We start from the raw sequence: 51,801 nt of genomic DNA on the forward strand, positions 1-51,801 counted from the left end.
ATTTATATACTAGTGGAAACATAGGGAACTTTATTTTTTAGTAAAAAGAAAAGAAAGAGATAGGAGAATTGGAGAAGTTATTCTTTATCTTTTTAGTATTTAAAAAAAATGTTATATTGATTTATTTTTAACTTTCTAATGCAAGTAAATATATTATGACTTATGAAATTGCAGAGGGGTTTACAAAAATTCATTGAGTCTCTTTCAAAAATGTAAAAAAGTGCATTGAAATTTGATAATCTCATTTATTTTCTCCATTATGTTTCTAAACCAGGAATAAATTTCATCCTCTCAGATTTTTCATCTTCATCTTAAGAAATATACCCACTAAATTTTCCTTAGTTTCCTCTTTTCCATTAGTTTTGAAGGGTAAATTTGATCATCACCATGTGTATAAATTGTAGTTCTTAATTAACTTCTGGTCACTCGTTCATTTCATTGATCAATAGTTTTCTCTCTCTTGTTTGAAAAAGAGAGAGATCGATACATAATAAAGTTTTGGTGGAGTTTTTGATCATGATGGGGTTATTTTTTTTTTTATTAAAATGGGGTCCGTTTAAAAAAATTACAAATTTAGGCAAGTTGTGTCAATTCGGCACGACTTCATATGCACAAATCGTTCCAATTTGACACGACTCTGCCATGTCATACTGAAGTTGTGCCAACCTGGCACGACTTCTGCCACGTCATATTTATTTTATCTTAAAAAAATTATTGTTTATATATTGGGTAGTAAGTTATGTAATGTTAAAAATTAATTTGATACATAACTTTCTAACCGTGTTAGTTGTTTTAAGGAACAAAAAATTGGATAATCGTATATGGATCATGTCCGGCGCCATTAAATATCAAAATATCAAAAAAATTGCATACATGAGACATTAAATATCAAAATATATTTTTTGGCTAGTGGGAAACCATGTCCGGTAGCAATGTCCTCAGGAGTTAATGGCTCAAAGTTTGAATAAGCTGATTATCCAAACATGATTCATACACGATTATCTAATTTTTTGTTCCTTAAAACTAACACTCTTATAAAGTTGTGTATCAAATTAATTTTTAACATTAGATAACTTATTACCCAATATATAAACAATAAAAAAAATATGATTTGGCAAAAGTTTTGTCAAGTTGGCACGACTTCAGTATGATATGGCAGAGTCGTGTCTAATTGGGACGATTTGTGCATATGAAGTCGTGCCGAATTGGCACAACTTGCCTAAATTTGTAATTTTTTTTAAACGGACCCCATTTTTTATAAAAAGCAAAAAAAATAACTCCATCATAGTCAAAATTCCGCTTTGATGAGGCAAGATTATTAGCTTTCATTGTATTGTATTGATTGATAGAAATAAGTTACGAGGGCAAAGAAGTGAGGCACACGATGAAGCTATGGATTGAGGTTGCACCTTCGCTTTTGAAGTTCCCTACGAAGGCTTGCAGAAGTCCCAGACTAGAGACCATATTGGAGGACAATGATGAAGAAGAATAATTTGAAAACCCTTAAGCTTTTGGCATGAGGGTTAGGCATTTCAATGGAACCTTACAAAGAGCCTAGATTGTAGGGCCAAAACTTGGTGCCATCACAATGTATATATCTTATCTTGCGTCCATATTCTATCAATGAACAAAGAGACGTCACTTCTCGCAAATTCTTTTTTACCATATCAATTTTAACTTGCAATTGATTTCTCATTAAAATAATAAAAATATTTTTATGAAATGATAAAAACAACTTTAAATAAAAGAATATTTTTTCAGGAATAATTTTTTTTATTTTCAGGTAAATCCAGAATTAATAAAATATATTCCGCTAAATATGTTCCAAAAATATTTCAGAAAGAAAAATTTGAAAGTCATTTTTAAAAAGGACAAAATATTCTTCTTTGGAAATGATGTGTGCAAGAAGAAACAGCCCTTCATTTGTTTTCTTGTTCAACTAAATGGATGGTTTTCGTTGGGCCTGAAGCCCGTTCTTATTTCCCTACTCCCTCCCCAAAATAAGCCCTACTATAAGTAGTGGCCCGTCTGCATTGGGTCAGAGAGAGAAAAAGAGAGAGGTTATTCTTCCTCCATCACTACAATTTCTTAGTGCACCTTCATAAATATCAAACATTTGACTTTTATTTAAAGTAGCTTCTGGATTATTCGCTCTAGAAATTTTCTGCAACACTTTTCCAGAATTTTAAAAATGAGATTTCTGAAACATAATTTTCATAATGAAATTTTTGTAACGGAATTTTTAAAACACATAAAATATATTTTGGAACAACTTACTTCTAAAAACAAATTTATTAAAACGTATATAATAATTTCTAGAAAAAGTTTTTTTAAATGTGCTTATTTTCTCTCTCTTCTTCAGTGTTGTTCCTCTCTTCTTATTCTACAAATGGTGACGGCAGCGGTAGTGTGATGCAGTAAGAGAGGGTACTTTTATCTTAGTAGTCGGGTGGAGTTAATAATGATGAAGGTGCCGGAAGCAAAATCCATAAGAGAACATGAAATGGTGAATTGGTAAAGAGAAGATAAAGAATCCATTCTGTAAGTGGAAATATCACTTACAGGTGATTAACATTGTGAAAGATGAAATTCATGATGAATTGATCACAGTTTTATCTTAAACATACATTATTTTAACCTATTTTCAGCTTCACTCTAAATGAATACGACAAGTCTGACATGATAAAACACACAATTTTGATTAGAGAGATAAAAAAAGAAGAACAAGAAATTTTGATTCCAACGTGTTAAACATGCATGTGTGATAAGTTTCCTTTTCATATTAACTACATGCTAAGCATTGGTGTGTGTTCCATATTAGGTACATGATTTTACAATTGCAAAAGAAAAGGTTTTTCTCAATCGGTAGATGTTAACAACCAGCAAGGAATTTGGACAACAACTACACTGAGCTTTTTTTTTGTTTCACTTATATAAAAATAACAATTTGTTCTATTAAAAAAAGTTATTAAATTATACATAATTATTATACGATATTGTACTTTTAAATAAAAAATAAATAAAAAGATTTTATTTTTCTTATCATCTTTCTTATGTAATTTTCTTATATGTTATCTTAATTAAGAATGAAGGTGTATAATTGAGAAGAAGAACAGAAGAATTATTGGAATCCTCCAGCTTGAGTGGGTTGTGATAAATGACAGGCTGACATGGAATAGATAGTCTCATCTGTGCACAAAATTTGGGATTTGAAATATGTTTTTGGTCGCATCTTTCCAACCACTCTCCAGACATGGACAACAAATGTGCCACTGAAGCAATGTTTGTAACCATAGTTTTAAGTAAAATTGGAAAAATAATGATAACGACCAACAAGATAACAACACACAATTCAAATATTTATAGCCGCCCACCCAATTCTGCTGCATATATATGGCTATAGTACAATTCTCTTATTTCAAACATAATGTGCATAAGAAAGAGAGAAAATGTTAATTTCACATATTTTTTTAGAATTGGATAACGCGAGAGAAAATATTAGTTTGAATACTGCATAATGAGATAATTGTGATATAATCTTAAATATTTATTTATTTTATTTATAATTTGATGTAGATTGTCAAGAAAAGTATTCATTAAGAAATTAGCAAAAATTAGTGAATTGAATTTGTAACGTGAATTTGTGGCTGAGAATTATACACGTGTTGAGGACTTGAAATGTTGTATTGTGTAAGATGAGAATGACTGTAGAGGTGGACGGTGGCTCCTTTGAAATTTTAAACTAACAAAACAATTTCATTAACTTATATGTGTTTTGTAGCCAGACCAATGGATTTTTGTGTGCTTCACTCTGACTCAGACTGCCACGTTTTTTTTTTGTGAAGAACCAAAGGCAGCTTCATCTTGTCACCATCCATTCATTCCTGTCTTTTTAATACAAATTACATCACAAATTTTCATTTTGTTCCCATTTGTTGTTAAGAAACATTTATATAAGTTAAGAAAATATTTATAGACTTAATATTAATGTTGTTTTCTAAGTGTTGTATACAGGCGAATAGGCAACCTAAACCCAGAACATTTAAGATAGTCAATAACAAGTGTTTTCTTAACCTAATTTGTGATTTGTTTATCTTTGAGGTTTTACCTATTATATATTGAGTCGGTTTTAACCCTGTGTTTGCCGTTATGATTCTCTTTTTACTGTCTGATAAATGCTAATTAATCCAAATTTTTGTCCTATGTTATTTTCTTTACATTATTCATTTACATCAGTCTCCTACCTAAATGACCAAGGGTCGGTCAAAGGCCCATAACCAAACATGTTCCCCAACCTTATGCACAGACAATTGAGACTACTGTTGACTTAAAGTTGTACTCGATCACCAGATTGGATTACACCTGGGATAATTAGATCGACATCCTTCCTAAATCAGGGTTGGCCGAAGTCCATAACCAATACTAAAAATAGTTGAACTAAGAAAGGAAAAATTACAATAAAATAGTTTGAAATAAATAGTAATGAATTTATCTAAAAAGATGTTACATTTTATGATTTCATAAATTAAAATGTCTATTGTTTTAAGTTTATATTTATCAACCAAAGATGTAAATATGATTTTTATAAAATTAAAACTTGAACAAAATTATAAATATTTTAAAAATTAAGAAACTAGAATTGTGTAAAAAGTTGACTGGTCAAAATTATAAATTTAACAAAATATAAATATTTAACTAGAGTATTTAAAGAAATAAAATATAGATTTTACAAGATGTAAGAATTAAAATTGCATAAGAGAAATTTTGAGACTTAAATTACGTATTTTGAAAAAATATAAAGACAACAAAATAATAACTAAATATGACAGCTACTATAATTCAGACATTTTCAACTTTAATATTTTGTACTAATTATATCATGATTATGTAGAAAGAAGAAGAAAATGAAGGAAGAAAATTAAAAGTGGAATAGTAATGTAAATGAACCAGAATATTCACGATAGTCAATGGAAAAAAACTTGTGATTCTAATTCATTTCTGAGTAATAATTTTTCAAATGGCCCCCACTAACAGGAGAAAGAGAAATTGTTTTCGTCCACATTTTTACATATTTTATGTCTGAGTGATATACACTTTTTGTGCTAGGGTTGATCAAATTAATTAGGTTACAGTGTAAATATATTTCAAATGTTATTTTTCAGGAATGAAAAAATATAATAATTTTTTAATTCAAAATTAAATAGGTTTTCAATTTTTTATTTCACTTATTTTTCTCTCTATTCAATATATATGTAAATTATTTTAAAATTAAAAACACATAAGAGTATAATAAAAATTAATAACAAATGCATTATTGAAATAAATAAAAACATTTTTTTCTAGAATTGAAAGGGTAGAAAAGAGCATAGGAAAATATAATACATTTTTTCTTGAATGAAAAAAGCATACATAAACATAATATATAACCCGTCTTGTTTTTAAAAGATTTACTTTATAAACTAATTAAAAAGTATGAGCTATTTTTTCTTTAAAGTATTCTATGTTAAAAATTAGTTATAATTGTAATTTGTTTTAAATTTCTCTAAAATATAAAACTCATTCTCCTTGATTTTAAAAGCTTAAAATATGCACTCAGTTTTTTGTATAGGTTTTTTTTATATAGATATTGAGACAAATTAACTCATAGCATTTTTATTATGACAAATAATATTTAAACACATGAAGTTAGATACCGTGGAGGGGAATAATTTACCATAACACGACGATTTTTTTATTGAGATAAGTTTATATTTAACTTTGTCCAAAATATTATTACCTTTGAAAGAAAACAATTTAAAAAAAAAAAATCTATTTGAAAAAAGGGAAAGGAAAGATAAGATGGCTCTAGCTTATTGACTATTGAAGAAGTTTTTAAATTTAATTAATTTATAAAATGTTTAATACTGTTATTATAAAAATCAACGGAAGTTTCATACAGATTGAAAGAAGGACTTGTTATTTAATCTATTAGTTTAGAGATAATTTAAAAAATATTTTAAATAATATTAATACATTAGTAACTTACAAGAAAAGAAAACGACTAAATTTGCTCCCATTTTTAAACATATCTTGTGTTTGTTTTCTTTTACCTATAACTGGTTCTTAATAATTTTCTCATTGAAGTTTTAGTACCAACATGTTTATAATTTTTTCATTGCTCTTATACAATAATATCCAAACGGAATCAGCAATATAATAAACTGCATATTTTGTAGTACAAAAGGTTAAATTATTTAAAGCATAAAAAGTATTTAAATGTTCATGAGACTTGATTCATATCTCTTTCCAGCTCTCCCTAATCAACTGAACGAGACAGCAATGAAATCACAAGAAACCTCGAATATTCTTTGTTTATGGTTTAAACTTCTTTTTGTTGGATTATGAAAGTAGATGCACAAAATGTATAATATCAGAACAAGAACCCTAATACAGACTTTAAAATAGTCATGGTGATTTAAACTTTGCAATAGTGGCCACATAATTTTTTTTATTTTTTTTGTGAGGTGGATAAGGTGAATCCCTTTTGTTCTGCATCTATTTCATTTTAGGTGGCTCCAGATAACTTCATCTGGCAAACCTTCGTCACTCCACAAAAGTGACAGCTCCTTTTCTCCTTATTTTAATCACATCAACAATTATTTAATATTCATAATAGTGCTCATTCATACCTTTACTCTAATATATCTTCACCTATTGCAATTTTTTTATTATGCAATCATTTCTTAGCCACGAACTTCAACTTGGAGTGCTGCAAAAACTCCAATTTTCCATCTGCCATGAGATGGTAAGAGATTGGAGCTTTATATGATGAAGTTCTATAGGTTTTATGAATATATTTTACGTGTGTTCATCTATAAAACTAGAAAAATGTTTTATTAACGCCCTCTTTCACTGACAAAGACTTGACACTACTTGCGTGATATTAATTGACGCTGCAGACGTGATATTTGGTGAAGATGTGACACTGACTCTATATTATAATATATGACTCATAGCACACGCAAAACTGTTATCCGTGTGTCTATAAGTGGTTACTTATGAGACGCACTCAAAACTAGTTAAGTACTTACTTATGTAACGTTTATGGCCACCCACTCTTCATGAAAAAAATTCATTTTTTTTAATAAGAGTCATATATTACATCGATTAGATGGTTTAACCGGTGTAAAAATCATATATTACATCCGCTAGATAGCTTAACCGATGTAATAACCCTACTAGAGCTGATTATGCAACACACGCAAAACTGGTTACCCGTGTGTTTGTAAGTGGTTATTCATTCTAAGTAAAAAAAAAACATTACACCGGTTGTTTCTAACACCGATATAATATATTTTTTTTATCCTATTTTGAAGTTCGTGCAGCTTATTCACGTGCAATCTCAATCTATCACATCATTATCACGTCCACAACGTCAAATGTTTCTCATGTGAAAGATGTCAAATATATATTGGGACTCATAAAACTATTTTACTAAAGTGATGATTAAACATTTAATTATAGAATAATAGTAATTAATTATGAAGTGAGTAGGAATTTAAATAGATGAGTTGTTGAGGGTTAGGGGCATGTAACGGTAGATCCAGAGAAGAAACAGATTTGAGAAAATGGAGGAAATGAAGAGTGGGACCATGCAAGCGAAATGAAGCTAATAGGGCGGCAAAAAAATACGCTAATCATGTAATCGTTGCCACATAGTCAGATAGGAACAAAACATTGCAATTAATTATTAATTCCACTCATTACACCCTTCTTCCTTAAATACTTACCATCTTTCTTCTCCAAACCCTCACTCAAACAACTACACTACCATCTTCCTCCCACATTCATTCTACCACCAATGGCCAAAGACGTTGAGCAGGTCACAGAGCAACCCGAATACTCCGCCAAGGACTACCACGACCCACCTCCCGCGCCGTTGTTCGACCCCGATGAGCTCACCAAGTGGTCCTTGTACAGAGCCGCCATAGCCGAATTCATAGCCACCCTCCTCTTCCTTTACATCACCGTCTTGACCATTATCGGCTACAAGAGACAGACCGACACCAGTATTCCCGGTAACACCGAGTGTGACGGCGTTGGCATTTTGGGCATCGCGTGGGCCTTCGGTGGCATGATCTTCATCCTCGTTTACTGCACCGCTGGCATCTCCGGTATAAAAAACTGAACTTTCATCCATCATCTCAAACTCTCTGCTTTTTCTGCTCCACCCAGTTAACTTTTTGATCTGGTGTAACAGGGGGACACATCAACCCTGCAGTCACACTGGGGTTGTTCCTGGGGCGCAAGGTGTCGCTGGTGAGGGCGTTGTTGTACATAGTAGCACAGTGCGCCGGTGCAATCTCCGGTGCTGGGTTGGCGAAGGCGTTCCAAAAATCCTTCTACAACAGGTACGGTGGAGGAGCCAACACTGTGAGCGATGGCTACAACAAAGGCACTGCCTTGGGTGCTGAAATCATCGGTACCTTTGTTCTTGTCTACACAGTTTTCTCCGCCACCGATCCTAAGAGAAACGCTAGGGACTCTCATGTTCCTGTAAGCACACCATCTCTTACCTTCTTCATCGTTCAATTTAATTTACTATTTTTCCTTTTCTTTCTTACTTACTTACTTCACTTTGAAATTGTAAATAAATAAATAAATAAAAATAAAAAAGGTACTAGCACCCCTTCCCATTGGGTTTGCCGTCTTCATGGTTCACTTGGCTACAATCCCTATCACTGGAACCGGCATTAACCCGGCAAGGAGTTTCGGACCAGCTGTGATCTTCAACAACGACAAAGCCTGGGACGACCAAGTAAGTTAACCTTAAAATTTGTTGTTGTTTTATTTTTCTTTACATGAAAAAGAAAAATTGTTAACGGTTGTGATTATTTTCAGTGGATTTACTGGGTTGGACCGTTTATTGGAGCTGCGGTGGCTGCATTTTACCACCAGTACATTCTGAGAGCTGCAGCAATAAAGGCTCTTGGATCCTTCAGGAGCAACGCATAAGAAAATTGTCCGGTTAAATTATGATTTGTCCTGTGTCACCCAAAACAATAACAGTGTTTCAATTCAAGTCTGTCTACAGGTCCCTCTCTTGGAGTTCCTTTTGGCTTCTTCCCTTACCCGTGGGTTTTGGGAAAACCAGATACCGTGGCCTCTTGAATTTGTAGATAAGAATGCTTTTATTATGTCAACCCTGTATTTTTATCCCTTTTTCTTTTCCCTCATGTATTCTCTTCTATTCTATCATATCAATTTTCTCTTTGCTTGTTCATCAAATTTACCACTTGTTACCACTGTTCCCAATGCGTTATCAAAAATAAATCATCACTTGCTTTCTTTCACGCACTTAATCATGAGATAACTATAGTTCAAAGCACTTGAGGAAACAGACCAAAACCAAAACTACTATGCAGCATTTCTTTAATCTGTGGGATGCACTAGAACTGGCCTTGTGTTATGTTTGATTCTGATTACTTTAATAGAAAAGTTATTTCAGTTTAATGAAAATTCTTTGGTAAAGTTTTGCTATCAGAGATTTAATTGTAAATTAATGTAATTTATATATATTTACATAATTGATGTTTTGTCCCATCTTCTACAATTAGTTTGCGTAACCTTGAGAAGGAATAAGAACAAAAGGAGTGAGTGGTCCTCCCAATAGGATAAATTTGGTGTGCTTTCGCAATCATGCTTGCTACAAGTAAATAAGTAACCACAACTTTCTTGAACCTTCCTATTACTTCACCTGTTTGTTTTCCTCAACAAACATATCTTCTCTCTCTCTCGATACTTCGATTTTTTCACAACTATTTATCGACAAAATAATTTTAATATCAAATTTATAAATATGATTTTTTAAATTAGAAATTCATGTATGTGAGTTTCATAAATCAACAATTAGTACTAATGTATTATTGGAAAGAAGAACAGTGGAAGAGCTTAGCGTCATAATTAAATTGTAATTGCAGTATCGCACACGATATAAAGCCGTTAATTAATTCATTTTTTGTGAAACATTTTCATCGTAGTTGTTATGAACAAAATAACACAGTAGTAGTTCGAAACAAAAAATAAGTAATAAAGACGTTAGGTTGATCGTTGGGATTCCTTTATTGTGTCGTGTGTTCGTAAAATAATAGATTGATTAGGTAAGGTACTTATCTTTGCCTTATTTTATGTTTCTGCTACTCTGTTCCCATTTTATATGTTTATGATTACGCATAATTTAGCCATCAATATATCACGTTTATTTTTATATATAACTCACATATATATTATTTTCCCTTTTTTTTTGTCTCTTCCGTATAGTTTTATATATATTTATATGTGATGACAAATTTAAGATAGAAATTTTATAAGATTTTTTAAAAAAGATTTAGATTAAGGATAATTGCAGAGTGGGGAGATGGTGGAGAGAAGAGACAGAGATAGGGAAGGAGAAGAATAGTGGCTGAAATTAATTTTTGGTGATTTGAGTATTTATGAGTTTTGTCGTGATCCCATAATTGGTGGTATTCGTGTAGATCACGTTTTCAACTTTATTTTGTTATTCTCTCCCCTTTCGATGGTAACGGATAGAGTTTGTATATCATACTGTCTCTCTGTCTCTTTTTTAAATCAGAGGAACAGCTGAATTTATGTGTTACAGTGCTATTAAATTCTTATATTATTATTTAATTTCTTTTAGGGATAATATAAGATTCATTTCTACAATCATTAAATTTCTCACTATTATCATTTGATAGTGTATGTTAAATATTATACCATTTACACATTTGTGGGTATATTTATTTATGTCTAAAATGACATGTTAATTGACAAAATAAAATAGGTAAGACAATGGGCTTTAGGTTTACTTTTTCTTATGTTCTTCTTCTCTCAGTATAAGAACTTTTTTTTAATTGACTTTGTTTTTACATTATTTAAAAGCTTTAAGTTTTCTCAAATAAATCATTTGTTGGGAACGTGTTTTTCCTTAAATCTGGAGAAAAAAATTAGTATTTAACGGATGTTTCAAAATTTTATTAACTACATTGATTTCAAAGCCTTCTTTTATAAAATATCAAAAATTTTAAAACTCTTTTGTAAAGTACTATGGGTTCAAAATATTTTTTTTTTTTTATGTTTCAAAGTCTTCGTAAAATACCATATCTTTCCGAATATATTATACGTTTCAAATTCTCTGTAAAATATCATACTACTACAAGAAAAACATGAAATAGAAATCAATTTTAGAGATAAAAATAGTTGTTATAGTAACTAAATTAGAGACCATTTTAAAAACTAAGTAAATTAGTACCTAATTAGCTGTGGAGTGGCCACAGGTGCAGAGTCAAGCATGCCAGTTTCTTGAAGGAGATCAAGAGTATACTTGCGTTGACTTACTTAAATGAAGACCAGTACTGTTGCGAGCAATTTCCAGTCCCAAAAAGTAAGTGAGATTACCTAAATTTTTTATCTTGAAGTGATGGTGAAGGGATGCAGTAATTGTATTGATTTCCTCCGTGTCATCACCAGTTAAGAGCAAGTCATCAACATAAACAAGAATAACAGTGAGTTTATCATTATTATATTTAAGAAAAAGAGAGTGATCAGCAACAGAAATAGAGTAATTATTTGACAAAAGAAAAGTAGAAAGTTTGGCGTACCATTGGCGACCAGCTTGACGAAGGCCATACAAAGACCGTTGAAGCTTGCAAACATGCTGGGGAGAAGGAAGAGAGAGGCCAGGTGGGGGGGGGGGGGGGGTCATGTATATCTCTTCATGGAGATCACCATGAAGAAATGCATTATTGACATCAAGTTGTTTTAAAATCCAATTTTTGGTAGTGGCAATAGCAAGCAGAAGGCGGAGGGTAGTGAGTTTAGCAACAGGTGCAAAAGTGTCTAAGAAATCAAGTCCTTCAAGTTGGGTAAACCCTTTGGCAACAACTCTAGCTTTGTGGCGCTCAACAGTGCCATCAGAATGGTATTTGATTTTATATACCCATTTACAACCAATAGTTTTCTTTCCTAGAGGGAGAGGGGTAAGTTGCCAAGTATTGTTAGCAGCAAGAGCTTGAAGCTCATCTTGCATGGCAGATTGCCAAGAAGCATGTTTGGAGGCTTCGTTATATGTCCGAGGTTCAGGATGAGAATTGATAGAGGAAATAACATTTCTAAAATTGGAAGATAAGGAATTGTAAGACAAGTAATTATGAATAGGATATCTACTACTTACAGTGTTGGTTGTAGTGTGGAAATCTGCAAGATAGGCAGGTTGTCGGTGAGGACGAACTGATCTTCTTGGAAATTGGGGTGAGATGCTTCCTGGAGATGCAGGCGGTGATAATTCTGATGGAGGTGCAATGTTGGATGCAGGAGCAGAGACACTATTTGTTGGAAGATCATAGGATAATGAGGCTAGTGGAGGAACAGTATTGTGTGCAGGAGTAGAGGCACATGGCTCGACAGGAGGTGCAGTATCTGAAAAAAATCAAAAGCAGAATTATATGCATTAGAAATAGGGAGAGATAAAGTGTTAGGGTCCTTAGGCAAGCCACGGTCCAATTTATATGGAAAGTGGTTTTCATGAAAGATTACATGTCCTGATATCTCTATGCTATGAAACTTTAAATTTAAGATAATATAACCTTTTGTATTTTGCGGGAAGCCAAGAAAAATACCTTTGATAGATCTATCATCTAATTTTTTCCTATGTGCAGTAATGGTACTAGCATAACAGAGACAACCAAATACTTTTAGAAAGGAAATGTCATATGGTTTTCCAAACAACTTTTCATGAGGAGTGATGTTATCAAGTAATGGAGTAGGAATAACATTTATTAAGAAAACAACATGATTTACAGCAAATTCCCAAAAAATAGGAGGAAGATTTGCTTGAAAAAGTAAAGCCCGGGTTACATTTAGTATGTGTTGATGTTTACGTTCTACAATGCCATTTTGTTGTGGTGTTTCAACACAAGATTTTTGATGTATAATTCCCTTTGAAGCATAAAAATTTGACATAGCAAACTCAACACCATTGTCAGTACGAATCGTTTTGATATTAGTTTTGAAATGATTTTGAACGAAAACAGTGAAGTTAATGATGTGCTGACGCACTTCAGATTTGTTATGCAGCAGAATAACCCAAGTATAACGCGAGTAATCATCAACAATAGTCAAGAAATAACGAAAACCTTGCATAGAAATTATGGAACATGGTCCCCAAATATCAAAGTGTACAAGATCAAAAATAGCAGAGTTAACAGTATTACTTAAAGTGAAAGGAAGTTTTCTCTGTTTTGCACGACTACGAGTGTCACATACATGATGAGTATCAACAGTAATAAAAGAGTATTGTTTGCTTAAGACATGTAATCTTTCATGTGAAGGGTGTCCTAGTCTATAATGCCATAGTGTTTTGTCTGTGATATTACAATTAATAAAAGGAGCAAAACAATGCGGTTTAGATTGACTAGAAGCAGGCAAGGTAGTGACAAGGTACAAGCCAGCAGTGGCTTTAACTGTACCAATCCTCTCTTGAGTGAGATTGTCTTGTATAATGCAGTGGGTTGAAGTGAAAGTTAAAGTGCATTTAAGTTGGTGTGTGAGTTTAGAAACAGATATTAAGTTTAATTGAAAATGAGGCGCGTATAACACATCAGACAAATAAAACTGATCAGAAAAACGTACTAAACCAGAATATGTGGCATAAATAGTTTGGCCATTTGGAAGACTAATTAAGACAGGTTTAATTTTAGTATAAGTAGTAAAAACGTTCAAATTGTGACAAACATGATCAGTGGCACCAGAATCAATAATCCAAGATTCTTTTATAGAAGATAGTGAAGAGAAAAACTTACCTGTTGAAGAATGCTCAGTATTGGGGATTTCATCCGTAGAGATGTTGCCGACTTGATTAATTTGAGTGTGAGAGGCAGGATCCTCAAGGTTTTGCTGACGCAAAATGTTGGTAAGGAATTGGCACTGTTGTGATGTAAGTTGAATCCCCTTTACATCATGTTCTTTAGGAAAAAGCTCAGAAGAAGTGTCAGTAGTAATCATATTATTGGCTTGGGATGTCCAATTGGTGAATTTGTAGCCAGGAGGGAACCCATGCTTTTTATAACAGGTGTCAACAGTGTGGCCAAGACGATTACAAAAAGTGCAGACTTTTCTAGTAAAAGAAAACTTTGAGGTTTTAACATTACCAGAAGGAAAACCCACTTTGTGAAAACAAACAGCCTCAGTATGACCATATTTACCACAAAAATTGCATGTAATAGTGTAACTACTATTAAGACTATGAAGACTAGGGTTTTCATTAAACATTGCCTAAAAGATTTTTAAAACCAATCAAGATTTTGAAAGAGAACAGAAAAAAAAAAATAACCAAGAACAGCAAAAAGGGAAATAAAAATAAGAGAGAAGCGCAGCAGAACTCTTCATTCGAAGAGCTCTGATACCATATTAAGAAGTGGACTTTAAGCCTAACTCAACCCCATAAAACCGGCTCAATGAGGTGAGGTTTGCACCCACTTATATACAATGAAAGGCTCTAATCTCTAGTCGATGTGGGATCTCCAACATTAGCAACCAAGGTTTTAACTACCAATTATTTAGTTTCTAAATTTGGTAACAAAAACCTTAGTTGCTGATTAAATACCAATTTAGAAACCATTTAACAATAATATAAACTAATTTAGAAACCAAAATTTTGTTAGTATTTAGAATGGTCTCTAATTTAATCATTATAGTAATTAATTATTTTTTGTCACTAAAAATTAGTTTTCATTTCATGATTTTTTTTTGTAGTGTACGTTTCCAAATTTTCATAAAATATCATATGTCTTGTCATCTTCATAAAATACTATAAATTGTTAGAACCTCTCTAAAAATCCTGGGTTTCAAATTTCATCATTCATGTGTTTTTTCAACCACAATTGTATACATCTATTGAATTTATTTATTCATATTTGATAAAATATTTTTTCAAAAAACAAAACAAATAAATGAAAAATAAAATAAATAAATGAATGAATATAACATTCATCATTAACAAGTTATACATATATAACTAAATTTAAATTTATATCAAAATATATTAAGTATACACATTAAGATTAAAACTCAAACACAAAATATGATTTAAAAAACTTAGAATGAGGAAGCTAAAACATATCTTGTTATGAAATACTACAAATAAAAACCTAACATGTTCTTCGTAAAACACAAAATAAAACAAAATTATTTCTATTGAATGTTTTGGTATTGAGTGTGAGGGTGTCTGCCACCTAACAAATATTATTATATTATGTGAAGTTTATATTTTATGTATTATGGTGTTCAATATTTATTAGAGATATTCACTACAAGATCCTTAATTTTTTTATTTAAAATTTAATACATTAACTTGTGTAGCAATATTTCAATTTTAAAAGTGTTTTTATCACAGTAAACTTTATATTAAAAGTAGAGAATGTTGTATAAATAATAATTGTATTAAATGTTGAATTACCCAATTAAATAGTTTGGGAAGAGTAATAACTTTTTATTAGTTAATTAATATCTTATAATCTATATTTCACACATTTTACTTAATTTTAGTTTATTGCATTTTGGATTAATCTTAAGGTACATGTTTGATTGTGAAGATTTTATGTCATCACTTTCATTTCGTGTTTCTTGAAGTAATGTGAAATGTTGTCAAAATTTTGTGAAATAAAAGTAATGAGGATTAAAGTTTATATACTATTGAACTATAATAAAAGTCTTGTATGAGATAATTTACACACAACATAGATATGGATCGAAGTTACGATTAATTCACCACGTGTAAATGAGTAAAATAATTTATACAATTTAAACATAATATCGATAATAGTCACGATAGAGTAAAGATGATATATTATTGAGTGAATAAACATAGTGGAAGGATATTACATGTTTCAAAAAATAAAACATATTTTTTGTAATGATTAATTTTTAAGAAATTATATTTTTTTATTAATAAAAAAATTATATAACATTAATACGACAATGAACTGTTACATTTACAATATCTTTACCAAATATATGCCAAATTGATGAATTTGTGGATTCGACAATAAATAACATATTAAAGAACATAATAGCATAATCTGTTATATTGAAATATAATATATATTGAAGATTTTATGCATGAAAATATCTCTAAGAATACACAAACTTCGTTATATTTCGATTAATATATATATATATATATATATATATAATTTCATTTAATAACATGAATGTGAAATATGATTACCCGTTTAATTCATTGTTATTTTCTATTAAAACTACTATTAAATAAAAGTTGTTAGTTTATTATTATACTCTTCTGGGTAATAATTAATGTTATGACGTTTACTGAAAGAAACAGTAGTTATTTTAAAATATTAGCATAGACTTCCTGAGCAAAATATAATATTTGTGCATGGCCAATAACTTAAACGAGTTTACATTATATTCGACCTTATCAAGCCACACTCTTGTGAACTTCATAATCGTGTATTATATCATGCTTAATTTCTATTCATTCATAAATCTGCTTAATTTTCGTTTAAGTTCACTCATATCAACTTATAGATTGCTATGCAAAGTCATATAGACATATAGCTAAGTGATGACTTTTTTTTATATTATTATTATTATATTAATTCATATATATATTATAAGTCAAAATCATAGTTATAACTTCTAGAAAACGTTTTTTCAAAACTATAAATTTAGGGTTATAAAGGTCTATTATAATGTTGAGTATTATTAAAAAACAAAATATAAAAGAAAGTAATCGTTAGTCGTATCAACGACTATATTTATTTTATGGTTCGTCTTCATGTCACATTCATTTTATATACAAAATAATAGCTAATTTGAAACCATCAACTTGTCGATTAAACAGTACGGTCATATACCCAAAGTGATGACTTTTTTTTTTATCATATATGATAAATTATATTAATTACTTGGAATAATCTTTTTAAATGAAATTTAAAGTCACACATATTAGTAAGAAATTTTGAATTTTAACTACATCAACTAATTTATTTATTTAATCATTTGTCACCCATAATATATAGTCTTACGCACGAGCTTCTATCTATCACTCTCGGCGTGAGGGGTGTGTTGGAGATCCCACATCGACTAGAGATGAGAGTCAATTTATTTCAAATTTAAAGTAATATAAGTTATTCTTCACGCTAAGAACCTACTTTGGAAGTGATGATTTGGTATCACGACAGACATACAATTTCATATTCAAATTTTGTACAGCAATTTAGTGATTATTGAGATTTTTTGAAATAAAGGTTTCTCATTTTCTAATATTGGTCTTAGGTAAAAAGAACTTAGATAATATTTACGAAGTTCAATGTTCAAATCAAAAAGTGTGTTTGGTTAGAGTATTATAAAAATTCAAAGAAATTGAAATACTTAACATTTGAACTACTTGTAGTTAAAGTTATCTCGTTTTTTGAAATATTTTGTATAGATAAAATGTTTCGAATTTTTTGTATTTAAGTTCCTTGTTAATAAAATAACCCAATTTTATACAACTAATTTTTAATACTTTATGTAATAATATATCTATTTGGGCGAGTCATATCTGTTTTTATTTTTTATTTTTTTAAGTCATTCTGTGTTTAAATGCCTTCAAATTATTTTTTAAGACTTTAGTCTGTAGTTAGCGCAATTAATTTTTTTTAATTATTCACAATCATAGACTCAATCTATACTTCATTATCATTTTTTAATTAATTTTATATAATAATAAATTTGATGATCCAATTCAATCGTAATCACATTAATTTAATTTCACACAACCAAATTAACATAACTCTAACGTTTTTTTTCTGTTTTTTTAAGTCGTACTGTAAAAAATCTATTGAAAGAACATAGCAAATGGGCTCAGAGTTCATGAACTTTAGGCCCATTACAAGTTTAGTTGACTGGTCTGTAAATAATCGAATAAAAAAAACTATTAAACATTTTCTACTTCTATATCTCATGCATTTTTTTTCCAAGATGAATAGCATCGTATGATTATTATTAAAAAAATTCAATGTTTTCATTTAAAGCAGGTAAATATTTAATGTCTGAACATTGAGTATAAAGTTATGGTCTAAATAAACTCAGAGGAATACAGCTGAATAATAAGAATATGTAAAAAATAGTCCTAAAAGAAAGGCCATGATTTGGTTTTTCGGCCATCACCGTGAATTTTCACGGCACAGTTGAAAATGGAGAAATTGGACAGATTAGCAACACGTAAGCCAACGGTGTATGTAGAATGATAACTTGGTATGACACTAACATTTTTTTTACACTTTCATTTTTTATTTGACAACTGATTATATTATTATTTTATTTTAAAATTTTATTTATATTTATTTCTATTACTTAAATATATTTTTTTATAATTAAATAGAAGTTAGAGAAAAAAATAAGAGTATCATAGAGTAATTTTTTTTATAGGATTAATTTATAATTTATTTATAAAGAACCATTTCATTAGAATAATAAATTTTCATCTAGTATGTTTTTAGAATTATTATGAATAAGTATAATTTATCTATGTATCGGTATATGAATTTTAGTTTAATTTTTTATATGTTTATATTTTTTTAATAATAAGTTGTTTGATACCTAACCTAAAAATTATGTTAAAAAAATTTAATTTCTCCAACTTTAAAAGGATAATTTATTTTTACGCAAAATATTTTGTAGCAAAATATGTTAAAAATTTAAATTTCTTTTTTGAACTTTATAAAAGCAATTAAATGTTTAAATGTAGAGATTTCAAATTTCACCCAAAAAATAAAAATCTGAAAAAATATTTGATCCTATCTAATTCATATATCTTCTCTTTGTATTTCATTATTAACTCAAATTTGATTGGCGCATTGTCAGTTTAACTACTATCAAAACACAGCTAAGTTTGAAAATATGGGGGATATTGGGAGAGAGATGCTTTTTTATTTTTCAATTTTTGTTGATGCTTTTGGTTACATTAAGTTTTATAATATTATATTTTGAAAGTAACTGCAAAAATTGAATATTTGTATAAAAATAAAAGCAAAGAATGAGGAAGTGAGTTTAGTTTTGGAACAGAGCACACTCTGTTTTTAGTTAACAGGGCATCATATTGACATACCGATGGTGGAGGAGTGGGGCCTCCGAGGGAGAAGAAGACCTTTGATTAACATTCACCTCTTGCATGCGCTTTTGCGTTGTGCCTTTGCAATAATGTGCCAAACAGGGCCTTTGCTGCACCTCTAAGCTAAGGCAACCCCATGCTTCAATTACTACTACTTTTCCACGTAGCGAGTAAGCAAAGCATACATCTTAAAAACCCCATCCCCTAATATACTTGTGTTAACATTCACTCAATAAGACACTTAAAAACTCAAGATTTTCAACAATTAATTTCAATGCATTGGTTATCCCATCCATTTTTTTTTTCTATCTGTAAATTCCCGTAAAAACGAAATCGATTGGACTGATTCATTAAGATTATATGAACTGAAATTAATAATTCGTTCGTTTATAAAGTAGGTTGGTGAGTTGTCATTTTTTTTAAAAATGATATAATTTTTTATTTATTTTAAAACTATTTACTTGATTGTTGTAATTGATATCATTTTTTGAATAATAAAAATATTAAAATAATAATAAAATTGAATCAAATTTTAATATTATAATAAAAAAGATTTAATGGCTAACTTAATAAAGTAAATATCAACAATATTTTAATGATAAAATCAATTATCACCAATTTTGATTCCAGAAATATAAAAAAAAATATTTAAAAGTGTAAAGAATAAAGAAGAATGACTTTTCATGACGGACTATATACAAAACTGACGAATTCAAAAAATTGACATACCTATTTAAATAATAATAAATTGTCAGGTCGACCAACTCTACCATCCCTTTTACTCCAAGAATATGATTATTGATTTAAAAGGATGGTTAATTATTTGTTGTATGATTCATTATCTAGTAACTAATTACTCACATTGTAATCCACTTCATCAAGGTACTCAAGTACATGTAACTTGCTCTCACGGTCCCAAGCTACTCACTCCAGTATAACCATCATTCTTTGAGCCACGTCAATACACTCCAAATTGCACAATAATAATATGCATGCTCGTCACAAGAAGCCATATTTATGCCCAAGCTGTTTCAGTGAATTCATTTACAACCATTTTCATGCGATCAACACATGGATGGATAAAGGATTACCAACTCAATGAATTAAAGAAATGCTAATATGTTTTGTGGCAGTAGAGAGAGATGACACAGATGTGAAGACTAGTTGTTAATTGGAATCTGAGAGTAGTTAAGAGTTGTTTCATCTGTTCCACTCTTTGAACTGGAATGTACCCTTTTAACAATCAATCACTATATAACACCAAAGGGTCAAAGACTCATCACCTATCCTTAACAGGACAATTCACAATCTTTCAAGTGTCAAATCTGAACAAGTCCATTGATCAACACTTGGGAAAGTTTTGGCTGATACTGGTATAATCAAATTTTAGTGGGCAGTTTGGGAATTACAAAGAGTTGAAGGTTGGGGTCTGGTGATTGCAAAGCTCATAATTATGTTTCCCATTCATTAGCCTCCTTTTCCCAACACAAAAATTCAGGTCCAAGGAACAACCACTTGCTGTCAGAACCATGGCACTATAAAAGCCAGTTAAACCCACCCACAAATTTTCATTCTTTCCAAGTGATTTGCAGAAAGTCAAGGAGACAAAACAAAAACATGAATCCCATTGGTTTGTCTCTCCTCTCCCTAGTTTCTCTAGCCCTTGTCTCAATTGTCACAGCCCAAGAAAGAGCCCCTCATGGGCTTGTCTACGAGAATCCCGAAGCCTTTTCACCATCAGCATATAGCTTCTTTCATCCCAATGAAAAAAAGCCCGAGACCAGAGACCCTTGTGCAGCATCAAAATGTTCACCAATGCCTTTAGCAGCACAGGTGGAAGCCACTGAAATTCATGAAAGCAAAGCCAAAACACACGAAGAAGGTAGGAAAAAATTAGGAGCTGGTGGCATAGCTGGCATTATCTTTGGTGTTGCTTTTGTTGTGGTTTTGGCTATGGGGGTCTACCATGTGAGGGTCACTCGCCGAACCAACATGAGTAGAGCCAGAGACAATGGTGCTGTTCAACAAGATGCTTGATATGCTTTGTCTCTGTTATAATTACTTCCAAATCTCACCCTAGATTTTGTACAGGGATGTAATGTAATACCTACCCTGAACTTTAATTCCCTTAATATCTTACTACTAGACGATTACTTATTTGCTTTTATCGTCTACCATTTGTATTTGGTTAGCCAATGTATCTACTGTTGTGAATCGTGATATAGTGATCAGTTTCCAATTTGGATCTCAGCAAACAACAAGCTCAAATGTTTCCATTTTCTTACTAACTTCTTTAATTATGAGACCTTCAATGTTTGGAAGTCATTGTTAACATCTTATTAAGTAAAGTTTGTAAGAACATCTTACGGAGTAAAACTCCAATCAAAATGTTTTATTTGAAAGAGTAATTACCATGTCATACTATTATATCAAATTATTGTGAATCTGGATTAAATGCGTTTAAGAAATAAAACACAATTCAATTTCATTATTCTTATTACAATGCCCAAATATCGACCATTTTCTTTTAAATTAATCATAATCTTTACTGTTTCATATCTTGTCTTAGTTGATATCTTAGTCTTGGTCTGGGAGTACTTACAATTAGTTCATCCCTCAAGTAAGTATAATTTTAATATTAAAGTATGTAGTTATAAGGATATGTTCAAAAGTATTTTTATGTGGAGGTATCTCCTTATTTATACTAATCTTAATGAGGTTATATTTGCATAGTACTCTCTCAAAGGTTTAAGTGAATCATAATTGCGATTTTAGAGTGTATAATTTATCTACTTAATTATGCTTAATTATAAAAAGAAGAGGGTACATGTTAGTTCAAGAATGTCAGAATGTATGTTGAAGATGATTTCGACTATTTTTTATTAATCGAGATTATCGTGGTCGTAGACCGTACAATATTCCTAATTCAAATGGATTTACTCAAAGAATATATCTTCTGAAATACTATTATTCTTGAATGATATAATTTTTATTTTAATTACTTAGTCTATTTAATTAATTTTGGATTTAGATTTCACTCATTTCAATATGAGCAAATTAAATACTTTTATATTAGACCAATAAAGTATATAACAAATATAAAAAAAATAAATCAACCTATAAACATTTCTATGAAAGTGGATTGAAAGCAAATGAGTTGAGTTACATATATGAACCCACTAACCCATTTTGCTAATACCAAGAAGTTGAGATACAATAGGTTCACTCATTGAATATTTGTTACGTCTTAATTTCATGCTTTCAAATACTTCAACAATTTAGTTTTCATTTTTTTCTCAATTCTTACTCTGATTTACACTCTAGTATCTATTTTTTTAAATGTATTTTTTTTCTATTTTTTTTATTATTATTTACGGGTTGACCAATCAATCTATTTAAAGAAACAAAATGAGAAAGCCTTCCAATTTTGAAATAAACTTACACATGATCTCAATTGAGATGGATCGTTGGAAATGTATCTACATTGTTCCATTTGGGTTAAGGTCCTCCAAAGGCAGCCCAATCAGTGTGGTGGGAATGGGAGCAAGAAAACAATTAGAGTTTTGGAAAGTTCTTTCTCTACGATACCAATTTCCTCATTTTCAAAATTTTTAAAATTATCATTTTTCTACATTTGAAAATTCAAAGTTCAAAAAATATAATTCAAAAGTCAAAATTTCATTTTACAAAGGAAATTCAAAATGCAAAAAAATACATAATGAAAAAAAATCCAGAACACAAATTTTGAAAATGTTTTTTGGAAAAGATTTTTTAGAATTCAAAAATATGTTCAAGAAATCCAAATCTGGAAATGTATTTTGAAAAAAAAATATACAGTACAAAATCTGAAAATGCATTCCAGAAAAAAAAATTTAAAATTCAAAAATATGTTCTGAAAATTTAAATCTAGAAATATATTCTGAAAAAGAAATTTCAAAAATATTTTTTTATCCACACACGCTCCTTTTATTTAAGGTTATTTTTGTCATTATTGTGTAAAAGTATTTCTGTCAATTTTAATGATAGATTCGGTACAGGTCAAAATTGATATGATGCATGAAAAATTTGTCCATAGGTTTTTGGCAATACATGCACTGTTATTAAATAGTAATGAAGGTCGTGCAAATAGTAGGATACAAGTTAATAGGACTATTGTCCTTGGTTAAGCCCAACAACATCTTTTATAAATTTTCAGACCAATTTTTTTTATCTTTTATGTTTTTTAAATGGTATCACTGAGTCAATATGATTTTTTTATATATATATATAATTTAAACAAGTAAATTAATTTTATGTGGAAATTTTATAATGTATTGTCGCTTCAGTGCACTTGATTGGGTTAAAAGAAAAATCTATATCATGGTATTTTATTGCATTTTTTTAGCACTCACTTTTATTCATCTTTATGCATTTAGGAGGAAATAAAGTTCAGTCTCTTATGATGGTATTCTGGCATCGTGATATAATACTAATTGTACTCTAATAAAACAGTGCGACAAGATAAATTAAGATGATTAACTGTTAGAAAAAGAATAAGGGGATTATTTTATAAAAACATATAACTGAATTTTAGTTATGTGTATCCATCAAAACTTAAAATACACCAGAGCATAAAAGAATTAATATAAATAAAGTTGTAAATATTAATATTCACTCGTTAAAAACATAAATTTATAAGTATTTAATATTTAAAATAATATAAAAGTTAAAGTAAAATGTTATTATACCTAAATTAAATTTCAATAATACCTATCAATATTTATTACTAACAAATAATAAAAAATTTAAGTTGATTTTTATTTTGAAAAAAAGTTAAAACAATGTATCATTAAATATTTTTTAATTAAATCGATTATCTGATTTATCATTTATTTTTACTTTTTTAACGACTGATTCTTCGTACGGATTTTATGATTTCTTTAAATCGGTTATTTAACTGATTTAGGACAGTGGAGTCTGGTTTTAAGAAAAAACAGAATACAGTACAATTGTATTATTCAATCACACGTCCATCAATTTGAGTTACTTGTGATTCGTGTAAAACAATAATTAAATTAATAAGAATATAAAATATTTTAATAAAAATATCTGATCAGTGTATTGAGTAGATAAGAGTTGAGATGATTCATGAAAATCTTCATCCTTTACAGATATTAGTCGACCCAATCTTTGAAGGGTTATAAACATATTTTATTATAATTGTGGTAACTGAGCACATTTTAATTAAAGTGTTCTTAATGAACAATTATGTGAAATGCTTTTCGGTTATAATGGTCCTGTGGATCTAAGATGAAAACGAAACTACCCTTAACATTCTTAGACTTCTGTAATAATTTGGGCCGTTGGACCGATTCTGAGATCACATCTTATAAATAAAAAGGGGAAATTTCTTCCTGCACCCCCATATTGTTGTGCAAAGACAAAAGTGTCCCTATATAAAAACTGTACATTTATTTTTTTGCATTTCGGATTATGAAATCCGGTAAAGTTTTGGATTGTCGCGCGTCCGTTAACCTTCCAGATTGGTGCTTCTGGTAGTACATGAATGACAGTGTTAATCCAAAATAAAAAAAATGCAGAACATCCATAACTAAAAAACCAATTCTAGATCCACAAATTCGTAATTCAAACTATGCATTCCAAATTCAGAAATTCATAATTGAATTGAAAAAAATCATTTCAGATCCACCAATCCGTAATAGAAATTAGGCTTTCGAATTCAGCAATCTGGAAATCAACACTTTATGCAAACTTTACTTCCGGAACACCCCCTCATCTGGAAAGCAACACGATTCACTTCTGAATTGATCAATCTGTAGCACACTCCCAGATCCCGATTTCAAATAAAAGATGAAGGTCAGTTTCAAGATTTATAAAATTGTGGGAGTGCAGGAAGAAAAATGTAGAGGTATAGGAAGAAACTGCCATAAAAAGGAATCTCGACTTGGATAAGGACAAAATATAAGTAAAATAAATTTAGATAAATTTGTAGAAGTTCCATTTTTATTGATTCCTATAGTTTAATAGAGTAGCTTTATTATTTGAGTGTGTTTGAGATAATAGAGAGATAATTTATGTTGTATTCAATGTTTCAGGATTTTATTTTTATTTTTTTAATTTTGTACTTATTTTTATCTTGTTGGTGTTTGTGACATAAAAAAGAAGCAAAAATATAATTATCTGCAAAACTTATCCCAACTATGAACACGTTGATGACTTGCCAAATTAGAAAAAAAGTATGGAATTACTGGGAGAGATATGGAGATGCAGGAGAAAAGATATGGAGATGGGAGAATTTGTCTAAATGTTTTGTTATATGATGGGATGTTTGTTCCATGTAAGTTGGTAAAGTCATAATAAATTTAGAGAAGAGAATAGAATAATGTTTTTGACCATTAAAGGCAAAAGTGTTTTTGAGCATGTGAGTTCCCCTGCTAATGGCCAATCCAGCATTGCATTGAAGCCCCTTCTTCTCATGTGATCTTTCTATTCTGCAGCTCAACAATTTCACTCACGGTCCCCACAAACACCTTCAGTCACCATCATGCAACAGACAACTCCATTCAGACAAAAGTCCCATGGTCCTTTCGTTCTAGGATCAAGGATGTTCCTCTCCATCTTCTGTCCCCATCCTTTCTACTCAACCATCACAACACTTCTCACCATGCACACCTACTCCCATGCTATTGGACACACCACACCTTCACTCTCAACTTAATAAACAACACTCACACCAAAACCAAGTTAAGGAAAGTGGAAACATTGCATTTCCTTTTTTTCCTTAAGTTGCTATCCATCTTAACTATTTAAGCTACAACCTAAGGTTTACTAGTTTGTGGACACTTCCCAAGGACACGTGAAACAAGATAGAAATTCAAAGTTCTCAGTCTCCACAAGTCACCATTCAGGGTGGATATAATGATTTGGGTGAGAGAACCATATATGAATGAGATTGTCTGCACCAATTGTAGTGGCTGCTATCTGGGAAGTGGGAACTCTTTTTTTCTAATTTTCTCCAATGATAATGCGTAAGCAAAGAAGTCAATATGGTCTTCTGTGGGATATGTAGATCTTAGAAATAAGCATTTTACATTATGGCCAAATATATAAAAAAAGGTACTATAAACAAAATAAAAAGAAAAAAAAACAGAAAACAGCTATTAGGATTAGGTCCTCTGCAACACTAGAAGAGCCTGTACAGCATTGATGAACAGATTCTCTCCCTGTTTGTTTGTCTCCTCTTACTGTTTCTGTTATGCAATGAGTCCTGTAAACGGTGACCTTTTCTTTTTCTTGGGATTATATCTCTCAAATCAGTTCTAGACCCAACCTGAATTATCATCACAATTTGCCACTTTCTAGTTGTACTGTACTTGCTTTAGCCTCATCTCTTTCTATAGATCTAAAATTCCACGAGCTTTTCCTGACAAAGATCATGTTTTTGGCTTTTGTAGTTTACCTTCCTGAGAATCACCACTTTATGCTTTTACCATGGTCCACACTCACAACATTGTTCTCCTCTCATTGCACTTTGTAGTATGAACAATACTGTTCTTCTGTTATAAAACAAAATAAGATCCTGATTTTGCTTTTGTAAAACTGTTTACACTTTGCTGAATCAGTGAATACATTTTCAATTCCTTGCAGGTAATTGGGGATGTGCCTGGAAAATAATTCTGAAAATCAGTTTGGTATACAGATAAATGGGGTTTGGGTAGTTGAAAATACTTTCTTGTTTCACAAGTGCTTGGAAAACTCTTGGCTCTTAGTCCAGGTTTTGAGATTCCTTGGGAATATTTTGGGATTTGGAACTCCATTTCCCTGCTGTGGAAATTTATGGGCGTAACAACGTTCAATAGAAAGCAGCAATTCCACCTGTCCATTTGAATGAAGACAACCTGTTTAAAGCGTTTTCCAGCTTTTCTTGTGGCCTTTCTTAGCTGGATAGTATACTTATAGTCAACCAAGACCACTGCTTGGATTTTTGGAAAGCTAATGCTTAGACTAGAGTCTTACACTAACCTTCCCTTTTCAATCACTTTTACAATTATTTCTACTACTTCCAGATTTCCTTGGTAAACATGTAACTTACTCTAGAAGCATGCAAAGTGTGAATTTTTTTTTTCTCAATTTTGACCGCTATATAAATCAGTTTGCTGTGTCTATAATCTATTCCCATTATGGCAGTTCATTACACTTCTTGGTATGTTCACTTTTTACTCGTGAACTTTGTCCCCCGTGCTATTTCTGGTTAACTAATCCACTTCCTTTGTCACTTTGGATCTTGGTTTACTTGTGGTATCTCCATTATTTTATGCTAGTTTTTCAGCGGAATTTTACTGATAGTTACTCATGTTTCTCATTTGTTTTCGCCTCTTGAATATGTGCATACTTTACTATGTTTCTTGATGAACTTATGGGGATGAGATTTTCTTCTTATTATTTAATGACTGTATGTTGAAACTGTGTACGGGTGGGCTAGGAAGGTCTCAGAGGCGAGTTTGACGTTTTTGCTTCTCAAATCAAGGAGCAGAAAACTGAGAATTCATAAGGACTTCCTTGGGTGATGCATGTTTACAATGCGATTGCTATGGGGGCTAAGGCTGCCCCTACTCATACTGATTCAACTTTTATTTCCCAACAGATCAACCTACAAATTATACGGTAAGCTCTTCTTGTTTTTGTTTTTACATCATGTTCTTGAAAATGTTTTCTGTATCAAAAAGTTTTAGGGGACCTCAGAAAGAAAAAGGGTAAATTTGCCATGAATTTTGTTCTTAGTTCACTGAATTCCAAGTGCTGCTTGGTATTTCTATTTGCACGTTATGAATGTAGCTGCTACATAATGAGTTGGACAGAGTGCTTTTTTTCTTATTATTATTGCGAAGTGACAACAACAACAACATTATAACTTATGATCTTGTACATACGACCCAAATCCTATAACACTAGCCTAGTGGGTTTGGTAGAGTGACCAGAATTAGACTAATTCATTAACTTTTCATCAATGCTTCATTTTTCTCATGGGAGAACAAATTGGTCATCGTGTCAGACATCATAAGTTTAAGGGGACATAGAATGTGGGGGAGAGCCAATGATTTAGCTAGTTATTGCAGTTACTGAATTATACATTTGATGACTGCAGCTGAGGCTTTGATCACTTTCAAAGGTTCGCTTGGAGGTCCACAGCAATTAGGATGCAGCATTGTGAAATATCCATGTCAAATGCAATGGCCTTGTCTTGACTGCTATAAACTAAAAGATCCAGGTGCTTTTTTCTCAAATTCTCTGTAAGCTCCTTCTCTCGTCTCTCTGAATATTTGAGAGTAGCTTGTCAAAACTGAGTAAAACATTGAGATTCACTCCAGAATTTAATTGATGAGTATATAGGAGGAATTTGTTATCCATACTTGTTCTTCAATTTTTATAACCTAAGGTTTTGGGTGGGATATTAAACCTCCACGTCCTCTTTTGACTAGATATACAAAATTTCACTTTTCACTTCAAATGTTTTCCTTGGAAAATTCAGCTCAATCATAAGAATTGTAAGCAAAGCTCTCCACTTGAGAAACAGGTGGAGTGACAGGAAAGATAGATGGGAATAATGACATTCCAACACTTACACCTCTTCCAGAACCGCGAGATAGAAAACCAGGTGGAAGAAGGAGTTCTGCCATAATTGGCAGCGCTATTGCTGCCTTAGTTGTCCTTGTAATTGTGGTTACTGTCTATATCTGCTTGATGCGTGTTAAAAAATCTATGAGGCAAACATCTGAGGTTGCTTCTTCTATGCCATCTCCCACTGGTTAGTTCATTTTAGCCTTTTAATGAATTGGCATAATCAACTAATCAGTGCTATGATTCAATTTGTTACAATTATATGACATTATTTTTTGCAGTTGAGATGGGAAGAGTCAACACGCAGCATGTTACTGCTTTCTCTCCACAAAACACAAGGCAGTTAACAATTTTGGAACTGGAACAAGCTACACGAAATTTCAGTCATAATAATATCATTGGTGAAGGTGGATTTGGTGTTGTATACAAGGGCTTGCTTCAAGATGGTTCTATTGTGGCTATAAAAAGGCGTCTATTTGCTCTGACACCAGATTTCGTTGTCGAGGTAATATATATGTAAATTAAATCTCTCCTCTTTTGTTCTGATATATGTATGAAACTGGCCTCTTAGCTCCAATATTGCCATATATGAAGGTTTAGAAAGCCTTTACCTAGTATTTTGATTTCTTTCAACGGATAGCAGGTGAAACAGATAGCTCATATTCACCACATCCATCTTGTCAAGCTCATAGGCTATTATGAAGATAACCATCAACAATTACTTGTATATGAATATCTCCCTAACAGCAATGTAGGGAGTCACCTATATGGTAAACTTCCCCTTTGTGTTTACGTGAGATTTGTTGCACCTTGAGTTGTATATTTTATGCTTCATGCATGTGGTTATGCAATATGCAGACAGTGAAGGTTTACCTGTTGGAAGGTTAAACTTGTGGCGAAGGTTGTCTATTGCTTTAGGCGCATCCAAAGGTAAACCAATTTTGGCTATGGTTTTTATCATCTTTTTTTTTCTTTTGTAGTTCAAAATACTCAATTCAATCTTACTTTGTAACAGGAGTGGAACATCTTCACAGTTTGGTTCCTCCTTTGGTTCACACAAACTTTAGAACTAGCAATGTTCTGTTAGATGAAAATTATACTGCCAAGGTTTCTGATTATGGATTCTGCAAATTGCAAGCACAAGTTGATCGGGCAGGCTCGTCTTCAAATGTAGACTGTTTTCTTGACCCAGAGTATGCTACAACTTACTCTCTGATGGAATCTAAACCATTTTAACTTTCCTTCTTGATTTAAACTAAATGGACTTTTTAATTTGCCATGAACAAAGGTTGAACATTCCACAAAACTATTCGGAGAAGAGTGATGTATACAGTTTCGGGGTCTTCTTACTAGAGTTGATAAGTGGCAGTGAAGCACATAACAAAAACATGTTACACCCAGATGAAAATATAGTATTTCAGGTATATCCATACATGCTTAATGCTTCCATATTCTTGGATTTTCCAAATTAAGCTTACTTATCCCAACATTTATCAATTTGAAGGCAAAAAATAGTGTTGACTTGGACAAATTTGTTGACATAACACTGGGATACCAAGAAAAGAATGGTGCTAGACAAATATTGATGTTGGCATTGCTATGTGTGGATGTTACTTTTAGAAGACCATCAATGGCGCAAATTGTGCTAGAGCTGGAGCGGATTCAAAGAGAAATTGCTCCCATGTATTCTCAATTCAACGATGAGATTGGTGCCGTGACTCTTGGGAGTGAGCTCTTTCAATAATAAATGAGCCTCGCCATGTACACATTTAGAAACCATTTTTGTTGTTGTTGCACAACTTTTATTGTTATCCTTATTGACTTATTATTCATTTGTAATTATTACAAAGTAAATATAATGTTGAAAACAACAAGGAACTAGATTATATATTTGATCATAATATTATTGATATTAATATTGTGTCGGATGTATGATGATATTATCTTTTGTTTTTAGTTTGTTGTTTTGTTACTACAAAGAATAATTTATTCTCTTATATAACCGAAAAAAGGACAAAAATTATGTGTAAGTTTTGAATGATCAATTACTAGTAATTAAAAACCCAATATTCGATATAATAGTTTCAACAATTTTGCAGCAAAAAATGCATGAGCGTTATTTTTGGGTAGAAAGAGAATTGATTTGAGTTTGTTTAGGCTCGCAGTTGAGTTGAAAGTCAACGAAGTCACAGAGAACATAGTCATAGAGTGTGAGTGTTGTTAACACAGATCTCTCTTTCTTTCTCTGCAATCGCAATCTCAATCTCAGTTTCTTCCATTCTTCCCTTCACTCTCACAATGCGAATCCTCCTCCTCCTCTCCCTCGCCACTCTCCTCCTCTTCTCCTCCTTCTCTTCCACCCTCTGCGCCAGCCCCGCCCCCGTGGACGACGACAATGAAGACCTCAGCTTCCTCGAAGACGAGACCTCCGCGCCGGATCACCACCACCACGACTTCGCTGATGACGCCAATTACGGCGACTTCGACGACGACTCCGAGGCCTATAAGCTGCCTGAGGTTGACGAGAAGGACGTCGCCGTTTTGAAGGACAAGAATTTCAGCGACGTCGTCAAGAACAACCGCTTCGTCATGGTCGAATTTTACGCGCCGTGGTGCGGCCACTGCCAGGCCCTCGCGCCGGAGTACGCCGCCGCCGCCACCGAGCTCAAGGGCGAAGATGTCATTTTGGCGAAGGTCGATGCCACGGAGGAGAATGAATTGGGGCAGCAGTACGATGTGCAGGGTTTTCCCACTATCTACTTCTTCGTTGATGGCATTCACAAGCCTTATAATGGCCAAAGGACCAAGTAAGTCTCCCTCTTTCTCGCTCTCACAACTCTTGATTTGATTGGATCTGACTCGTTTTTTGTTTTCTGTTTGAACTTGATTGGAATGCAGGGAGGCTATAGTGACGTGGATTAAGAAGAAGATTGGACCTGGTATATACAACTTGACTACATTGGAGGACGCTCAACGTATTTTGACCAATGAAACTAAAGTTGTTTTGGGCTTCCTCAACTCTTTAGTTGTAAGTGCTCAGATTTCTTCGTGCATGGTTTGATTCTGGTTGATAAATATAGAGTCACGTTGACTTGACTCAATGTTCAATTTTGGTTGTACTTTAGGAGTTAGTTCTGGTCCAGAATTGATTTTGACTTAAAGTAATTTTAGATGCATCTCATTGGATCTAGAGATTTATACTTGCTATTAACATGCTTTTAGAATAAAACATTCAAATATAAAGGACATCAGTTCGGAGTCGATTTGATCTAAAATTAATTTTGTAAACACTCACCAGACACACATGCAGCTGGCGATTTTGGAATATTAAGGTCTTCTGCAATTGTTGATTTGATTCTCTGGATTAAATCAAAGCCTTGAGCTGTATAGTTGGAATGTATGAAATTGTTGATTTTTTTTATTTGACAAATGAAATTGTTGGTCGTTATGCTTCATTTTCCTGTGATGCATAATGTGCAGGGTCCTGAGAGTGAGGAGCTTGCTTCCGCTTCAAGAATTGAGGATGATGTCAATTTTTATCAGACTGTGAATTCCGACGTCGCAAAGCTTTTCCATATTGACCCCGATGTTAAGCGCCCAGCTTTGATCCTCGTCAAGAAGGAGGAAGAAAAACTTAAGCACTTTGGTTTGTTTAATTTCTTATTCTTAGTCTTTGTTTCCTATTGCCATTTTTCTTTCCTTGTAAACTGATGTATTTTCACTATGTCTAAGCAGATGGCAAATTTGAGAAGTCTGCAATAGCGGACTTTGTCTTTTCCAACAAGCTTCCTTTGGTAACAATTTTTACAAGAGAAAGTGCCCCAGCAGTCTTCGAAAATTCAATCAAGAAACAGGTAGGTATTTACAGACATTCATGTTATTATATTGTAATCTCTTAAGAAAAATATTGTTGATAACGTTGCTCTGTGTTTGAAACCACAATTTTAGTTGTTGCTGTTTGCAACTTCAAATGATTCCGAGAAGTTCCTCCCAGTATTTCAAGAAGCAGCAAAATCTTTCAATGGAAAGGTATAATTTTTACAGGCTACTAATTATTACTGTTATGTCATTCTTTCTCTGGACAAATTTGCATGTCTTTTATTTCAGAACGAGAACAATGCAAATTGAAATGGAATTCATCTTCTTTCATGCCAATTCTGGGGCAGGGCACTCCTTAGTGGGTAATGAGAGTAGATTGGGAGGAAGGATTTCTGAGATATAGTTAAGATGGCATGGGATTTAGTTTAGTGGTGGATGTAATTTTTGTTTGCTGAAGTTAAAAAGTTGGTAACTAGGTACGAAGTAGGTTTAAAATCATACAGGCGTGGCAGTTGCTCGTATTCTGAAAGCAAGTTCTGCTTTGATTAGCTTTATATCAAGACGAGTACAAAAGAGAGTGCTGTGCAGAATTGTTTCTAAGCTAAACACCTTTTAACCTTCATATCCTTGTATCTTCAAATATCCATCTCGTTTTAAAATCATCAGAGTATTGGACTTGCCCCTAATGATATATGAAATTTGTTTTTTCATTCTGATCTTGCTACATTTTACTGATAGCCCTCTCTCCCTCATTTTATATACAGGAAATAATAAAATTTACTTTCTATATTTTACTGATAAAAATTTCACATATCATTGTTTTAGCTCTAGCCCCTAAAGTGTACTTCGATTTTCTTACAAATGATTTAACTTTATTGCTATTATGTTGCAGTTGATATTTGTATATGTGGACCTGGATAATGAAGATGTTGGAAAGCCTGTTTCAGAATACTTTGGTATCAGTGGGGATGCTCCAAAAGTAATTATTTCTTCTTCCCTGTTTTAATTTTATTTAAATGATAAGCCATGAAAATCATGACATTAACCTTTTACATCCTTTAAATCATTGGGAAGTATATTTAATGCTCCAAAAGTAATTATTTCTTCTTCACTGTTTTAATTTTATTTAAATGATGAGCCATGAAAATCATGACATCAACAATTACATCCTTTAAATAATTTGTTAGTATATTTAATTAACCAGTGGAATTTTCAATACAGGTACTTGCATACACTGGGAATGATGATGGAAGAAAATTTCTGCTTGACGGAGAGGTGACTGCTGACAGAATTAAGGTACTTTTTTTGCATAGGTTTATGTTCAATTGCTAACATGCTAGGAAGTGTGCATGAATGCTTTTATCAATACTTCATCAGGTTTGATAGCAATAATTTTGACTAAATTTTTAATCTCCATTTTTCACAGGCATTTGGAGAAGATTTTCTCGATGACAAGCTAAAACCATTTCACAAGTCAGATCCAATTCCTGAAAAAGTATGTTATTTTATTTTCCGACCATCAATTATGTCCTATTAATTTCTAACGTGTTTCCTAACTTGGTAACAGAATGATGGTGATGTGAAAATAGTAGTTGGGAATAATTTTGATGAAATTGTCTTGGATGAGTCAAAGGATGTTCTCCTTGAGGTGAAATTTTAACCCTAAACTTTTCGAGTTATATTTGCATCTGCACCTTCATCATGTTAATTTAATGCTTGATGGACTCAGATTTATGCTCCCTGGTGTGGCCATTGCCAATCACTGGAGCCAATATATGACAAGCTTGCAAAACATCTTCGTAGTATCGAGTCTCTTGTAATAGCCAAGATGGATGGAACAACAAATGAGCACCCCAGGGCCAAGGTAAGCCCAGGTTTTAATTGCAAGTATTTGTTACATGCTATTGCTAATTATCAATAGAAACGTTATTTAGTGCTAACTCTTGCTAGGTTTTGGGTTTTCAATCCGAATACTCTATTTCTTCAATGAATCCATCTTTAATGAGTAATGAAAGATACGAGAATTTAATTTTCATTATTGATCTTTTTTCACTTCGCAGCCCGATGGATTCCCCACTCTTCTCTTCTTCCCAGCAGGAAACAAGAGTTTTGACCCTGTAAGTGAATATTAAGTCAAATTTAGCTATACTAAATATGCTTATGCATATGCTTTTATCATTGGGTAATTAAAAAATATGTAATTGGTTCACTGCATTTGCAGATTACTGTTGATACAGATCGTACTGTGGTAGCCTTCTACAAGTTCCTCAAGAAACATGCATCAATCACATTCAAGCTCCAGAAACCAACCTCAACAACTCAATCCGAGAGCTCTGGCGCCAAGGCGAGCTCCGATGCCACAGAGAGCCAGAGTAGCAATAGTGACGTGAAGGATGAATTATGAAGAGTTAAGTAACATTTTTATTTAGAAAACAAAAAAAATCAGATTTATGATGACATAGTGACTGAGGGTGAAATATCAGCTACTTCTTCTCACCCTGGCCAATAAAATTGTGGGGACGGATGGGGGGGGCTTTAGATTCAGAAAGGGCACAATTGCAAGGCAACATATGTATTACTATTATCTTCAATTTTTACAACTGGGGGAATTTTTGGGTTGAGAGACTTCAATAAATTCCCCGCTAAATTTTTCTGTTTTTCTCCGCATTCATGATAGTAAAAAAGTTGCATGTATCGTAGACCTACTTGATTGCCTCTGGTTTTCTTCTCTGTATCATCAATATAATGTTGAAGGAAAAATGATAAATATACGCATGGGAACCTCACAGCTCACACGTCCCTTGCACAAGGCCATGTAGTCCCAGAAATGAGGATTATATAAGCTCATGGGTGTAGTGCAGAGGCTGTATATAGGCTAATCAGCAATATTGATGACTGATAATTGAAAATTAATTAGCTGGTGGGCCTCCAGATTTTTTCCCTTAAATATTTCTTCTATATGCATTACTTTTATATATAAAATAGGATAGGTTCATTTGTCAAGTGTCAAATGCGTAACAACACATCTAAGTACTTTACAGAAAGTAATTTTTGTTAATAGGAGAGTAAAATACCTATTAGGTACTGAAATGTTGGTTTATTGGTTTGTGAATAATTTATTTTTCCATTCGACTCCTTGAAAAGGTTTTTAGTTGATATTTTAGTTTTTTTTTTTGGAAATCTTAACAAAATTCTAAATCATCCGTTAAATATATCATGGTGGCGACACTTATCCCATTTTTGGGTGACTCGTGACTGATTTGAGAGAGGAAAGTAAAAGAGAAGGTAAATAAACGGTGTCATGCCAAAGGGTTGAATGAGAAGGATAAATTAGAAAAAATAGTTGATATCCAGAATAAAAATGAAGGGTGTGGTGTATCCGTGCCAAGTTGAAACTGAGTCTAAAATAATAATAACATGGATATTTTTTATTTAATTTTTTTTATATTCAGTTATTTCGATTTTTTTTGAAGATATTATTATAATTGATCAATATTTATGCTTAGAAATACAAGATATTATGATATGTAATTACTTTCTAGCTCCATCTCTGTTAGCAAATCAATAATGCATAAATTATTTTCTCTAATCATATTTTGTATTTTTTTTAATTTATTGAGTATTATTTCAACAACACATTAGTATTAAGAACCTTTATCTTTTGAGAGATTTATGAGTTAAGAGAAATATTAATAGAGAGATACATACACAATGAGTTCACTGTCATTTTTTGATGATGAGAAATAGTCAGAAATTGGAATGATAACTGGATAAGACAGAATGAGTTTGACTATGAAAAAATTTATTTCTATTCTCATCTCTATATCTAATATCTAATCAATATGAATTTTTTTGTCACATCATTATTTCTATTTGAGAACGTATATATTTGTATCAGTCACCTTATTATTTCAAATAATTATATTAATAAAATATTTTTTATGAAAAATAAAAACCACATTAAAGGAAATATTGTATTATTATTAAGTATTTAATTTTAGAAAGATACATGTAGAAGTTATACAAATGATTATTGTAAATACTCCTATTAACATTGTCTTATCATAAAGAAATGATATTAAATTAAAGTTAAAAAAATACAGAAAGAGAGACAACAATCAAAGTTGAAGAAGATATATGAAGATAAAGAACCATACTCTTAAGAACGAAAAACAACACAAATGATAAGTGTTAAAAGTCATGTATAAAAAAAGTTCATAATAAATTTATTGAATTTTCAGACATGTTACACTATACTTAATTTTAGCAATTTAATTTTGTATTTCCTTTATTCAATAAAACTAATACTGTAAAGAAAAAGTAATCTTCCACAATATATTTATATAAAAATCTGAAATAGATATAATTATAAAATAATATAGTATGAGGAGTCCATATAATTAACACATTCCTGTTTAGACAATTTCTTCCTAGATTATATCAATTCTAACATGAAACTTATAAATTTTCAAAATTTCTAAAATTATTTTTATTTTAAATTTGAAAATCCGAAATAGTAAATATAATTAAAAAATAAAAATAAAAATACATTCCAGAAGAAATTTGGAACACAAAATTTAAAATGTATTTTGGATAAAAATTTATAGAATTCAAAACTGTACTCCGAAAATTAAAATCCAGAATATTTTCAGATAAAAAATTTTGAAAGTAAATTTTATTTTACATTTTTTTTAAATAAAGTTATTTTCGTTATTTAGAAAAGGACATTTTTATCATTTTAAACAGTAGATTGGGTGCATGTAATATGGTGGAAAGAGAAATTGTCTCCTGTTTATCACTGTTTTATCTGGAGAGACTGGGCCTTTCTTTTGGTTTCCATGCGGCCCATTTCCTACCAGGCAAATTCTCCCTCCACCATATCAATTCTAACATACACGAATCTGTCATTTGAAATGACAAAAATCTCTTTTCAAAATAGAAAATAATCTTAAATAAAAAAGAGTGAGAATAAAAATTACTTCTAAACCCTTTTTTTTGAAATATTATGGATTTAAATTTTCAAAACACATTTTTAAATTTCGGACTATAATGCATTTTTAATTTTGTGTTTGAAATTTTTTATCCAGCATCTATTTTATTAGTTTTAAATTATATTTACTATTCCCAATTTGAAAATCTGAATAAAGATAATTTTGAAAATTTTAGAAAATAATAGGGTGTAGATTAAAAGTGATATGGTGCAGGAATAAATTGTCCACAAACACTATATGCAAAAATTTTAAATGTTGAGACATCGTTCCTATCAAATATGTTAAATACAAAAGTTTTCATAAACTTTCATTTATTTAAATTTATGCTACATTTTATTAATGTTCGTCAAAGTTCTTATTACAGTTAGTTTAAATATACATACAAATAAATTTTATCTAATCACTTTATTGTTATCATTTATTTAATTAAAAAGATTTAATATGAATAGTTTAGATAATAAGCTATTTTATATACAATAATTTAATAATATAAAAAAGTGAATCCAGAGAATCCCTTCTTTTAATTTTGCCACTCAAATCAACTTGACGTTTGGGAGACCCGAGAGACGAAGGTTTTTCTTATATGCACACACCAAATATTAATATTAATAAATATTGTTAATATACTACTAAGTATATGTATATATTTTTTTAAATATTTTTCATTTGATAATTCTTTAACAAGTATTTTTCAAATATTCTCATTAGTACTAAATACTATATTTCACTATATTCTACTGTGAATCAATTTCTCTCTTCAACCAGTTTTCTATATATGCAATTTTCATATCAACATTTTCTCTCTTCTTTTTATTCCTTTTTTCTTACAAATAATTAATCAATGGCAAATGCAAAATTATTTCCGCTTTCTCTCTTCTTCCTCTCTCTTTCACTGCACCTCGCTCTCTCCGACACACCGTCTCCCTCTCCATCTCCGTCACCGTCTGTTCACGCTCCAAATCCTGCCCCCGCCAGCTCTCCTCTAGGTTCACCGTCGCCTTCGCCGGGAAGCTCTCAGGCGGAAAGTAGCAACGCCGACGAGGATGATAGAGCAGAAAATTCTTCAAGAGGAGGATTGAATTGGTTCAAGAAAGCAGGATTAGTGGTGGGAGTAATCGTGGCGGTGAGCGTGATAATAATGGCGGGAATGGTGTACAAGATGCGGAAGCAGAATATGCGACGCTCTCAGTATGCATACGCCGTAAGGAGAGAAATTCTCTGAACAAATTCTTCCTATTATGCTTCTTTTATTCATATGCTATACATCATTTCTAGATTCTTTTAATTTGCTTTCATCTATTTTCCTAAACCATCATCATCATTTTCATTTTGCACATTTCGTTTTCTCTTGTTGCTACTTGTAATAAAGATTCTGATTTATACTTTTTTTAAAAATTTAAATTAATCATGTTTCATATTTTTTTTCTAACAATATTTTATCATATAAATTGTGAAATATACAGGTTAATGACCCAAAGGAAAAAATTACAAAAATATTATAATAACTAATAATTATGAAAAAATATTTTGTGTTGACTAGGGTGAATACCTGCACTTGAGATATTGTTCATTTTGATTTTAGAGTTCCGTCACAATTTTATGTTAAAAGGCATCTTGGTGGATTAAGGAAAGAAGATGTATTTACTTTTCTTGATCTTAACTCTTAAGCGGTGTGAAATTATTACTAGAGCGAGCCCCCTGTCGAGGGCTAAGTGAAGAGTTCATCTTTAGAATTTTGTTTCGTCTTAAAAAAAACGGTGTCAATGTTTTGACCTCAAGTTTCTTAAGATGACATCCATCAATAACCACATTCGAGTATTGTCTGCTTTGAAGATTGAAGTTTTATCACGAAAAGTAGACGTCAAATGTTCTCACTGAGGATGAGATGTCCTTCTTCCGAGGTGTATGTGAATATTGTAAGACTCTCCAAATTGTTCCGTCGAGTGGTGATACACTTACAAAAGATTTTCGGACATTCAACTCAGTAAGAATACAAATGATTTTGTATGCAAATAATTTTGTATATGAGTAAATGAATAATAAGATAAATCTACTTCTTAAGAGAATTAAGGTATTTATAGACTCAATAAAATGATTACTTTATCTTAATTGTTGAGTTCACGTTCTTCCTTAAGTGTGTCCTATTATTAAGGTGACTTGACAATTAAGACTGAGTTGTGAGTAATTTGGATAATTATTATCGAACTATAGAATCAACTACTGCTCATGGTTTTCATTAATTGATGTATTATAATTTTTTTTATTTAGGTATTGGGTATATATATATTGAAAAATAAAGTAATCGTAAAAACTTTAAAAGGAAAAAAAATTATTTGATTTTGGCATGTGATATTTTTTATGTAACCAATTTTTATATAATACAGTGATAAATAATACACTATTTAATGGGTATGAAAGAACTTGAAATAAGTTTTTGCGTGTTAATTTTTCAATTTTTTTTATCAGATAATAAAGAAAAGCAATAATTTTAATGCATTAAATATTAATTTTTACTAAGGATTATTTTTTTAATTTCACACAAGAAAAATAGTTTTTTGTGTGTTAAATTAGAAAATAATTTGCTTTTGAATGGATTAAAATTAAAGAAAATATTTTATCAAATTAGAAAATAATTTTCGTAAAGAATATTAAAATTAAAAAAAGAAAAAGGTTTTAATGGATTAAAACATGCCTTTGAAGTCAAATGACAAGGTGAAGCTTAAAAAAAATCCTTACTTGATTAAAAATAATTTGCTTTAGTGATGAGCTTCAATATTGAGGTAATTTTACCATAGTGTATATATGACCTGGACGAACTTCATTTTGCTGAAGCGAATATATATATATATATATATATATATATAATCAATTTAGCAAAGTTGAATCAAATATCAACTTTATACATATATGCATTACTCAAAATTAAACCATATCCTATAAAAAAAATGCCTCACTTTACTTTAAAAATCGTACCAAAACTATTATCAAAATATTATATTATATTTATCCATTAGAAACACTGAAATAACTTCGAAACTCACAATCAAACTTCCAATTTTAGCAAATATGATAGTAAAATCTTAATCCATTAAAATTTTGAAATTCATAAAAAAATATATTAAATGTAAAAGTTCAATCTCTTCTTCCTAAAATACATATTTTTATAATTTCTTTTAATACACATTGCACATAAAGATTTAAAATGTAGTCAAGTTTACAAATAATTTTTAAGTGCCACAAAGAAATAACTCAACATATCAATCCATAACAGTTAATCAAAAATACAAATTTTAATTCACGTAAGGATTTTACATTAATTTACAACTCACAAAAGTCACATAAACCTTAACTAAATTTTATAACAAAATAACTTTTTCCTTATCTTACTTTTCCTATAGTCTACGGAACTAAAGATTGAAAAGAAGAAGTCAAGAACACTCAATGAACTCCTTAATCACCTTGAATATTAAAATGATATAAACTAAAAATCTCAAATCTTAGCTCTAACCCAAGATTATCCTACTTTCTTACAAAACCTAACCATGCACGTAGCTATAGAATCTAGAGAGATAATGATGAAAATTTGAAGAAATGGGGTATAACATGAATTTACTTAATACAACACTCAAGATGGAGTTCATTTTAGTGTTTTGTAATGTGAAAAACAAAAAAGGAAATAGGAAGGGTAGGAAATGTTATGGAGCAAAAAGAGTGAAGGTTGAAGAAGAATGAAAGAAGGAAGGAGGTGGCTAATGTAGTGTTTTTTAGTAAATAAAAGAAAGCTTAAAATGGCAATTGCATCATTTTCTACTCACACCCCTCTCTTATCTCAAAGCCCAGTAGCACTAAAAGTCCAGCTATTTATACTTTCTACATCTCGTAACAGAAATATTCCCTATCCTCCTTTTTAACACAACTATAATCTTTTTATAAAACTAAAACTAATTTATAAAACTCATACATAACTTAAACACATAATTTATTAAATTAAACATTCAACATAAACTAAATTTAGCTATCACTTTTTGAATTTATTCACTTATTTTAAGGCACAAAAGTGTCCTTACCCAAAACAAGTGAAAAAATATATATAAAAAAAGATATAATGTTACAAAAGTATAAAATGTATAAATTTTTATATTTTTTAAAATTAAATTAGGTTATTGATATAGTTTTAAGTTTAATATTATTTTTGAAAGGTGGACCAATTACAACTAATTTGATTTGAGCTTTGAAGTGTAAACCTAAGTAGAATCTCATAGTTTATAACGATGCTTTTGGGATGAATAGTCTTTTTTATAAAAAAATAAAACTAATTTGATTTAGGTTTCAAATAAAACAGGAATTTAATTTATATTTTTTCTATAAAAAATTACGCCATTAAAACTCATAGCAAATATAATTATAAATTTAGTATTTTATAACTTGTTATTAAATAAAAGTATCAAAAGTCTTTGAAAGTCTTTACAATATTTATACTTGGACTATGTGGTACAAAAAAAAATTGTTTACTCATTCAACAAACCAACTAATGAAATCAGTTTTGACTAACTTAATTGATTTGGTTGAAAAGTCAAATTGATGGATTCAAAAGAAATAGAGTCCCCATGATGGATATGAAAAACATGTTAATAGCCTAATAGGGACAAATTGGAATATTCCATTGCAAGTTTTATTACTTGTATTATTGATGGGGGCAAAGAAACACTGTATTGTCCGTATACATGATGTAACTGTCGATTTCCCCGGTCCCAAGATAGATATATTATTTGGTAGAAGAATTTCAAACTATGCTCTGCAACTTAAGCTTTCAGAATAATTATCTTACAATAATCTTGAATGCCAATCTCAAAATTGAACTCTCTTTTACTCCTCTACAGGAGGATCCACCCAACGTCCATGCTCTTTTATTAGATCGATCAAGGCATTGGTTGCATGCTCCATTTGAATTCCACGCTTCACCACTGTCTGTAATTGTAATAATTCATTGAACATTATGTCAAAATCCATTCAGTATGCATAGAAAATTGAAAACAGGTTGAGTTTTCTTTTTCATGTTTATAAGCTTTAGTAATCTGGGCATGTAGAATGTTACCTTTCCAACATAGAGATCGATCTTCCCAGGAGTGCCTCCCACATACCCAAAGTCTGCATCAGCCATCTCGCCGGGTCCATTTACAATGCATCCCATGATTGCAATCTGATGCAGGAGAAAGTAAACATATCAAATCAAAGGCATTTCCCATTTTGTTCAGATGAAATTAGTTTGCACTATTGCAATTGGGAGGTAGGAGCATGATGTAGAGAGGAAAGCATAAGGTGATTACCGAAACCCCGGGGAGATGTGAAGTCTTCTCCCGAATTTCAGCACTTATTTCTTGAAGATCAAACAATGTTCTGCCACAGGATGGACATGAGACATACTCCTGCAAGTTCATATCATGCATATCAATAAATAACATATTTCGTTTTCATAGTCAATCTATGTCTTGTCTGCGCTTGATCTACTTACTGTCTTTGTATTTCTCATTCGGCAGCCTTGCAACAAATTGAAAGAAGTGTTTCTAATAAATTCAAATTCCTTGTCTGTGGCTTCCAGAAGAAGCCCGTCTCCAAGCCCATCAACCAGAAGGGCTCCAGCATCGGAACCAGCACCAATTACCAAGTCATCTCTACAAGAAGTAGTGATTAGGATTCATGAGAACTACTTTTTTTTTTTGCATATTACTATAACTTTAAAAATTACCTGTGAGTGCCATTTGGAAACTGAATGTGGTGAATAACAGGGAAGTTTAGAGAATTGTTGGACAGAAACTCAAATAACCTGACACCAATGCAGAGGAATCGCGATTAGAAAATCAAAGAAGCAATGAAGATTAATTTTATGGAATGGAATCGTATATACAAGCAGCTCGGATAAATTTTGTCACCAATCAATTATGATTTTACTATTTAGTGTTTATCAGTTAAACTCGGAAAGCAAGGTCAATCAGTTATACGAATTGGATTCAGAATGCCAGATTGCTGCAAAAAATAGTCATGCATAATTTTCTCACCGCCTAGCTGCATGCAGTCTACTAACTTTGTCTTCTGTGTAAGGCAGGTTGTGGAGAATCATAGTAACATCAGCACCTTTAAGAATGTCCAGTTCTTCAAAAGACTCATCACCTCTTACTGACACAACCACGCGTGTCCCTGAGAGATTACCAATTAATATAAGATCATACGTGAATTTCAAGTGGACTAGGAAAAGATGTCATCAGATAATCAGAGTAAAAACGGTGTAGATCCCCCCTTTAGCTTTTATGTTAAAATTCAAAAGTAAGGGAGCTCTACATTATTTTCAAAACAAGGTCCGATACATGTCGTTAAACTGAAGGGAGGTCCATGTAATTAATTTGGAATCTAAAAGTAAGGGAAATTGGTCTCAGATAATGAACAGCACCTTGTGGCAAAAGTTTATGAGCTCCTGTAGATAGTTCCTTCAGGTTTACTAGAACCATGGCATTGGGTAATGGCTTTGTTAGCTGCTCCGACAAAGGAGTTATAACCCCCATGCTAATATCTACGAGTCTCTTGAGAGCTAGTCGCTGATCACAGTATCCAAAATCACAAACAGGAAACAAAAATCCAATCGTTACAACTATTGACAAAGCCAAAATAGTTTGAAGGAAAATGAAGTAGATCAAGTAAATGCTTTTATTTAGACTTGGTTGCCACAGTGGAGGTTCTTACAGCCTCAGCATCATCTACTGGAGGAAGTTCCCGTAATAGAATTGAATCTACTGTTGCCAGATCCTGGACATATAAGGCATACTATGTGAAAAACTACTTGTTTAAATCAACAACACATTCATCCATTAAAAGAGAGTAAAAAAAACCTTAAATGGCATGCCAACAATGAGTTTGGCAGCAAGAGACTTGTAGAGGAGCTCTGGCTTCTGTAAAAATCAGGGAGGGAAAAGTTTTCAGAATGACACTAATAACTATCCACCTCCAAATAAATTAGAAAATAAAGGTAATGGAAATGTGACACACATAAACAGATTCGTAGAGAAATCCAGTCAGACAAACAGAAGACAAAACAAGGGAAGAGTTATTAAAATGTTACCTTTAACTGATCCAAGGAGACTGACATGAGAACAGAACCATCACGGTGCAGGACACCTCTGTAATCCACCTCCTCACCCTGTATGAAGACGGAGATTTCAGTAATAAATGTAAGGGTAGTGCTAGAAGAAGGAAGGAAAATATAAATACAATGTTCCTGTTTTTGCATATGGTTTCAAGTATTTTTATAGTTTATAATATAACCTCTTTTTGCACGGGCAATTGACCAGATCGGCGCTGGAAGTCAAAATAACGCCTGTTCTTTTCTTCATAAGGTTCCTGATGAAAGTAATGTTATCAAAGGTAAGTTCTTAGTATTCGAGGATACCAAAATTTAGAAAGTTTAGCCACGTCTTATTGAAGTGTTATTTTGAATCATACCACCCCCTTCTGGAGTTGAGAAGCTCTCATTCCAAGATTTGCCAACTTTCTGCAAGGATCTATCTCCTCCTCTGGTGGTTCTGTGAGAGAAACCCTAATTGTATCACCCAATCCATCCTAATGTACAGCATATTGTCAACATACACAGTAAGTCAGTAATGAATACACAGATGGAAAAATACATTTTTTATTAAATAATGCAGTCAATCACGTGCATACCTGAAGAAGAGTTCCAATGCCAATTGCAGACTTCATCCTCCCATCTTCACCTTCTCCAGCTTCAGTAACTCCCAAATGTAATGGATAATCCCAGCCTTGAACATACATTTCAGCTACAAGTAAGCGGTATGCCTGAACCATGATAACCGGGTTGCTTGCTTTCATAGAAAAAACAAAATTGTGGAAGTCCAACTTTCGGCATATCCTTGCAAATTCAAAAGCAGATTCCACCTGTCCAATCATGACTTAGTAAGAACGACAATTCTGAGGGACACACATGAATACACAAAAAATGCAGATAAGAGGGGGAAGGACTGCTTACCATCCCCCTAGGAGAATCTCCATAGTAGCTCATTATACGATCGGAAAGACTGCCATGGTTTGTCCCAATGCGCATTGCTCTTCCATATTTCTTACATTTCTCAACCAATGGTGTGAAAACCTAGCATTTTTTAAAGCTTAAATAGGTTAATAAGTTCATACTCAGTCACAGTATTAGTAATTAATTCTAACAGGAATTGAAAATAATAAAATAGATTTTCCAGTATCCATGCATCCAGAAGAAAATACAAAAGACAGACATTTCTGGAAATCTTTTGTTTAGACTTTTGTTCAACTTCAGTAAAGTCCTATACTCTTTTTTTTCTGGGAAATAAAGGGTAAAGAAGAATCTTGGAACAGAATGATATAGTATTCCAAATCCATTTCCTGTATACTCGGTGATTTTTTAAACACACTTACATGAAACATATTATTCCCACATCTTCAGTAAAAAGACTAAGGAGACATACATGTATGAGTGTATAACAGAGAAGTACTGATAAATTAACACAATGCATGCTCTTCACTAAAATTTGAGATATAAAATCAACAGATGATTGGCCAAACCTTCTCAATATGCTCAAGTTCTTTCTGATAGTCGTCTTCTGTGTACTCTAATTGTTCAAATTGAGCTCGTCTATCAGCTGGAGAAGATCAACATCTTGGATTCAGAATGAAAGCCAACACTCAGAAAAAAAAATTAAGAAAATAAAATAAAAGAAGTGCATACCAAAATTTCCAGGGTTTACACGAATCTTATCAAAGCATTCAGCTACCCGTAAAGCAACAGTAGGAGCAAAATGAATATCTGCCACCAACGGTATGTTGTAGCTGGACAAAGATCGATAAGGATCCAGATGAATACATAAATAATATATGCTTACAGCATCAACCATGTCCTTTATAATAACTATAATTTAAGCTTACTTTTTCTGTACAAGGGTGTTTTTAATCTCAAAGCATGCATCAGCTTCTTTCTTCCCTTGAACTGTTATCCGTACAATATCAGCTCCTTTATCTGCTATTCTCATAACCTGCCCATAACAGATAAATCAACATAACTACTCCATCCATTAGGCAGTTATATTGAGAAAAATAGATAGGCATAACAGTGTAAATTGGCAAGAAGCAAGAGTTATTAGTGCAAAACAGAAGTAACGGTTGTATAACCTGTTCAACTGTTCCAGCAATATCCTTAGTATCTGTCGTAGTCATGGTCTGAACTCTTATAGGATGCTCGCTACCAAGAGCCACGTTACCAACCATCACTGTGCTTGTTTTTCTCCTGACAGTTTTGTGTAATGATTCACAATACTTCTGCCTAGGAACTACGATCAAAATATTATGCAAGGATCAGGTGAACTGAAAATAAAATAATACAAGGGAAAAATATGTTTTTACTCTATCCAGATCTTAACAGAAATATGTGTTTTGCGTCTCTAACGAGACACCAGAATAGCATTACTTTTGATAAATTGTAGGAACTAAAAATGATATTTTTATTGAGCAAAAACCAAATTTTGAACCGTTTCAATGAACCAAAATATTTTCTCGTAGTTAAGCACAAACACCCAAATAGTCTTGGAGACAACATTTAGGAACTGAAAATTGAAAATTGATGGACGAAAAAAACAATCAAAGCTTTAAACAGTAAACAGAATAGAGCAATATATGTGAAGCTAAGAAAGCATTCATACCCAAAAGAGGACTTCCTGGGGATGCGGGTTGAAGTTCAACAATATCCTGGCCAGGATTGGAGTTCCTGATAATCGATACCTTTTTCCTCGAAGATTTCATACTCTTCAAATCGGAAACTCTCACAAAATCAATGCTTTTTGCAAACCCCAGATTGGAATCCCATGTCTTGAGGGAGGAAAACGAAGTTGGCACAGTTCCGGAAGCCATTTCTGAAGCGCAACAGTACCTTACCTCACAAATTAGAAATCGAACACCATAGAAACCAGAAAGTTTCAGAATTTAACCAAAAGAAGCCGTCAACAAATCTTTGCTTGGTGAGACGAACGTCAAAGTCACAAAATATTATATTCAGTCAAGAAGAAACAATGAGGGAAAACAAAACATTGACTGCAGTTTTTTAATTTTTAGCTGAAAACGTTGAATTGAATTCGAGTAGAATTGAAATAGTTTTACCTGGCGGAGATGAGAAGAAGGGTGTGGTGGGTGGTGGACCAAAATTCAGAGCCTCTCTATTTCACAAAATTGACTCTGTATTTGAAACTAGTGAGGCCACTGAATTGCAAATTCGAGGAACACACGATAAAATCATGGTTACAACAGCTACCAAGACCAACATTTTTTTATTATTATCATTATTATTATTATTAATTAATTATTATTATTATGCTTACTGCGATCAGCCATGCATGTGGCTCAGTTTCTCAACTACCCTTTTTCCTATTTCCTTTTCTAACCTCGAGCTATTTGATGTTGGACTGTGTTTGGAACATAATTATCTCAAAAAGTAATAAATAGATAAAAACTAAAAAAAGAAAATTATTTTTAAATAATTACTATTCCACATAAATAATTAAGAATCAATTAATAATATTGATGGACTATATATTCATCCAGCGTGACGATGACACACGTCCAAGGTCCACAGAGAGGACTATAAAACGAGAAAAGTGAAATCTGAATTTGGTGTTTGATCCTCTGTAGCAGTGATCATCACCGTTAATTACATCTATGGCCACAAAAATTAAACTTTAAAAATATATTTTGTATAACTAGTTATGAATAATTGATTATGTAGACAATCTAAATGCAACTTGACATTCCAGAGTTTATTAGGTACTATATCACACGATTCTGTCCTGAAATAGATTAATTAACATTAATTAAAAATTAATTAATGCAATTTAATTTATTACTCTACTTATTTCTTTTATTATATCTTTTAAATTTATTGTTATTATAAGAGAGGTGAATTCTAAAGGGAATATACTTAATAGCATACCTATATAAGGGGATATTCGCCATCAAAATAAATAAATAAAAAATATGCCGCCAGCAGACATATAAGAACCATTACTTACCTTAACGAAAGTCCACAATAAAGAATAAAATTGCATTATTATTTTGTTAAGATAAAAAATTTGAAGAATTCAAAGATAATAGTTATTAGCAGGTTTTAAGTCAAAACTATTTAAATCGTTACTGATTAAAAGATAGTTGACAAAAAAGATTATGGAATAAAAAGAGAAATTGTTTTTCATAAAAACTAATTACATTGTTTATAACTTTTTGTTGCTGTTGTAAAGGATGAAAAAATATATAATATATTATAAAGATATTATATTATTATTTAGCTTCTCAGTACAATAGTCTTCCCAAATTCTTTTCTCCTTGAAATTCTCTATAAGACAAAACAAATAGATTGAAACTTTATTAGTTTTTAGATATAAAAGAAAGAATAAAAAGCTAAAAAAAAGGAAAAACTCTACTGGATCAAATTTATGAATGAATAAGTATACGTGTATTTTTTTCTATAAATTTCTCTAAATTACTTTTTGAGAATTTTTATAATTGGATTTTGTTCTTATTGTAATGTTCTCCAAGATTTCTTTAATAAATGGGATCTAAGATTTAAGTTATAACATTGCTAATTGAGAAAAGAGAAACCAACTAAGTTAAGAAAGTTAACATTTCACATATCTTTGTAGTAATTATATTGTGTTATGTTTGTTTAAAATTTTGTTTCTATACTATTTTGGATGTATAAGATAATGTTTTGTTGTTTATTATGATATGAGGGTGGGAAACTCGTGTATTAGGTGAAAAAATATGAAAGTTTGCTTCATGTGAAAGTTTGACTCGAGTCAATTTTCACTAAAAAAAAAAGTATAATGGTGTTAAAATGTTCTAAGCAGTGCGATTTCCACTTAAGCAAAAGTGTGTTGATGATAATGTGATTCAAGGCAATGCAATTTTCGTTTAAAAAAAAATGTTTTGAAAAAAATAATCCAAGCAAAAAGTGTGTTTTCACTTAAGCAAAAACAACCCAATAGAAATATAATCAATTCAGCCAATTTCAGTCAAGCAACTAGATTGTCACTCAAACAAAAATCAACCATAATTTTTGGACGTTTTTTAATTTCTACCGACATAAAATTGAAATATTATTGAATATTTATGTGCTTGTATTTTTAGGTATGTGATGTGAGGTCATGTAGAGTTAGAAATATATGTTTAATCTACTAATTGTATGTGAGATCGAGTAAAACTAAGGGTTGGCGCCCATAATCTACTGATTATGTGTGAGGTCGACTAGAGCCAAAGGTAAAGATGTCCATAATCTACTAAGATGCGTGATGAAATGCTTTGTATCCGGAGAGGTAAAACTTGTCTTTAATGTGGTGCAATATGTTAGGGTAGATTCAATGAGCCCCAAGTCTACTAATAGTTTCAATCACTTAAACTAAGATATTAGGTCATTAAGAACCGATGAATCTCTATAGACATGCCTTGAGACTACATACCATGAGATAGTCTAATTAGGGTAGTATCAACAATAATCAAATAATGTGGGTAAGATAAACAATGGATTAGAAAGTACTAACAAAAATAAAGTGACCCACAATAACCCACAAATGTTAATTTCTGAATAAAAACATAATAATATTAACTATTATAATAATAATAATAATAATAATAATAATAATGGTAGTATCCTCTCTGAGAGATATTTAGTCTCTCAACAACACCAGATTGGGTTAATTGTACTGTTCAAAATAAAATAAAACTTAATAAAAGCATATGATTATTTTTCTAAAATAAATTCAGCTAAAAACTAAGTAAATATGAATTACAAGAGTATGAAATAACACTGGTGGCATTCATGTTGTTGTTCCCCTAGAATATGTAACAGACAAGGAAGAAGAACGTGAACGTGATCTATTCTTTTCTTTTTTACAACACCACTTTGGATGCAGAATTGCACCAAAGAAGAAAACAAAGCAAACACATGATTTTATAGGGAACTGTTCCGTAGAAAGACAAAAACAGATTAAAATCAAATATAAATATAATTGACTTACGAAAACACATCTAATACTCAATAAAATCTTTTCCTTCTCGAACTTTCTTTATTAATTATTAAATAATAAATTAATATATCATAATCCAAAGCATTTAAGGTTTTAAATATTTTTATTATCTGAGCATCAAAACTCTTTAATTGAAGAGTGAGAAAGGGTTTATTTGAATAGTTAATATTTCTCTTCTCTCATCAATATTTAATCTTCATCGTAAATGTACCCATTTTATTAATAAGTGAGTAATCAATGAGTGATTTATTATTTGTGAATATCACATTAACTGATTAAATATAATCATAAATGTACCCATTTTATGCCTAAGTAAGTAATTAATGAGTGATCTGTGTTAGTGGTGAACATGCATTGAAAATAACAGAGATTTTACACATGACAATTAATTATATTTTTTTATTCCTAAAGTTGGTAGGGATGGCAGATTTGTTAAGGGTATCTGTCCAAGAAATCTTAAAGAATGCAATTGGAGATGCAGTGAGGCAATAATGCATTGGCTAAACCCATCCACTCATCAAACTTTCACATGTTTCACAGATCTGCACAACCTGTCTCAGTCATGTGCTTTTGCCCACTAATCTTTCTTTCAATTTTACATAAATTTGGTTCCCTCTAAGACTAATGAACTCAAACCTGTGTAAGATTTCACTTGTTATCATTTTTTTCAAATGTGTTTAACTCTTATAAAATAAAAAAAATAATTAGAAAACAGTTTAAATTATGAATCTTGTATTCAGAATTCACTTTTCGAACTCTCTTTTTTTAATTTTTTTAGTTATATATAAGACATGAATTTTCTTTTAATTTTGCAATTGAATTTTCGACACCAACCTAATTGACATTCTATATTTTATAATAATTATTTTGTACACGTCAATACTGTTTATTATAATATTTATTTGAAAATTTTAACTATCTATAAAATTAAATTATTTTATAAACTAGTATAATCATCTTTTAATAATTTAAACAAATATAATTGAAAATAAGTATTTATATCTACGTCATAGTAACTGTTGATTCATAATAGTAACTTTTATCATTCATCCGAAAGTTAGTTTTAATATATTTACATAATAATTTATTAAATATAATATGGTTAAAATTTTCTAGTATATAT

The 51,801-nt window shown here is 31.3% G+C and overlaps 6 protein-coding genes across 9 annotated transcripts; 5 read left to right on the forward strand and 1 right to left on the reverse strand.

The window, feature by feature from the left end:
• Window positions 1-7,556: 7,556 nt before the first annotated feature.
• LOC137835733 (aquaporin PIP2-7) lies at window positions 7,557-9,267 on the forward strand. Its single transcript, XM_068644364.1, has 4 exons — window positions 7,557-8,153; window positions 8,240-8,535; window positions 8,657-8,797; window positions 8,881-9,267. The coding sequence occupies exons 1-4, from the start codon at window positions 7,841-7,843 to the stop codon at window positions 8,992-8,994; spliced, it is 864 nt and encodes a 287-aa protein (XP_068500465.1). The 5' UTR covers window positions 7,557-7,840; the 3' UTR covers window positions 8,995-9,267.
• Window positions 9,268-20,435: 11,168 nt separating this feature from the next.
• Window positions 20,436-21,408, forward strand: LOC137835731 (uncharacterized). Its single transcript, XM_068644362.1, has one exon. It carries the CDS (start codon window positions 20,771-20,773, stop codon window positions 21,188-21,190), a length of 420 nt encoding a protein of 139 aa, XP_068500463.1. The 5' UTR covers window positions 20,436-20,770; the 3' UTR covers window positions 21,191-21,408.
• A 4,940-nt stretch (window positions 21,409-26,348) lies between these two features.
• On the forward strand, window positions 26,349-30,699 carry LOC137835734 (probable serine/threonine-protein kinase PBL28). 4 transcript variants are annotated; one of them, XM_068644366.1, is made up of 10 exons: window positions 27,226-27,356; window positions 27,640-27,817; window positions 28,299-28,421; window positions 28,728-28,958; window positions 29,053-29,276; window positions 29,412-29,541; window positions 29,630-29,701; window positions 29,787-29,964; window positions 30,060-30,192; window positions 30,276-30,699. In XM_068644366.1, exons 2-10 carry the CDS (start codon window positions 27,724-27,726, stop codon window positions 30,513-30,515), a joined length of 1,425 nt encoding a protein of 474 aa, XP_068500467.1. In that variant the 5' UTR covers window positions 27,226-27,356; window positions 27,640-27,723; the 3' UTR covers window positions 30,516-30,699. The 4 variants fall into 4 exon arrangements, with proteins under 4 accessions (XP_068500469.1, XP_068500466.1, XP_068500467.1 ...); XM_068644367.1 differs by having other exon boundaries at window positions 27,294-27,356; window positions 27,636-27,817; XM_068644368.1 differs by having other exon boundaries at window positions 26,349-27,817; window positions 29,415-29,541.
• Window positions 30,700-30,797: 98 nt separating this feature from the next.
• On the forward strand, window positions 30,798-35,295 carry LOC137835732 (protein disulfide isomerase-like 1-4). Its single transcript, XM_068644363.1, has 12 exons — window positions 30,798-31,578; window positions 31,670-31,799; window positions 32,252-32,417; window positions 32,507-32,625; window positions 32,720-32,800; window positions 33,483-33,569; window positions 33,812-33,886; window positions 34,017-34,085; window positions 34,158-34,238; window positions 34,320-34,454; window positions 34,651-34,707; window positions 34,812-35,295. Exons 1-12 carry the CDS (start codon window positions 31,070-31,072, stop codon window positions 34,992-34,994), a joined length of 1,692 nt encoding a protein of 563 aa, XP_068500464.1. The 5' UTR covers window positions 30,798-31,069; the 3' UTR covers window positions 34,995-35,295.
• Window positions 35,296-38,422: 3,127 nt separating this feature from the next.
• On the forward strand, window positions 38,423-38,803 carry LOC137834415 (uncharacterized). The gene has a single exon (XM_068642471.1). It carries the CDS (start codon window positions 38,423-38,425, stop codon window positions 38,801-38,803), a length of 381 nt encoding a protein of 126 aa, XP_068498572.1.
• A 3,436-nt stretch (window positions 38,804-42,239) lies between these two features.
• LOC137835735 (4-hydroxy-3-methylbut-2-en-1-yl diphosphate synthase (ferredoxin), chloroplastic) lies at window positions 42,240-48,056 on the reverse strand. The gene is made up of 20 exons (XM_068644369.1): window positions 47,764-48,056; window positions 47,310-47,536; window positions 46,783-46,940; window positions 46,540-46,646; window positions 46,343-46,443; window positions 46,180-46,256; window positions 45,614-45,733; window positions 45,292-45,522; window positions 45,073-45,189; window positions 44,896-44,970; window positions 44,693-44,770; window positions 44,463-44,522; window positions 44,317-44,379; window positions 44,027-44,171; window positions 43,638-43,776; window positions 43,328-43,405; window positions 43,094-43,253; window positions 42,909-43,007; window positions 42,677-42,781; window positions 42,240-42,549 (listed from the first exon to the last, which is right to left on the reverse strand). The coding sequence occupies exons 2-20, from the start codon at window positions 47,515-47,517 to the stop codon at window positions 42,448-42,450; spliced, it is 2,223 nt and encodes a 740-aa protein (XP_068500470.1). The 5' UTR covers window positions 47,518-47,536; window positions 47,764-48,056; the 3' UTR covers window positions 42,240-42,447.
• Window positions 48,057-51,801: the final 3,745 nt, after the last annotated feature.

This window comes from Phaseolus vulgaris, chromosome 5, assembly GCF_000499845.2.
Source record: "Phaseolus vulgaris cultivar G19833 chromosome 5, P. vulgaris v2.0, whole genome shotgun sequence".
Classification (NCBI taxonomy): domain Eukaryota; kingdom Viridiplantae; phylum Streptophyta; class Magnoliopsida; order Fabales; family Fabaceae; genus Phaseolus; species Phaseolus vulgaris.

Excerpts from the sequence above, each read along its gene's own strand:
- LOC137835733 (XM_068644364.1), top strand. The coding sequence starts at position 7,841 with ATGGCCAAAGACGTTGAGCAGGTCACAGAGCAACCCGAATACTCCGCC. Across the intron at positions 8,154-8,239 it reads CTGCACCGCTGGCATCTCCG|GGGGACACATCAACCCTGCA; the intron begins GTATAAAAAACT and ends CTGGTGTAACAG. Across the intron at positions 8,536-8,656 it reads CTAGGGACTCTCATGTTCCT|GTACTAGCACCCCTTCCCAT; the intron begins GTAAGCACACCA and ends AAAATAAAAAAG.
- LOC137835731 (XM_068644362.1), top strand. The coding sequence starts at position 20,771 with ATGAATCCCATTGGTTTGTCTCTCCTCTCCCTAGTTTCTCTAGCCCTT.
- LOC137835734 (XM_068644365.1), top strand. The coding sequence starts at position 27,724 with ATGTTTACAATGCGATTGCTATGGGGGCTAAGGCTGCCCCTACTCATA. Across the intron at positions 28,422-28,727 it reads CTATAAACTAAAAGATCCAG|GTGGAGTGACAGGAAAGATA; the intron begins GTGCTTTTTTCT and ends CTTGAGAAACAG. Across the intron at positions 29,702-29,786 it reads TGCTTTAGGCGCATCCAAAG|GAGTGGAACATCTTCACAGT; the intron begins GTAAACCAATTT and ends ACTTTGTAACAG.
- LOC137835732 (XM_068644363.1), top strand. The coding sequence starts at position 31,070 with ATGCGAATCCTCCTCCTCCTCTCCCTCGCCACTCTCCTCCTCTTCTCC. Across the intron at positions 31,800-32,251 it reads GCTTCCTCAACTCTTTAGTT|GGTCCTGAGAGTGAGGAGCT; the intron begins GTAAGTGCTCAG and ends CATAATGTGCAG. Across the intron at positions 34,239-34,319 it reads CAAAGGATGTTCTCCTTGAG|ATTTATGCTCCCTGGTGTGG; the intron begins GTGAAATTTTAA and ends TGATGGACTCAG.
- LOC137834415 (XM_068642471.1), top strand. The coding sequence starts at position 38,423 with ATGGCAAATGCAAAATTATTTCCGCTTTCTCTCTTCTTCCTCTCTCTT.
- LOC137835735 (XM_068644369.1), bottom strand. The coding sequence starts at position 47,517 with ATGGCTTCCGGAACTGTGCCAACTTCGTTTTCCTCCCTCAAGACATGG. Across the intron at positions 44,971-45,072 it reads CTCAACTCCAGAAGGGGGTG|GAACCTTATGAAGAAAAGAA; the intron begins GTATGATTCAAA and ends TACTTTCATCAG. Across the intron at positions 43,777-44,026 it reads TCATAAACTTTTGCCACAAG|GGACACGCGTGGTTGTGTCA; the intron begins GTGCTGTTCATT and ends GTAATCTCTCAG.